At 34.1% G+C, this 50,532-nt stretch overlaps 2 protein-coding genes across 5 annotated transcripts; one reads left to right on the forward strand and one right to left on the reverse strand.

Moving 5' to 3' along the window:
* Window positions 1-1,323: 1,323 nt before the first annotated feature.
* On the reverse strand, window positions 1,324-26,761 carry UQCR-Q (Ubiquinol-cytochrome c reductase ubiquinone-binding protein). The gene is made up of 3 exons (XM_069828692.1): window positions 26,609-26,761; window positions 6,126-6,290; window positions 1,324-1,459 (listed from the first exon to the last, which is right to left on the reverse strand). Exons 2-3 carry the CDS (start codon window positions 6,277-6,279, stop codon window positions 1,365-1,367), a joined length of 249 nt encoding a protein of 82 aa, XP_069684793.1. The 5' UTR covers window positions 6,280-6,290; window positions 26,609-26,761; the 3' UTR covers window positions 1,324-1,364.
* A 22-nt stretch (window positions 26,762-26,783) lies between these two features.
* LOC138701616 (uncharacterized) lies at window positions 26,784-49,874 on the forward strand. 4 transcript variants are annotated; one of them, XR_011332638.1, is made up of 4 exons: window positions 26,784-27,221; window positions 31,042-32,433; window positions 32,515-32,733; window positions 38,333-49,874. XR_011332638.1 is itself a non-coding variant. In XM_069828691.1 (4 exons), exons 2-4 carry the CDS (start codon window positions 27,111-27,113, stop codon window positions 39,128-39,130), a joined length of 1,128 nt encoding a protein of 375 aa, XP_069684792.1. In that variant the 5' UTR covers window positions 26,804-26,961; window positions 27,076-27,110; the 3' UTR covers window positions 39,131-49,874. The 4 variants fall into 4 exon arrangements, 1 of the variants encoding a protein (XP_069684792.1); XR_011332639.1 differs by lacking the exon at window positions 31,042-32,433 and having other exon boundaries at window positions 26,803-27,032; window positions 27,125-27,221; XM_069828691.1 differs by lacking the exon at window positions 31,042-32,433 and having other exon boundaries at window positions 26,804-26,961; window positions 27,076-27,221.
* The last annotated feature ends 658 nt before the right edge of the window (window positions 49,875-50,532 follow it).

Here is a 50,532-nt window from a genome sequence, read left to right on the forward strand (position 1 = left end):
TCTCATAGAATCGATTGGAGTTGTTTTGATTCCACCAGTAATGAGCTTGAGAGCTTGGTTTTGAACATGTTCTATTTCGTTTATGAAAGATGAAGTAATTAAAATTTCTCCACAATATGTCAGCACTGGCTGCATAAACATTTTTTATGTAGTATTCAAAGTATTTCTTTCCTACTAGTCTTTTCAGAAGGGAGAATCTTTTACGAGCTTTTTCAGAAATGTATTTCAAATGGATGCTCCATGTTAACTTACTATCGAAAATAACTTCAAGATATTTGGATTCATAAGTCCTAGGAAGGTGTTGGATCGAGAATAATATAACATCCAATTTCTTCAAAGTGGATTTTTTTTTATAGTCAATATGAACTGTGAGAACTTGATGCAACCACACACTTCGTCTTTATTCTTTATTAGATCTCACATTGTTGTAACAGAAACACCAAACCTTGATGATAAATTTGCGACCAGTTCACTTTTATTTTGTTTTGGATAGTTAAAACTATACATTTTCCCTTTGCTACAGACTTCGAATACGATTTCCTACTTGTTATAATGCAAAAAAATAAATCCCATCTTCTGCATATTTGTGTTAGAAATTAAGAAATATTCGAGCAAGCAGGTGCAAAGTAGCATCTTTATTGTAGTCCAAAGGGGGTGAAAATGTATATCAATTACAAATCTTCCACTGCTTCTCCTTTCCATGTCACAATGTACGTGCTAACTATGTAAGTACTAAATTCCATATCTGGACAATAGCCAGCATCACTCTTCTCTCCCAAAAGAGAAAACTTAAGATTTCAGTATGAATTCCGAATGATATTCAGTAAAAACTCTTTCTTTCTTCCAGTGATCAATATGATTTCTGAAAGATACATAATAGCAATTCTTCTTCTTTTTGTTCTTCTACAGCCTCAACCCTCCGTGTGTATATACAAATTACTTGATATTCGGTCCTGGAAACTAACTCGTGGTAATGCAAATGAAAGATAAGGACCTTTATTTTGCCTTACCTGATGATGGAGCAGACATATAGCTGCAGAAGTTTTTTTTTTTTTTTAATTATAATAAGGTGCAGAAATACTAAAACTCTCGTACCAATAAAATACAAGTTTTTATAAATGAAGTATGTTGTGTACGCTCCTATTACAACATGAAGTGATTGGATTTTGTTTTTATGTATGTAGGGATTTAGGAAATTGGTAACTGATGTATTATCAATATCAAAATTACAGTATGATTTGTTTAAATTAGGAAGGAACATTAATATTTTTCATAACACTTGAAATTAAGAAATTAGTCACAATGTTTTATACATATTACATACATTTTAAGATACTACAAAAAATCTAAACCATCTAAGAAATTTATTCATCATTTTCATAATCTGCAGGATTCTTGCGCATTAGTTGGTTGTGCTTCTTCTCAACTGCATCATAAACCAGATAGGCAATTACGAATGCTGAAAAGAATGGGAAAGTTGGTAAAATTAAAATCTTCCCATACATTTTTACATGTATATATCTTCTATTATACAAAACTAGGAAACACTAAAACCAAAGGTATTCAAGAAAAATTTGCACTCTCTTCCCCTTTCCCTCCATAACATACTGATGGAAACCATTGCAACATCCAAATATGCCACTGACTGCACTTGATAGCTAAGGAAGAAAAGTTTGTCTAATATTTTAATACATAATTTATTTTGGTGCAAATGCAGCTTTAGTCTATTACTTTGAAACAGTTTCTGTCTTCAATTGCTTATGGATCACATACTCATACAAGTCGACACAAAGACAGTTAATCCATGAGCAACATTAAGGTTTTGTCTGTATTTACAAAAATCCTGTGCTGAAGCTTAAGTTTATACAAATTCTGTCATGCAATACAAAACAACTTTCTGGAGGTACAGACAATTTCGTGAAGAACAGAAGTCATTCGAGGAACACAGAGGCCTAGACAATCTTGCTATTACAATTACTGCAACACTATTGGAGCAATAGTCACTAGTGTTCGTGAAGGTAGCATATTGTGGCAGGAGGTAGCCCAAAGTATGGGGATTACAATGGGAAACACTCACAAGATTATATTGGAACACCTTATTCTAAATCATGTTTGTGCAAAGTGGATGCCACGACTTCTCATCTCGGCACAAAAAAGTGCGAGTTCATGTGTGCCAAGAACTAAAATTACTGGTACTTGATTATGGTGAGGGTTATTTAAAGTCTATAATTACCTATGATGAAACAGTTCGTGTCTGTGCTAAAGAAGCAGGAAGATCATTTGTGCCAAAAGCAGCACTATCATCACACTAATGACTGAAGGTTGCACCATAATAATGCTCACCCATATAATCTTAGAATGTAGGCTTTCACGTCCAGCATCATTGGGATTGGTGTTATCTGGGTCAAAGGGCTCTGGTCTACTGGAACTGTTGTAACCATACATTTCACCTACTACTCCAGTAGATATCATCAGTGGCAAGGCACACAGGAACGCTATAATCTTTACTCTCCCCAGTGCCTTGACACTAATGATGTCTACCAGAGAAGTAGACGAAACGTGATTACAACACTTCCAGCTCACACATATATGGTACCAGAATATGTCATAAAAAGAAATGTGGAAGCCATCCACCATACAGCCCAGATCTAGATTCATATGCTTCTTTCTGTTACTAAACATGAAAAAGGAAGGTTTGTGTCAACAGGTTCTAAAGGTATCAGGCAGTTCAGAAAAGGATGTTTTTTGTTGGTTATTTTATGATGCTGTATCAACTACTTATTTAACATTGATGGTATTGATGATAGTGAGATGGTATTTTGCGAGATGAGGCCGAGGATTCGACATAGATTACCTGACATTCGCCTTATGGTTGGGCAAAACCTCGGAAAAAATCAACCAGGTAATCAGCCCAAGCAAAAAGAATGTTCACATGTTTGAAGTACTGCAGAGGAGATGGAACAAGTGCGTTCAATTAGGAAGAGACTACTTTGCAAAAAAGACCACGACCACAGTGAAAATAAATTTTGCAATGAAGTTCATGTAATTTCGTTGAACAGCCCTTGCAGAAGACATGAATCTGATATACAACATGTCTTAATGTGAGGTTAATACAAATAATGTCTTATAATTATCTTGCGAACAATTTCAGGGATAAACAAAGCTGTGGCATGTTAATAAACATGCATATGTGTGCATGTACAGTCCTCCCAAAAAAAAGAACGAGGCGCTGGAATATTCGAACTATAAGACACAACATACTGCAAATGATCAAAGATTCGGAGCACAGATACACAAGACAACGCTTAATTGAGTTATTTAAATTCACTCTATTTGGTTTGTTGTTGTAACTAGTTTCGAAACTCACTTGAAACATTAACACTCATCTACAAAAAAATTGTTTGTCTGTTACTGAGGAAATTTCATGTGTTCGATACTGAAATTGATGTGCTGATTCCAGATCTGTAATCATATTTATCATAGCACGACAAGTTTTTTAGTTATGGGACTGTAACATTAATTCTAAATCTTACTATTCAGTACATCTGTACTGTAAAGTTAGAGATATAAATTGAGCTTAGTTTATTATATTCTTTGTAAATTGTTATATTATATTATTTTAAATACATTTATAAGATATGCACTAACAATAAGTAGTAAGCACTAAAAACTCTGTTAAATGTACTTGAGACCTTTGATTTTCCGCTTATGTTGGCATGTGGTTGATCGCTGTAGGAACCAGCAGAAATCACCCATCATGCTCGGATCGTATGGACCCTGGTACCTGGATTCCATCGTTAATAATATGTTCTGATGGAACCTCTCACCATGTTCTTCACTTACAGTGCTGAGATTTGATGGAAAAAATTCAAGATATGAATGAAGAAAGCGCATTTTTAAAAACATGCGACAACCTAGATTCTGAAATGCTCTGAGTATGTTATATACTAACTCAGCATAATTATCAACTTGATAATTTTCTAAAAACCTAGTTGACACTAGTACAAATGTGTTCCAAGCTTCGAGTTCAAGAGCACTCAATTTTGACCTGAATGTAGTGTCACACATCATAATTAAAAATTAAAAATATTATTTTAAAACTGTGACATGATAAAAAAAATGGACTTAAGATCTGTAATCAGCACACTCAAATTAGGATTGGTACACTTGTCTTGTTTGTTTTTATGTAGCAAATTTTAGAGACAGAATATGGGAGAAGGCAGCCATAGCTATTACTGACATTATTATTAGAATGGTTTATTCAGGAATAGTTCTCTATTAAAAAAAACACGAGATGAACTAGACTCAAAAGACATTGAACTAATCTATTCTAATCCACCCTATATTAATCTAACCTGGAAACTGTTACATAACAATTGTTGTTTCTGTACATTACACTGTCACTTAGTCATTTTGTGTTCAACTGGCTATTCTGGGACTTTGGTTAACAATAAATAGGCATCTGGCATCAAAATAATAAATCATTACGGGTAGAAAAGAACAGTTTAGAGAGTGAAAAAGGTGTGATAACGAACGTTGTTTTCTCTTTACATTTATTAAAGACAGACTGCAAGAAAAATAATTAACACTACACAAAGGTAACAAAAGACAGATTCAAAACCTACATCGATACATAAAATACACCCAAAGCTACATATTAGAAATCAAAAACAACAAATCCATAAACTTCCTAGACATCACAACAACAAAAGTAGATAACAAATACATCTTCAAAATGTACAGAAACCCACAACAATCACACACATACACAACATATCCAATCACCCAACACAACACAACACAAACATGCTGCATTTCGAGCCATGGTACACGGACTACTCAACACACCAATAAGCCAGCAAAACTACAAAGAAGAAACAAATACCATGCCTTTTTTAAAGCACTTCATGACTTCGTTGCAGCAAAAAGAGGGTCGAAGGAAAGGCAATTTGGCCAGCTGACTGCAAAATGATGGACACTTAATATTGACTTCTATTACTGCAGTAATCAATTTAACCTTAAAAGAATCGAACATGTTAAATAGTTTCGACTTCCATAATAATGACACGGAATTATTATTACTACACGATTTTAACAATAATAATCGTTGCAAAAGACGAAAACATGCATTCCGCCATGATGAATCATGTAGCAATCTTCTTTGGATTAGCTGCATGATTTCTTGCAGTGAAGGTAAAGCAAATGTAATAAAAGAATGGCCATGCTGCAGAGATTTATGTTTCACTTTAAAAAACGCAGATACAATCAAATACACAGCACAAAAAATGGATACAACCCCAATATAACAGACAACATAATGAAAAAAAACAAAACATAATTACAAGAAACATAGAAACAAAACGCAAACACGAGAACACAAAAAATACATCACACTAACATACGAAAACAAAAACACACACAAGATCACATCTTCATTCAAGAAATTAAACTACAACATCGCACACAGAACACAAAATACTCTACAAAAGCATCTCAACACACAAACAAACAAACAAACAAATACAACCTGACAGGTGTATACAAACTCACATGCAATAGCTGCAACAACTTCTACATCGGATAGATAGGCGGATCATTTCAAACTTGTTACAAAGAACACATCACAGTCATAACCAAATCACACAACACTTTCATATGCAGAACACATCATAAACACAAACCACATTTACAGTAATATAGACATAGACATGGAAATTCTACATATCCAACCAAAAAACCAGAAACTAAACATAGAACAATACGAAATTTACAGATACACAAAAACACACCCACAACAAATCCTCAACACACAACTGAATTTCAGAACACACACAATATTTGACTCCACACTACACAACACAAACGCATCCCACCAGGGGCAAAGACACCAGAAGACGCAAGGACCACGCAGTTCTGAAGATGGCTCCCAAGCTAAAACTAGTCAACTAAGATATTTTTAAACTTAGTTCAAATTAACACGTGATATATATATATATATATATATATATATATATATATATATATATATATTATTCCTAAGGAAAATAGTTCTACAAATGCCATTTCGAGATCCAGCTTAGAATAAAAATAAATCTGCACAGCCAGAGTGAAATTATATTACTCACGTGGCAGGACTCTAAAAATGCTGCTGCGAATCCTGTAGAATACATTGGGAAGACCTTTACTTATTGCTCCAGCAAATGCTCTCTGTTCAAATGGTGATAGTCTATACTGGATAATCCCTCGGATCTTTGCCAATTCACCAAAATGTTTTCCCATTTTGCTAGCACCTACGAAAAACGAACAATATTTATACTAAATCGAAAGATATAATACTTTTTTATAGTATCTTACATGGTTAAAATGATATGTCAAACTGTGATTCGTTAAAAATAGTAAAATAAGTAGAGGAGGGATTCCATTGTCACGGGTGTGACAAAGGTACAATTTCCAATAATTGTAAAATACAGAATATCAGATTCAATATTCCTATTTAAATTATACCACTTTAAATTCAGTTGATACTATTGAGTCATTCCATGTCAAATCACACAGCAATAAAACACGACCTTCTCGTAAATGGTCGAATTTTTTTTTCATGAATTCCAGACATTAAATAAGGAGACCCGTATTGTTTTATTTTCACAATTATTAATTATTTGTGTAGTTATGACTATTTGAAATTACGCAAATTATGCGCGCACTATTACATAAACTCAATTGCATCTCTGGTCTACATATAATTGAGATTTGCGGTTTGGCACATTTGAAAGACTAAATATAACACATTTTATTACTTTAGGTCTATCACAAATAAATTTAAAATTTGGCCTAATTTTTTAACCATTTCTTTTTCAAAGCAAAATTACTATATTAAATAGCCAAGTTAAAAATATGAAAAAAATATAGGCTTGTTCCCTGATGTATTATCTGTAAGCTACTGCCTTTATAAATGTGGGATCTGCACACATACATTTGTAACAATTTATTTTCCGGAGGCATGCACACGCTCACGATTCCCAACTAATGAGCTGCTTGCGGATGTTGGCTAGAAGGTTGCCCGCAGAAAGTTTTACGAAATCCCCTGTTGTATATAACTGATGTTGCCACACTACAAAAACAAATGCATTCATTCATTAAGTGATTAATACCTTAAGGAACAGTAAATATCTTATCTAAAGTTATTTTATTATTGTCAGCTCAGCTAAGAGGGGAAGCCCTTCACAATGCTATTATGTTTATACTGTAATATAGCCAAATGTTTAACGATAGCAGGGCTGGGTAAGACAGTAAACTTTATGACAGTAAACAGATGGCAGGAGACAAAAATATGGAAGAGAAAAATAATCAGTCAGGGTTTGAATTTCATGGAGTGATGTGACTTTTATATAACATGAGTAACGGTAAAGATCGCATAGTATATAACAAGTGTTTAGATCCATTTGACCTTCCTAAGAATAGTACACTAAGATGCATAAGTCGCAATTTATTGATAAAGCTCAATTTAAAGGAGTCTTTGAATGTGCAAATATGTGATTCGTTCCGTAAAAAATCTTTCAACTTCTGGATAGGTCAGGTGAAATTATATGTAGTTCTTGTGATATTAATAAACATGAATCAAATGAAAGTGCGGACAGAGAAAGTGATTATCCCAGTTCTTCTTCTAGCAGTTCTATGGATACAGCACTAGAAATCAGTAATATTGAGAAATTAAACGAAAGTTTGATGTCAATAGAATCCCCTATCAAGAAAAGAAAACTACAACAAAAACGATACTCCCGTGAAAAGTTTCAAAAAGTGTAAGGCTCCCTAGCAAGTAAAGTTTTTCATGTAAAAGATGCATCGTCATCCCTTCAAAAGTCAGCCATATTTTATTTTTGACGGAATGCAAAGTAAATGTACAACCTCAAAATTACATAGTTATTGCAGACTTTTCTGAAAATTATTCATTTGTAATACAAGATTCAGTACAAGGTGTGCATTGGAACAAATGCCAAGCCGCAATAAATCCTTTCGTAGTATATTTCAAAGAAGATACAGAAATTCGTCACAAAAGTATTGCTGTCATGTCAGAAAGCATGAAACATGACACTGATTCCTTTCACTTTTTCAATCCGAAGAAATCAATTTCTTCCGATGGATCAAGTTCACAATACAAAAACAAAAAGAATTTTAAAAATAATATTGCTTACATGAAGACAATTATGGAATTAGCGTTGAATGACACTTCTTTGCAATGTCGCATGGTAAAGGTCCATGTGATGGCATTGGAGGAACTGTTAAAAGACTTGCCACGAGAGCCAGCCTATACAAGATCCTATAACAACACCCAAAAAAAAAAAAAAAAAAAAAAAAAAAAAAAAAAAAAAAAAAAAAAAAAAAAAACCGTTTGATTGGTCACAAAAAAACATTTTTAAAGTGTCATTTATAGTTTGTCCATTGAATAAGCACAAAAACCACACTGAAAATTTGCAGGCCAGGTACCACAATCTAAAACCAATAATTGGTACATTAAAATTACATTCTTTCATTCCGTTGTCAAAAACTGAAGATTTAGTAAAACAATTTTCTTTCGAGAAAGAAGGTAGACAAATGAAAATTTAAAGTGTAGTATGAATGAAAGCAAACGTTTAAAAAGTATAATGTACAAATATTTGAAGATATCATAATAAGTAAATTAGTAGTGTTTCCTCGAGTGACTTGATCCATACTGGGTGTAATGTTGCAATGTTCACTCGATCATCCAACGCCAATAAACCTCCCAGCGCGCTTCAACACTTCCCATCCATTGCTGTTGCATTGACTGCTACACATTGTTTTGTAAGTAATTAAATTCCCATTAAACTACTGCAGATCCCATTGTGATTTTTTCTGGGATTATTAAGAATACTTCAGTGCACCTAGTAGGCATTTTTTTAGATTTTTAATACGGCTATTTCACATTGATATCTAACTTTTAAAAATTGAATCATAAAAAAATATTTGTAATAATTATATTAAAATTAGTTAGTAAATATTTAACAAAAGACAGTATTTTAAGCTTTTAAATGCATTTTTCAAAAAAATTTTAACATCAATAGCCTCAGAAATATGACCCTTTAAATGTTGCATTGTGCGACTTTTAAACGAATTTTAACATGCAATATTTTAAAAACATGTGGACTTAGGAGGAAATAAAAATTCACTTGTTGGTTTATTACACCTATAGAGTTGGTAAAAAAAAATATAAACGCAATCAGAAATATGAAGGTCAAAATTTGTATAATTTTGTGCGATTTGACATGGAATGATTCTATTATGATATCTACAAATTATTTTTAGAAACTACGTGAAGATAACTTATTATTAACGGAAAACTATGTGTCAATGGTGTGACCAAATCAGACACACACACGTACATACATCTTTCCAGAAAGGAATTTGTGAATCAACTGATGGTACGTGAACAATTTTTGTAATAGGACATATTGAATGTTTAATTCGTTATATTTGAAAATATCAGACAAAAGGGTTCCTAATTTAAAACAGCTAAACTGAAATTTCATAGATAAATGAAAATGTCAATAATAAAAAAAAACCACCAATGTCGGAACAAAAATAGAAGAAAAATATTCGGAATATGATTAATCTCACTGTTTCAAGTTGCTTAAAAATAAAATCTCTTTCATATTTCATGTTGTATGCATGGTACCATTCTGAACAAACAGCACGTATTTATTATATTCCAGATGGCCTAACAGTGATTTAAGTCTTTTCAGAAATATCTTGTTTATATTGAATTCCCTGCCATACATTTTACACAATAATTGTCATTTCCTAACATAAAACATAACTCAAACTAAAAGATCAGTTTCACCTGATCTGAACATTTACAAGTATATGATTCGCTCACAAAATTGGTAAAAAAAATACCATTTCCTTCCATTTGAATTTCTGGAAGATTAAAAAATTTAATAACATTCTTTCGTATTTTAACAAGTGAAATGGCATCATCCATGGCTGAAAGTTTATTATCCTCGTATAAGATGATACTTTTTGATTGTGCCACAGATAACATGTGAATAATGTTGCCTGTTTAGAGCTACAATGGAGCTGCCAGAATTCATCCTGTGTTATCAGAGAAAAGTTCTCCACAAAATCAACTTCCATGACAACCTCACTTTCATTAAGCTTCTTTTCACAGGAGTCAAAATATTTGTATTGTTTCTACTTTATCCAACAGTGTCCTTTAAATCCTGGTAACTGATTCTCTAGTTCTTTGACAATTAGAGGGGATGTATTTTCTACCAATTTGGCATTCCACTGTCTTCAATCCACTGCTTCCATGGCAAGATTTCAGCTTGATTAGCTCAGATAACAAATGTGACTGGTCTTGTTTAAACAGACTGCATTTTCCAGTCATGCATTCGTCTTTACTGATGTTGCAGGTAACTTTCTGAAGCAACTATTTACTAGATCGAGGAAAATCTGGAATTACATGTCAAATGCTTTCAAACATTTGAAATTTACATGGTATTTGCATACGCACACATTATGTGGGGTTTGTGACAATGGTAGTACATAACTTGGTCTTACAATTATTGTGATGCACCGAAGTATGTATGATATTTCCGTGCAGGAATTCTGCATTACCATATGATGAAGGATGGGTGGAGCAGAGAAAAATTCTCTATGGCACCAGGACTCGAACCCGGGTTTTCAACTGTACGTGCTGACACTTTATTCACTAAGCACACCGGATTCTGATGGTGGATTGAATTCTCTCAGTTAAACTCCTTCACCCATCCTTCATCATTTGGTCTTGCAAGATAAGGCTTAGACTTCCTGACGAGAATCTCACAAAACTTTCTGAGGTGGACAAGAATGAGACCAAAGTAAATGGTACAAAGTGCAGCATTTCGCAATCACCTGTAAACCCTATAACATGGGCTATGAAAGTGGAGTGCATACCTGTAATGTTTGCAGCCATACGTTGTCAAACACTGTACCTGTGTCATTAGGTGATACAGCACCTGCTGGCAGGTATCCATTGTGTACATCAGTGACTGGCATTTAAGTAGTATATTCAGAGCACAGATCTGTTCCTACACTAGCGAAAACTGTATGTGAAATATGTGTAGATAATTGTGTTTTGAAAAATGGCTTGTAACCCTCATGCTGTGATACACATACTGGTGAATGAGGTCATGAAGAATTACCAAGTGGACAAACGACTCCAACGTACATCGATAGGCAATTGCACTAGAGTTGTATAGCCTATTGGAGCAACATATCACTGGCAATGTTGTCTTGTTGGAAGGAGAAACATTGTAGTATGATAATGATGGAATCTTGGGACACATTATCTGAAGAGAGTGATATGCTCGACCCTCTAGCACACAACATGACAACCAGTTCCAGTTCCTATGAATCATCACCTCCCCCCCATAGTGAAATGAAAAAGCATTCACGAACAGTTTTCTGGAAAAGGAATGCAAAGTGTCCATGAAAGTGTGAAGATTGTAAAGAAAACCGTAGCAGCAACTGCCAAGAATTCAAGATATCACTGGAAAAATGCGGCAAATAGTAATCGCTCTTGAAAGGTAGTACAATAGAACACAGAACTGCTCAAATTCGACAGCATATGTACCGTACATAAAATTCCGGAACACACGTGATATGGGACACATAATTCACTACTGGCTTTGAAAGAAGTGGACGAAAGAAGCAGTTATCTCGATGGACGTTCTCAATTTTAAAGTCAGGAAACATTTCCTGGACCAAATGAAACGCCACTAACTATGCAAGATCACAAGATTCGTTACTGACAAGGAATGTGAGTGACCTCGAATGCTCAGAACCGCACGAACATGTGCTTAGAATATAAATCGCTCATCCCAAAAACAGTGGTATGAGTTATTCTCACGCAAAACTGCACGTCTTACCACAAGAAACATTTGAATGATCACCTATTCAAGGTCTAAAGCCTCATCTCCACTATTAAACATTTAACAACAACATGATAATATAATATGTTGAATTTAACATGTATATAGACATTTCAAGTCTCAATTGACTTAACATGTTAACTGAGTATGTTGACGTTAACACTTTTAACATATTGGCGTGTTTTCCAGCAGCAATGGAAAACATGTCAAGTCAATTCACTTGCTCAATGCAGTGTCGGTACAGTTTGTACAGTTTCCATAGCAACTAACATTCGATTTTGTGGCGCGTAACTAGGAACACCTCTTGATAATTTTTATACGATCCTTGGTGTTGGCTGTAAGTTGTTCGAAATAGTGGAGTGGACAAAAGAAAATATTGTTAGAATAAAATTGATTAATGCACTGATGAAAAAGCCTTCTTTGTGGGATGTGGCTGCAAAATAATACAGAGACAAACCAAAGAAGGCCGACTGTTTTAGAGAACTGAAATTATTATTATTTAACTGTTCTCGAGAATACAGTAGAGAGTTTTTGCATCCTCGTCATATGCTAAACATTAATGCTATGTTGACGTCAGTAATGGTCGTAATGGTGACGTATGTTAACATTCGTAAAAGTTCGGAAAGAATCACACGATATTAGTCGCTCTTTCAACATTTATCATGTCGTAGCTTCTATGACAGTCAATCAATTGAACTGCAATTTTTTTAATTGTGAAATGGCTGCTCTTAATTGTGTGTCTTCCTTTGATATGACAGGAAGTTTTTTTGCAGCACTATATTATTAAAATCGTGTTCTGACATTCTCAGAAAGTTTTATAATCCAAATCGATCTTAACTTTAAGCTTGTTTAGAATGTCTTCTGTATTGTGTCTTTTACTAAGATATTGTCGCATCCACAGTCTCATTTCTTCCTTTTCAAGGCCTTTTAATAAGCTACAGAGGCAATTACAAAAACCAAATCATCTTCATCTGAGTCCATTGTCCAAGATTTAAAAAATAAGACACTACCTACATTAAAATCTCATAGCCTAGACTGTTTATGGTGGACTATGCAAAGAAAGTAAAGTTTAACATGTTTAACAGTGTGGACAAAGTGTTAAATGAAATTAGCAATGACATGTTCAGTCAACATGTTGCGATGTTAACAGTAAACAGTTTAACATTTAACATGTTATTTCAAAGGCATATTGGTTCCGTTAAGTTCAGTGTTAATTGAAAAATGAGTTCTATTCAGTCAATACTTAACATAACACAATAAAACATGTTATAATAACATTTACACAGATTTTAAAAACAAACGTTTTCGCCAATTTTGATTGGCATCTTCAGGTCGTGTAGGTCGAATGGAACATGTTATAAAAAAAGTGAACACTTGGTATATGACGTTAAAAACCAAAGTTACAACTGTAATATCACTTAAAAACAGAGAATAGAATATAGCAAAAAGCCTCCACGATGTGTGTAGAATCACTGTGTTGAAAGAGGCGTGTGTGAACCAAGGAAACAGCACTGTATCTGCAATGACAGAAGAGTTTTGCTGTTTCCTTGGTTCACACACGCCTCTTTCAACACAGTGATTCTACACACATCGTGGAGGCTTTTTGCTATATTCTATTCTCTGTTTTTAAGTGATATTACAGTTGTAACTTTGGTTTTTAACGTCATATACCAAGTGTTCACTTTTTATAACATGTTCCATTCGGCCTACACGACCTGAAGATGCCAATCAAAATTGGCGAAAACGTTTGTTTTTAAAATCTGTGTAAATGTTATTATAACATGTTTTATTGTGTTATGTTAAGTATTGACTGAATAGAACTCATTTTTCAATTTCATTTAACATGTTGTTGTTAAATGTTTATTAGTGGAGACGAGCCTTAAGAGAGGAACTTTGGTAACACAAAGAAACAAAATATCGATATAATAGGACCAAAACATACATATTTCAATGTCGTGACTATATTGCTATATTTCCCTCTGCTTAAAATAATGGGTCATTCCATAGTGACACACGTAACATTTTTTAAGTACCTAACTATGATCTTCACAGGATATTTAATTAAATACTTAGTAATTCATGAAAAAGACATTACTGTCTTTTAACATAAGTATTCCTAAATATAAACACAAATTCTTAATGAAAAGGAATAATTAATAATGCAAAAAATATTAAATATTGTATGGTGTGACACACGAACATTTTCTTGCCACTAGATTTATTACCAAAATGGAAAATGTTCATATTATTGTGCCAAATGACATAAATGCATTCAGTTGTTTTCCAAACAATTAAGACAATTGTGTAGTACATCTAACTGCTAAATCACGAACTTTAAAAAAAATTAACAGTGCCATTAAGAAACAAAATATTGCAAATGTGTTGTAACACACAAACGTGACACACGAACATTTCTGTCATGTTGGTTACTAATTGTTTTAAATGCACTATAAATACATCACTTCCTGTGGAAGACTTATACACTATGCCTACAGTTTTTATTATACAAAACAACACTAGATTACACTAAAATACACTTTTAAATTGAAATATTCACGGTTGTTTACAACCATATGTGGTGATATTTCCTGTGTAATATCATGTGACGAATATACCAATGTGTCAGCCATTTGTAGTACTTCCCTTCCTTGGACATCACAGACACTTTAAATTCTTCGCCACCACAAGATTTTGTAACTTCATATGTAGCCTATATTTGACGGCTTTTTTACTTGGTCATTTAACGACACTGTATCAATCACTAGGTTATTTAGTGTCAATGGGATTGGTGATAGCAAAATGGTATTTGGCGAGATGAGGCCGAGAATTCGCCATAGATTACCTGACATTCGCCTTATGGTTGGAGAAAACCTCGGAAAAAACCCAACCAAGTAAGCAGCCCAACTTAAATTCTTGAAAATACTATCAAAAAATGTTCAAAATGTATTAATATTTGAAGAGCACAGGAAAAGAACGTGCTTTGTCCACTTTATCAAATTTTTCAGGAGAACAATTTCAAAGTTTGAAACCAAATTCCATGGATACTAACGGAGATATTAATGAACACCTAAGTCAGTATGAAAGAACAGGTTATCTGAATGAATTTGAATTTAAGTTTGCATCCTTATTTTTGAAAATTGTAGTTTTATTGACATTTATGTAAAGTAATGTCATAAGTTACAGGGAAAAAACGTGCTTCTTATGTACGGAGGAATTAATTTTAGATTAAATATTACAAGTAAAGCTGTTTTCTTCCGGAAACGTGTTTGTATGTGTGTTTGTGTGTATTGTATGTATAGAAATTTTGAATTCAGAATTTCAAAATCACAGGATTGACAAACCTTTAAATGATAACATAACGTTAAACATTTTCTCTTTCCTTTTTTAACTTTTTCTGTGATGAAGTGGAGTGGGGGCATAATAATAATAATAATAATAATAATAATAATAATAATAATAATAATCACTTTTGTCACAAAATGCGCAGGGCCTCATAAGAATAAAACAAGATCAATTCTGTCCCAAAACACACAAGGTATAATAATAATAATAATAATAATAATAAAGATCACTTTTGGCTCAAAATACACATGAACTAATAATAATAAAAATCATTTTTGTCCCAAAATGTACAATCCTAATAATAATAATAATAATAATAATAATAATAATAATAATAATAATAATAAAGATCACTTTTGTGCAATTTTGTCCCAAGATGCACAGGACATAATAATAATAATAATAATAATAATAATAATAATAATAATAATAATGAAAATAATAATAATAACAATAATAATAATAACAATAACAACAATAACAATGATCACTTTTGTTCCAAACTGCGCAGGACTTAATAACAATAAAAATCACTTTTGTCCCAAAATGCACAGCCCAGTCTAGTGTGGAAGGTTTGTGTAAAACACTCTATCTTCGTGTCCACGAAATTCCTTCAAAATCTGGAGGTCCTAATACTTTTCCTTCGAAGTTTCTTTGTTATAAATAATGTTACCGATATTTAAATTATTAGCGGATATAAAATAAATTATTCAAAATAATTTGTGTTTTGCCTCTGTAAGCAGGACATGGGTATTCTTCAGATTGCTACTCTCGAAATCGCAGTGAAGCTCTCACCACCGACGAAATCCTAGTTCCATTACACATATCACGATGTTGAATGAGGTGAGGGTGTTCTTTTGTGATGATTACCCCTCTGATGGGCCTTGTAAGAAATGAGTATTTCCTCAAATATTTCTTCTGCAGAAATGACTCCCAACTTCCCATCATATCTTGATTGAACACCACAACATCAAAAGGCGTAGGTTTACTTCGAGCTTGTACCATGATCCGCACCCAACCCATTGGAAGTTCTGTTACTGCTTTTGTATTAGATAGTCCTATATTTTATTACATTCCATAAACGAATGTTTCATTCTGTTCATAAGTTTAAATTCGTTCACAAGATAATTAAGATACTTCAGAACAATATAATTCTTGCACTGGTCTGAACATGAATCACAAAAATTTTCAAGATATCCGCTTTGTTGTCCATTATTCCTGTCACAAAGTGATTTAAAAAGGATACGACTTCATTGGCTCCTTTTCTACCATTATCTTCAGTACAACTACAAAACACTGAAGTTTCATCTGAAATTTGATGAATATTGAAAGAGTAAACAAATAATTGCCTTCTGTAATACTAATAGACATCATTGATACTAATGTACGGTAAGCATACATTTTTTCGTAGTCCATGAAAATTGCTTCTGTTTCTTCAAACTTCCGACTTCTTAAACGAGCATTCCTCTTTCTGGTATAAAATATTTCAACTTTGGGTTTATAGACCTTGTTGTTAATGGTGATCTTATTAATTTATTCCAAAACTTGTTTCTTCATGTTGCCATCTAAATTATTTTCAGTCAGTCTTGCATTCAGCACTTCCATCTCAGCTGTGTACTTATCACATGCATGTATCACTCCTTGGATATCCAAATGCTATATTGAATTTGGTGTTGAACATTATTCTGTATGTTTCATATGAAATTATTAAATTTTGGTATTTTTTCTTGAACATTTCATACATCTTTTTCACTGATAGTTCTTCTGGGAGATACAATTTATTGGTCCTTCCATTGCTGTAATGACTGATCGCTTTCGATAAACTGGAATTATTGTAATGAGCCCAGTCATATGTAATGATTGTTGATTCCAGTCTTCTAAATCATTAAATTGCCTTATAATACTTGATCTTTCTTCAGCACTTACTTCCTCGAAACACTTTAACTAACAGTTGCAGTCTTCTCCTACTTCATGTGATTCAACCCTTAATTTCTTCATGACTGCAGTCATTCTCCCTCGTACTTTCTTTTTCTTAACACTGTTAGAAGTCGAAGGTCTCTGAGTTCCATCCTCAGATGAAGTACTCAACATTCACTAATATAATAATATTAATAATAATATTACAATTTAAGTGACAAATTTACAACACTTATACTTCTAAACTGAATTTCTCAAACTAAAAAGATTTATACTTGTACATAAAGTTTATGCAGCAAGAACGAATTTTCTCATTATAACAATAATGAAAAACAATGGAATATTATTTTTACTCCAATTCCCTTCTTCCTGCTATAACATGCATGCCAATCCGTAAGGAAACTAAAAATTAAATCACAGAAACAGTGGACAGAGCACATTATTTCCCTGTAGTGAGAGGACTTAGCACGTTCTTTCCCTGTACGCCAAATCTAAAATCTCTTGTAGCACTTCGACTATTCACATTATCACATTGGTCGATTAATAACTTTAAACTACATGGAATCCTGCATCTCATAGCATGCATAACTCATTTTTGAAAAAAAGTGGACAAAGCACGTTCTTTTCCTGTGCTCTTCATTTATATTAATAGAAAAAGTAATATAGATTTAAAATGGCCTAACTTTTAGAATTGCTAAATGATACCTAGGGTAAATTAATTAATGTTATTAAATAAAACGATTTTAAAATAATATCAGAAATTCAGTACCATTTACCTAATGTGCAAATAATTACACCAATTTATTTATACATAGGCCTAGTATGGCGGCTACCTGTTTACAATATAAATGTACTGCATAAGCTTGTTTTTAATATGAAATAAATTAACATAAACCAATTTTTTAAGTTTTTAATTCAAGGAATTAAAAAAATAATAAATATTTTATACGAACTTTAGGCATAAAATGTCTTATGCTAATTTTAGGCCTACACACTATATTTTTACAACAGTTGTTGTTTAGTCTGTCCAAAGACAGGTGTGAACCTCACAAGTGATACCAAGAAGGCACTACTTATAAGGCAACTAGGCCAGGAGATATGGGATAGCGTGGCCAGTTCCTTTCCCCCTTATAACAGTATTATGGAACACATATTTTCAAGTGTTTAACTTACAGTTTATGTACATTGAAAAAAAAAACACACAGGTGCGTGTGCACTCACACACAATTATCTAAATCAACAATAAGTATTTGAAATTCCACTACTAATTATGTTTAGACATAAAGACTTCCAATAACAACAAAATTTGTAACTGGATTTTAGGATAAACTTTAGTGACACACGAACATAACATTTTTGTTCGTGTGTCACAGTCATGTTACGTGTGTCACGTGTTTTTCTTGTAGAATACGTACATAAATCAAAATGTTGCCCATATAAGAAGTTGATTGTTATGTGATGTTTCTCACTTCTACATTTATGAAACATGAAAAAATTAAATAGTTTTGAAGAAATATAAACAAATGTCCATTTGAGAATAACACACGAACTCTCAACCTTTCCTTGTAATAATTGCAATCAAGCACGAAATAATCATTGTATTACGGTTTATATGCATTGTCATTATTAACAAAGGTCCGCACTTTATTATTAATTGCATTTAACATACAGAAGTAATTATTTATTTGCCTTAAATGTGCATTCAAATATGTGATTTCTAGTAGATAATTTCGCGCTCTTAAACCACAGACTTCTTGGCGCTTTTTCTCAGACATACGTGTTGTTACACAATGAGTGTTATCAGATTCAAAAAATTCTGATCATAACGAAAAAAATGACATATAACAAGAAGAGATTCGTGAGATTTTTATTTTTCGTGAAAATTTCGCATTTTCGTGGAATGACCCAATTACGCTATCTGAAGATCAAACTTTTTCTACTGACCTGATAGTGTTGCACAGCTATTCAGTCTTCAAAGTGAGATTTCAATGAAGTAGTCAAAGAAAAGTGGAACAGAATAATATGCACATCTGACTAAAGCCCCTTTTTCACATTCAACATCACTTTCGCATTCAAGCAGTCCAATATCAAACGCCACACTAATTACATTTTCAAACGATGATATTGGTATGTCAATGTCATAACCTGCCTTTTACCAAGCATATTGTAACATAAGCTTGTACTTCAGTGCAGAAAGTTGATTGTATAGCACAGAGTGAAATCTGATAATGAAATGATGATCATGTAACTTTACTTGTGGTTTTTCACACTGTAGTATTATAAAATCAATGATCCTTCTCATGTAGAGCTTATATTGCCTAAGAAGTACACATCAAGAGATTGGCAATATTTTGTTGTCTTCGTTGGCAATATCTTGAGCGTAACATCCTTGTTTGGTTGGAAAACTTTCATCTAACAGAGTACAATCTCTATGGCCTGACCAGGAATCACACAGCAACAGACTCTTCTCATCGTCACATATATGTTCACCAAGGACTGTAGTTACAAAACTTTTCATATGCTCTTTCATCACTTCTCCACTTTTGGTTGCCTCCATATGAATGTTTCGTGGGCATGTTGCTTCAAGTTTCTTTGAAACATTTGGGCCAAAAGTGCCTTGTGTCTCTTGAAAACAGACATAGAAATTATTAGCTAATCTGCCACTCATTGATAAAGCCACATGAATTGTATAGCTGTGTGTAGAGAGCTATACACAGACTGCAACACACCAGCTGTAGTTTTCTCTCCTCTGTGAGATAGTGTTGACAATGAAGACATTTCATAATTAAATTGACTTTAGTCACTGTTCCAAAGATTTTCTTTGTCCACACTCTCATCTGTTACATATTTGTTCACTTTTTCCACAAACCTCTTGTGCCTTCTGACGAATACTATGATCTTCTTGTATGTCCTTACATGTCACAAACGTAGTAATATCCCTGGAAGAAATGCCATATTCAGCCTTAAGTTTGTTGATAAAAGTAATCGAAGCTGTGAAATTGTCCAACCAACCACGTTAGACGCTTCTAGTGCCCACATTTGCAGATACCAATAGTGAATTGCAGATCCATATGCTCTTGACCTATCAAATTGTGACATTACGTACTCTTTTAAAGTTTTTAATTGTGACAGCCTGTTTCCTTTGAAGTGCGCTCGACTTCGCATTTTGCTAGTCACATAATCTAATATTAACTTGCAATTTGATTTACTTCGAATGCACTTATAGCATCTCATTCATAAGTTTGCTATAGGAGTTGAAGCCACAATTGTAATAGTCTTCACAAATGTTCTCCAGTATGTTGTCATCAATATCTTGTAATACACTGGGTCTCGACATTTTGGGTGGAGATGGTTCGTACTCACTTTGACTTGAAGGTTTCTGTTGCTCTGGAGATGAAAGTCGTGTACTGCTGGAAGAGCCAACTTCAGGTACAGGCTTCTTCTTGTCCTTCAAAATCACTATACCTATCCAGCTATCTTCATTTCTGTGCCATTCCCATTGTATTTGTGCATTATTATGCCATATAACATATTCGCAACTCCTATCCTCGACTCCGATTATATTTCTATATTCAGCATGTCGCAACTTTGCCTCTAACATTTTGACAACATCCATGGAATTAATTTGCCTCATGATACCTATGTACACTGTTTACACTCTAACACACAACCAAACACTCCTACTGCAGCTATACTGTTCACACAACTAAAGTACTTGTTAGTGCAGGTACAACATGCCACCGTCGAATGATGCTAGCAGACAACAGCTGACTTTTGTGTGGGAATGATTCATACCATTGTTTTTGAGATGAACTATTTATATTCTAAGCACATTTTTGTGCGGTTCTGAGCATTCGAGGTCACGCACATCCCTTGTGAGTTGGAATTTGTACGAAAAGTTACATACTACATTACATCTAACAAAATCAATGGCGACATGGTGTTCAGTATTATATGCATATTTCACTACATACGAGGCGTGTTCTTAAAATAAGTTCCAAAAGGGTGTAGTAAGTAAACGGGAAGATATTTACAAACCATTTTTGTTGCACTGTATTCCCCATACTTCAATTACTTCTCAACATAATCTCCACCATTATTGAGGTATTTATCGAGTCGTGGCACAAGTCTTTCTATCCCCTCATTGTAGAATTCACCCACCTGCGATGTGAACCACTCCCATACTGCTGTTTTCACTTCGTCGCCATCAAAATGTTTTCCACCGAAAAACTTCTTGAGGTGCAGGAAGAGATGAAAGTCACTCAGAGCCAAATCCGGGCTGTAGGGAGGATGGTCAATTTGTTCCCAGCCAAATTTTTAAATGAGATTTTGGGTGTCACGAGCTGTGTGTGGCTGAGCGTTGTCATGAAGCAACACAACTCCGTCGGTCAGCATCCCACGTCTCTTGTTCTGAATTGCGCGACAGAGCTTCTTCAAGGTCTGACAATAGGTTTCTCTATTAATGGTTTCACCCTGAGGCAAGAATTCGATGAGTGGGACTCCTTTTCTGTCCCAAAAAACACTGCACATGATCTTGCGTGTTGACATGGTTTGTTTGAATTTCTTTTTCCTTGGTGATGCAGTGTGCCTCCATTCCATGGACTGCTGCTTCGATTCAGGTGTCATGTGAGACACCCAAGTCTCGTCACCTGTCACGATATGGTCAAGAAACTCATCACCTTGTTCACTGTAACGTGTGAGAAAGTTCAATGCACTGGAAGCTCGTTTGGTTTTGTGTTCCTCGGTGAGCATTTTGGGTACCCATCATGAGCAAATTTTCGATATTGTAATCAATCTGTCACAATTTTGTAGAGAACACTCCGCGACATTTGTGGAAAATTCAAGGAAAGCGAAGAAATTGTGAACCTCGTATCCTCGTGAATTTTTTCATCGACAGCACGCACCAAATCGTCATTGACCAAAGATGGCTGACCGGTACACTGCTTGTCATGCACAGAGACAAGGCCCTCGAACTTCCTAACCCATCTCCTGACCATTCCATCACTAATGGCATCATCACCATACACCTCACAAAGTTGACGATGAATGTCAGCTGGTTTGATGTTTCTCTAATTCAAGAAACGGATAACAGACCGCATCTCACAGTCAGCGGGGTGCTCGATCACTTTAAACATTTCAACTGATCACAACTAACCACACACACGGACTGAAGCTGCATGCACAACTTGCCTGAGGACTGAAGAAGAAAACATGCATGCACAAAATAACAATTGCAGCGATGCGACGGCTATAACTGAAAACGGAACTTACTTTAAGAACACGCCTGTTAAAATATTATTTCATGATCACATGTTAGTGTCCAGTTTGATATTCTGGGTAATTATGAAGTTAATATTGCTCATTTCTGTGTAATTTTTTCAGGATTTTTGAGATGACATATTTTGAGTCATTCAAGGTCAAAGGTCAAATTACGTGACCTTGCAAACTAAATAATTACAAACATAGTTGTGTTATATATCATTTGAAAAGTTTTTTCAGTAGCTTTTGATTGAGACCTCTCTCAATTCTGTAAGTTAATTACTATTTGAGTTATACCAATAAATAAAAAGTCATATGCTAGAAAATCCTTTACTTTTTAAATTATTTGAAGTCCTATATTCCGTAAAGTATATAACATATGGAACTAAAATTTTGTATGAATATTTACTTTAACAAGGTCTGCAAATATGCCAAATTTCAAGAAGATCAGAGACTGTAAGGTTGTGGGTTGAGTGATTTGGCATGGAATGACTCATATGGATGTCATACCAAAAGCCTGAACAAACCAAACCTGTCACTGATCCTTGACCTTACGAAAACTCGCTTATTCCATAGTTCCACAATAATTTGCACAAATACATTAGATAATACGTCATGTCTTAACAAAAAAGATCACACACTTTACTGAGTTCGCCTCTTCCAATGATCATTAACCAAAAGACTGAGTGATCTATTACAACTTCACGAAATATAATCAAATTTACCATCTACACAAATGCCAACTAGAAGGAAATCCTACATTATGAAAAAACATTACCACAATAACTTCACAATCTTAGAAGTATATGGACTTCTGATTACAGGACAGCCATATTCTACCACGAAACAGGTGAAATCAAATACAAATAAACACAACAAACTTTTCCACTACTTTTTAACTACAAATAAATGCGCTCAAGCCGACATTAACTTCGAAAAGAGTTTTTTTTTTTTAATATTATATCTGCATTGTTATGACGAGTAACACAGGCCACCGACATGGCTCAGTCAGCTAAGGCGCTTGCCTGCTGGTCTGAAGTTGCGCTTGGACGCGGGTTCGATCCCCGCTTGGGCTGACTACCTGGTTGGGTTTTTTTTCCGAGATTTTCCCCAACCATAAGGTGAATGCCAGGTAATCTATGGCGAATCCTCAGCCTCATCTCGCCAAATACCATTTCGCTATCACCAATCTCATCGACGCTAAATAACCTCGTAGTTGATACAGCATCGTTAAATAACCTACTAAAAAAATGACAAGTAACATAATTACCACAGTACAAATCTGCCTCTGTGTAACGTCACAGTTTGTAGTGAGGGAGAATAGAGAGAGCAGAACTTTGCAAAGCTTTTAATGCTCTTGACACCCACGACCAAGCCAAGCCACTTGAAATTTACCAGTAACTCACTGGCAGAGATATAAAAAAGAACTGTATCATTTGGTCACAATAAAAAGCACCACAATCAATCCATCGATGGGTGCGAGACACCACTTGGAAACACATGCCTAATATGAATGATCAATTGATGCCGGTGCCAGTGAATCGGTACATGTGCTATAGGCCTATGCAACTTCAGGTGAATGTGTGCAATAACGATTCAAGTCATTATACGGATTTTAAACTTTACCCAGAAAGATCTAATATACTTAATGTAGTAACTGGCATTCCACAAGGTTCTGTGCTAAAGACCTTCCTTTTTCTCATTTATATAAATGACGGTAATTTCATAGAAGACGGGCACTTGGTTGAATATAGTAAGTATTACCAACTTTTTTTATTTCAGAGTTAAATGTTAGTGATCTTTTAGTGACTTTTACATGTTCTAGGATTTTATACTAGGTGTCGCCGTGATTTTCTTTTAATTTTATTGGTTATAGTTGTCATTTGTTCTAGAATTTTCGTTAATTTTGAATGGATAATGACGTTATCAGTTGTTCTTAGTTGTTTGACGTGAGTAGTGTTATGTTGTGTCTAATGGCTAAAGCTATTGAAAGTTTGTCATTTTATGATTTTTGTGATTTTCTTTCGATTTGATTGGTTATAGTTGTAATTTATTCTAGAATCTTCATTAATTTTGAATGGATAATGACGTCAGTTGTTCTTGGTTGTTTGACGTGAGTGGTGTTACATTGTAGATTTGTCTGCATTTGTCGAATGCACATCGTCATGCTTACGAAAAGGCACTTCTCAGTGTCAATAATTTATTTTGTGTGCACGAGGTTGGAATTTTGAAGTAAGAGGGAAAGGAAGGAATCTGTATTCTGAAATTATTTATTAAATTTTGTGTCGATTTTGGTTTAGTTCTTTCGCTGGTGAATAACGATTGTGTTGAATGTTGAGGAGAACACTGTTTTCCTGTGGTTTAAAGGAATTATTTACTGAATTTTCTGTAGATGTTAAGGTGTAATAAGTGTTCGAAGAGAATTTCATTTAGTGTAAAGACGTGGTTTATTTATGCAAAGTTGACTGTACGACAAAGTGCTGGTTTAGTTCTTTGTTGGCTGAATGGTTTAAGGTTAGATTGCCTTAAAGCCTGTGTCATTTATACTGTGAAGACGTCAATGAGAATTGAATTTTATTTGATAAGTTGATAAATTATTATGTTTTGTTTTGTGTTTTGGTGATTTTTGGGGGTAAAGTGCGGACGAAAACTGCCAGAAAAGTACTACCAACTATGAAGTTCGAATGCCACTAAACGCCAAACAAATCAAAGGCGAAAAATTAAATATATTTTAATTTTTTTGAAGGGCTTGTTCTTCTTTAAAAATATGAACGTATATTTGATTTTTCATCTTTGATTTTGCGATGTTTGGTGACATTTGGACTTCATAGTTGGCAGAACGTTTTTGGTAGTTTTCGTCAACCATGTTGGATTTTGCCCGTCTTCTAGGAAATTACCTAAATGACTTACTCAACTTTCTGCAATACAAATCAGTGCTATATACATATGCACATGTGCATGATACTGTATCATTCTTATTACAGCAGGGACAATACAGAGTTCTCAGACCAAAACCCAGTTAATGATGAAGTATCTCATGGAGAGTAGAAGGATAAACTTGTTTTAAAACTACACAAAAATGAAAAAAAATAAATAAATAATTCCTACATATCCAGTGGGAATTTTGGTAGCCAATTGTTTTGATTAACTGCATGACTGTCACAAGGCCTGCCCAAATTTCTCCCCCTTTCCCTGCAAGAAGATATTGTTACACAATCAAACTACTGTTACCAACATAACACTCGAGAGTGTTCAGGAGGAATTACTAGGACAACAGATCATATACTTAATTTGTATTATACATAATATGCTATAAACACTGAGGATGTAATGCTAGAAATTCGTCCTGTACCAAAAGAATATGAAGATAAATATATTTCACTTATAATGTTGAAAGTATTTCTGAACGTAAACTAAAAACGCGTAGCCTATTTATTATTATTATTATTATTATTATTATTATTATTATTATTATTATTATAGGATAATTATTTAGTAAGCATAGGCCAATCTGCCATTTCCTGCGATTGACGTACAAGGCATATACTTACCCGTTGGAGAGTGTAAAGAGGCTCATAATAAATGTCAGTTATGAGAAAAGTTTAAATTTAATTAAACTATATGTATATATTTGGTAATGGGCACTCCTTGGTAGAGTATCTGCCCTGGACCTCCATTGCAAGAAGACCGACATAAATCCTAGATGAAAAATTAGTTAAGAAAAGCAAGATAAATTGATGGGGAAATAAAAGAAACGCTACACAATTATACTGTAATTTCGTACGAAAGAGCAAAGTGCAAAACCCCCACATTTTCACGTATATCCCATTATGAGTACAAAAGCCGCATATATAGGCAACGGCGCATACTTCTAGAAATGTAATTCTCCTACGTAGGACATATAAAAGTTCATTATAATATTAAGCAATTTTATTTTACTTTATGTCTGGAAATTGCTGTTTATCCGTTTATTCCATTTAAAGTTTAACCAATTCAGAATTTATGAGAAAGTAAAATCTAATATGGCTAAGAGTGCATATATGATACTAACGGTAATTAACCGAACTATGTGGTAAGTAAACAGCAACTTAAGATACAGCGGTAATTCCTACAACAAAACATAACATTTTACATAAGAATCCAGTTTAACCTACGTATATCACCTTCTCACAAATTCACCCTCGCCAGTTCCTACACTGCCTATGGTGAGCTGATCCTGTGCTGGTGGGTAGCAGACGAACCAAGAGGGTCCTTTTGAGACGAACATTCGATTTCACAGCCTCCTAAATTGTAAGAGCCAAAGGATACGATCCAGCAGGAAGTGCTTAGAAGCGAAGGTCGTGGCAAGAGGGCTTGATATTATTTGAAGGCCTCTTGGGTCGTGGTTAAATATTAAATAATGTGTAATATGTTTATGCATGCGAAGATTCTCCGGGACCTTTCACGATAGAGGCAGCCAATTATAGTTTCAAGTTTAATCTTCGACACTAAAAAAATAATAATAAATAAATAAATGGTGGGGGAAAAAATGAAAACCCAGATCTAGCATGATATGATGCGATTATAATAAATTAGCCTACAATTGTGGTAATAATTTTACGTCTTATTTAGACAATGTTCGCTTTTGCAGTGATGCACTCGTAAGAGCTGTAATGTTTCTTTGATATGCCTTCACATAGTTGTTTTGTACCTGGATGCAGAAGCGGAAACCCTGTAAGTCTTAAGAGAGCAAGGAAAGAAGGGAAAGGTTGTCCGTCACTTTTTCGACCACCTAAGGTAATGTAGAAGTTTATTAAGAATAAATTAATCTAGTGGAGTTTTTGGTCAATGTTACTTATGTCCCGCCCACTATAGAGACATAGGCTAATTTTACACATATTTAGTATAACTTGTTGCTTCTTTGAAAGGTTAGGTTTGGTTAGTTTAGGTTTTTGTTATAGCCTACCTTGTATATACGATTATAGCGCAACATTGGCAGTGATAAAAGTGAAATATTCGTTCAGTGGGCGTTGGATATTCTATATTCACCGAGTTTTTTCCTTAAATTAATTTTTGAAAATTAAAAAATGTAAAGAGCAATTCTTTACAACTGCGTTACCAAAGGAAGGTGAGTATTTGTCCATACCCATGTAAGTTACCAACCAAAGTGCATACCTATTCAGAACATACCAAAAACCTGTACTAACCAAACCTAACCTGTCATTGATACTCGAAAACGCGCTATGTATTTATGTAGGCCTGCCAGAAAGCTTACATGGAAGGCATGCGATCACACCTCTTCACCGGCCACCACTTTTATAACAAATTTCAACTCTTATTCCGGTGCGAAATTGGCGGGCGCGCTTCCATACAGGGACAGTGGCATTTCCTCTAAGGTTAGAGCCCAGTTTAGGTATGTGTGTATTAATAAAAAAAATTATTAGAGGCTAGAAAATATTGAGAATAGGACGCATGTTTATATTACTTTTTTCGGTTAATACATACACACCTAAACTGGCTCTAACCTTAGAGGAAATTCCACTACCCCTGTATGGAAGCGCGCCCATATTTGCCACCAGACGGCTGCACTGTTACGAATACAGCATGCTGCACAGTGAACTTAACCCAGGTTAAGATAATGATATGTGAATAAATGATGGCGAAATGTGTCCGAAGTCACCCAGCAGTTGTTTCAATTGGTTGAGGGAAAACCTCGGAAAGAACCCCAGCCAGGATTTGGACCCAGACCCACTTATTTCACTGTCAGGCATACTGTTACTCCACAGCAGTGGACTAATGGGCTTTACTATGATAAGCTATGTAATTTATCCCTACTAGAAGGGAAAAGTTTTATTTTTTTAAATTTCAGAAACACCATTTTTTATTTTAATGAAATAAAAACACATGCTTTGTGTGTTTTTGGTCAAATTTCATAAAGGGTTAAGTAAATTAAAAGTTTCTAAGCATGTTATTAAAAAAAGATAATTAAGGCCTAATTAGAAAACACCTCGAAAATAGCGACTTAAGAGTTTTTTTTTTTTTTTCTTGTATGGAGGAGGGATCCGAAAAGAGTTTGATAAAATGGCATTATTTTAATGTTGGAAATATGAATAAATAAGTTTTAACTTATTGCAGAGAAACAAATAAGCAAATTTGGACCTTCGAGTAGGCCTACTTGTCCATGTTGGCACTGTGCAACAGTGCTTTCTATAGGTGGACTACGAAAAAAAATTGAGTTCTTACATGTATTCGTAGGGCTACCTCAGGCATTCATGCCCCATTACATTGAGCTGCATTCCCCTGTTCCCTTTATTCATTAGCATTTCTGTTAGTATCAGTGTCACTTGCACTGGGGCCAGAAGAAAGGGATACTGGTATTAAATTACAATATTCTCCTCTGTGTGAACACTACTCTTTTATTCAGAATATTGTTTCTCTACCTCCTTAACATGTTCACAACATTTCTTCCACTTTTCTGCAGATTATTAACTAAACAGTTTTCTTAATAATTGATCATTTTCCTGTAAAAATGAACCAATACTCAAACTAGCCAGTTTTCCTTTAATTTTACTCCACACCATCTTGATAGAATTTAGTTCAGGATGATATAGAGATGAAGGGTAAGATGTCCGTGCTCCATTTTGATTTCATCCTATATATAACGTTTTAATGTTCCATCTTGTATGCCAATTGGAGGTGATGAGATCTGGTGTCAGACTCATCATAGGCCACTCCATGTGTCAGCGAACTCACAATGTAGGAACGAGTAGATGTTTTTTTATCTGAATTAAAATTTTGCTATTTTGCATTATCCATAACAATAACACTTGGTGATTCCAATTTTGGCAGGAATTTGTTTCGAAGCCATTTATAAACATTTTCTCTAATTTTCTTTTTGTGTGTGTGCGCGTGCGTGGGCGCGCAATGATAATTTGGCAATTATCACTTTTCTGTTCACATTTAAAAACTAATAAGACATCTTCAACAAAACCTCACTTCTCCACTGCCATGAATAATAATAAATCTCTACTCAAGCCTGATTCAGTCAAAATTCTTGATTCTTACTCAGGCTGCCAGCCAGTGGCAGCTCGTGATCATTTTTGTTGGTGGGGTCAGATATTTCACAAATTTTGCGGTAAATGTTAAATAATGCACCAAGATTTTTATTTCATTTTAGTTAATTGTTTCTGCTTAAAAATTAGTTTCGCATAATATACAACTAAAACTACTAACTACATAATAACGCAAATTCAACATTAAACTCACCAATTTGCAGAATTATTTATAAAGAAGATGTGCTTGTCTGTCCTGGCAGGCAAACTTTTCAATGACCCTGTTCTAGAAGTTCGGAATTTGGTGGAGATGCTGCTTATGAACAGAACAGAAAACCAACGAATTCAGCCTACCTTGACCCATGGTGTTTCTCAGGAATGTTTTTATCATGTTTAATGTGCTGAAACTCCGTTCTGACTCAGCTGTTGAAACAGGTGTTGTTAGTACAATTCGAAGGGCTTTGCCCACTTCAGAGAATGAATCTTCAAAGGAGTAATCCATAACAAAATTGAACAAATCACACACAAAGGAAATGTCTTTAAATGTTTCATTTTGATATAGCACTGATAATTCATTAATACATTTTTATTTCGAAATTAAAGGACTGTAGTTTTTTACGAAAATATTAGCCAGATCAGTGGGGAACTTATCTCTGTATGAAGCAAATTTCTTTGGCTCAAGTAGACTATATTAAAGTTGCCAAATATAAGTGCCTGTAGAAAACGTTCACTGAATTAGTTGATAATAATATTGCATACTTCTTTGGCATTTGCCGAAAGGTTTACTTGCCTACTGAGTTTCAGCCTTTTTCTTGGAGGAAACAAACATTCTTCTTCATCATTCATCAGTCATTCAAAATTTCCGCCTTAGTGCCTGTGACATTCTACTGGGTTGCAGCTGTTACCGGCTGCCCAGAACATGGCGATTCTCAAAGGTTCTCATGGCCATTTGCAAAGAATGCGCACCACCTAGAGATGTTACTACAGTCCATACAGTCTTCCCCGCACACGCCACACATGTCGGGTTATGTCCTTTAGCCCACAAAAATCGCACAACACTTTGCTGCTCTTCACAAGTTGACGACAGTAACATGGGCGCCATCCTTCTTGCATAATTCACACTTCTCTTGCTAGAGCTGCATATGCAAAACAAAATATGTCTGTAGTGAAAACTTCAAACTATATCTGGTGATATGTCAACATCCCAGCCGCAATACCAACGCAGAAAAAAAATTATTGTGCATTACTTTCCAATCCACCCTTGTATTATTGTTATAAGTAGAGACGAGAATTCCATGCAAATCCATGTTTCTATAGGAACATAGGACACAGCTCAAACTTAGTACTTATCCATTTCATTACTTTCCAGTTCCAAATATGTGTACTTTTTCCGTGCATATTTGCATATTTTGGCCTTTTTTTGGGATAAAAATGTGCATAATGCATATTTAAGCAATTTTTAGCTTCATAATGCATATAATGTACATTATATTCAGTTTAAGTGCATGCTTTAATGGTTTTGAGAGGGCACCTCAGTTTCTCGATTTTTATGTTCCTTATTTTAGTTTCAGGAATCAGGACTGAAGAAGGAAAAGAAAAAAAACCTAACAGAAAAATGAAATAAAAGATTAAGATTTTCATAATAGGATGTTAGAGGAGCTTTCCCTGGATGGAAGTTCACTTTTACAACACTTTACCGATGACCCTCTATAGACTGTGTGTCATAAATGGATTTATTACGTTGGATATTTTGAGAATAGTAGAGAGGAAATATAGGGGGTTCAAGAAAACTGCTGACAAATAATTTAGGTCAAAAGCACCCTCTTTCAGGGAGGTTGTAAATTCTCTTCCTTTTTCAGACTAGTAGCAATTTAAATTCTTCTTTGGAATCATTCACTAAACTGTCTTTGCAGTGTGTGAATCTCGTAAGTGGTTAATGTGTTTGTTCATTCTGTTTGCGTGTATTAATGTTGTTCTAATATGCTTCCAATTAAAGATTTCAAAAGTGTACTCTTTGCACAGTGGATTAAAGGAAATAATTTTATTACATCAGATGGGGATGTCATATTCTGCGATTGTTGCAGTAAAGAGGTAAGCAGTCGTATTGTTGCGGTAAAGAGGTAAGCACTGCTATTCTGTTTCCGAATATTTTCTATGGCAGTTGTTCTTTGTAAAAAATTAGAAAACTTTTTTAAAATAACTAATTAAATTACCATGTCCATTTTTAAATTGTATCTAGGTAACCGTAAGGTCTACTATAATTTCAGATAAAATGTACTAAAAAATTTCAAGTCAACCAGTATGTCGCAGCATCAGCAAGAATGCAAAAAAGGAAAGAATCTGCAAAAAATTCCATAGATCCCTCAGTTATACCCGTGGGAAAATGGGTGTAGCAGCAAAAAACAAACTGGACAGGGTCATAAATGCGAACTCGGACTACGGATTCTTTTGTTCAGTGAAGAAGGTTATTTGTGGCGAAAATTTGAAGAATTTGACCTGACACTGTCACAAATATCTTCATTCAAGTTTGCACCTGTAACTTCTTGCAATGTAGAGAGGTCATTCTCTGCTTAAAAAACATATTGACTGACAAGCGCAGGAATCTCACAGAAACCAATTTAGAAATGTTGTTAGGTTGTTTACTGTGCAAAAAAAGTGAAGTGAAATAAGACATTTGGAACAAAAATGAAAGTGCATATTTTAATGTATTTTTCGCTTGATGCGCATGTTTCATAGTTTGATTGCCCATGAATGCATGCATATTTTGAGATTTTATAGTGCATGAAATTCTCGTCTCTAGTTATAAGTTACGAAGTTCAATTTGACTACTTGTACGTAGGCTTTTCCTTAACTTGTTTTTCAGATGAAAATTCCCTTATTTTATGGAATGGCTGTAATGCGAATAAATACTTGTACTTGTACTTCTGTAATATCCAACATGTCATGAAAATTACAAAGTGAGAGCATACTGATTAGTTCAAGAGTTTATAGTAAGATTACTAAGACATTCATTCAGTGAGCTTTGTTTTTATTTACAGGAGATGATAGAAAAGTGGAATTCAGTTATCAAAAGAAATGATAGGAATCTATGCAAAGATGATGTTATATGTTCACTGCATTTCAAAGAAGAGGATATAGAAAGGCATTATTCTCATGTAATTGATGGTCAGATAGTTCTCATAGATAGGGGTATTCCAAAGCTTCGAAATGGTGCTGTGCCATCAATCTTCTCTAACTCGAATATGGAAGAAATTAAGGTACGTGGAATTGTGTTGTGGAGGAAGAGTATTTGCAGGAGATGGACAAGTAATCCCACATACAGTGCATTTCAAAAGTCATGCATATTTTCTGCTACAGCTAAATGGAAATGTTTTTCAAAAAACACTCAGACACGTCAAACAGTATATTTTTAAAAGACACTTTTTCATAAAAACAAACCATTCTTGATATCATTGTTATGCGAGTTGTGACGTCATCGGAAACATTTTTAAATGACACTCTGTATTTTTCTGTATACCATCTGAAAAAATGTATTATTGTCCATGGTTACACAAGCTATCAATTGTTTTAGACAACAAACATAGCTATTGTAACAAAATAAATAGTTGGATTTCCTGGCGTTATGGGAGCAGTTTATTCGTAGAAATTAACAGAAAATAACGATGTTATTAAGTGAAAGTGAAAGAATTGAAATTTTAATGAAGATTGAATATGGTGACAGGAAACATACATAAGATGAAGTATGTGCACTTTTCAATGAAATACATCCAGATCGACCTCCTATTTATCAATCTACTGTGAGTAGAATACAAAACAAATTCAATAAAAATGGACATGTGAGAGATGTCCAAAGATCTGGTAGACCATCAACTACTGAAATGTAAAGTATTTGCTACGAAGCCTGCTGATATTGATGAGTTGAAAAGAAGAATACAAGTGGAGTGTACAGAAATCCACCAGCAGTCATTGAAAATGTTAAACAGGAATTTGTACTGCGTCTTTCACATTGCTAGGTCGTAAATGGGCAACATTTCGAACATTTAATTAATAGAACATTTGTTTCTGTAATATATTTATTTTAACTATTTATTTTGTTACAATAGCAACGTTTGTCATATAAAAGAATTTATAGCTTTTGTAATAATAATAAAATCTTTCAGATGGTATGCAGAAAAATACAGGACGCCATTTAAAAATGTTTCCAATGACATCACAACTCACATAACAATGATAGTACTGAAAATCTTATCAAAATTGACTTTGACAATAATTATTATATATACATACAGGGTGTCCGGGAAAGACCTGGCGAAAAAGAAGTAATTATATATCTGAAATTATTACAGTTATTACCTCAATGTTTTCACAGTTATAAAGAGAAACTCAATAAATTTTGTTACCTAGCAGCATGCTACGCGCGTGCGCATACCATTGCACGAGGAGAAAACGAGAAAAAGCTTTTTCTGCACAGTGTATGTAGTCAGTCTTGCTCTGGGGCCTGTTTCTCAAAAATACTAGTTTAGTAGTTCACCAGTTACTAGTTACCAGAGTATATTTCACCAGTTCTAGTAGATTCTGTTTCTCAAACTATTTTACCAGTCTAGTAACTTGTGACAATTTTTCACTAGTCACATGATCTCTTTCACTAGTCAGCTGATTGAGTTAATTTGTTTATAGTCATTTGTATGTATTGTTATTTGAGGTTAGAAGGCTAAGTTTTTTGTGTTTTGGTTTTGATTTCTCTTTTCGGTTAAAATTCCATCAATTGAAAGCAAATTATCTATACTCAATATGATTAATGAATCGAAGGATATAGTATTCGGTACTTTTTCAAGCATAATAAGAAAAAATTATAAAGTTAACGAATGGACAAAAAATGTTGTAATGTGTGAGGCTATGGAACTGATACCTCAGAACAAAGATTATGCATACCTTAGGGACACTTACTGGCCCAATATTAAGAAAGCAACTTTGATGAGTACCAATTCAAGTTCACAGTATCATCACAGTCTAGTATATACAGTCACGAAGCTTGAGTTGTGAGGGTGCTAGGAACAATAGACTGTGCCGGTACTATTTCGCATTGTATGAAATGAGGCGATATTAGCGATCCTAGTGGTTAGCAACTATCTATGGATGCATATTTACTACGTATTGAGCTTCGTGACTGTATATACTAGACTGTGGTATCATAATATAAACATATTATGTAGCTAGTGGGTCTACTGCCGACATGAATGCCACTTATAACTTAATGAAACATTCACTAATTTTTTTTTTTCAGTTTTACATTTGTTCTATTCATAAATTAGTGTCGTTTTATATGTAATTTGTAGGCTAAAGTTGACAATGCCAGAAGAACTGGCAGTGGAGGAGGAAAGTCAGCAAAAATTACTGCAGTTGATGAATTGATATTAGATTGTTAGGAAAATATTCTGTATATGTTGCTGGTCTAGGACAGAAAGACCTGATGGCATTGGAAAATAATCACTATCCCAATTTGTAGAGCAATTTGTATTTGAAGCTTTGCTGATAATGCATGACTTCTATTATATGTCTTGTTATGGCAGGTTCCACTATATTTAACAACTCTCCAAGCTTTTCAAAATTCAAATTATGGTTTATTTAACGATGCTCGCAACTGCAGAGGTTATATCAGCATTGCTGGTGTGCCAGAATTTTGTCCCGCAGGAGTTCTCTTACATGCCAATAAATCTACTGACATGAGCCACACTTAAATGCCATCGACCTAGGTCGGGAGCGAACCCGCAACCTCGAGCATAGAAGGCCAGCGCTATACCAAGTATGCTACCGAGGCTGACTCCAAGCTTTTCAGCAATTTACCTAAACTGTTCATTATATTTAAATAAGTGCTCCTGTAAAGGAATAATAATTGTTCTTTCTCAATATAGTTTCAGCTCTTTTCACAATAACTTCATCACTTCAATCGGAATCACATGTATTAAAAAAAATAAATGCAATATTTTGTTTCGATTATCTGAGAAAGGTTGTCACTGGTAACTGATAATATAGAAACTACCAGCCTTTAGAGTCTTGTAGCAATATTCCTGTTGAATACTAGTATAATCAACTAGATTACTATTTTGAGAAACAGAATCACTTATGAACTGGTGAAATCGACCAATATTACTAGTCTGTGAACTGGTAACTACTACTTTACCCTTGTAGTTTCTAGAAACACTGACTTGTAAAATAAACTAATATTACTACTGTACAGACTAGTATTACTAGTCCATGAGCTTTGAGAAACAGGCCCCTGAGAGCTGAAAATGCAAGTTGTGCGTATATCAAATGAACAGCTGAACAATGTTTACCACAGTAGAGGAAGCAGAATGCGTTTTATGGATGGCTAGATTGAAGTCAGTGAAGCGTGCACAACGTCGTTTCCAAACAGACAAGAGCTCACAGTGACAGGTAACACATACCTGGATATCCTGCGAAATTATGCTGTCTCACAACTACCACCAGAAACAGTGTTTCAACAGGACGGAGACTCCCCACACTATGCTAACCATGTGCGCACATTCCTTAACCGTTGGATTGAGAGAGGCAGACCTACGCCATGGCCACCATGGTCGTCGGACATGACTCCACTGGATTTCTTTCTGTGGGGTTTCTGTAAAAGACAAATTGTATCGCACTCTTGTGACCGATATTGCAGAGTTACGTGGCCGAATCTACGAAGCAATAGGACTAGTCACACCAGAGATGCTTTCGCATGTGTGACAGGAAATTGAGTATTGCTTGGACATAGCCCAGGCCACAAATGATGCTCATATAGATGTGCATTAAAACTTATTGTGTTTCCCTTTGTGACTGTCTAAACATCACGACAATAAATGCAATAGTTTCAGACATATAGTTATTTCTTTTTCGTCAGGTCTTTCCCTGTATATACACTATTAAAAGCAAGTGTATAATTCTCGAAAGAGGTGTTTTAACTAAAGGAGCTCTCATTTCACTTCATGGATCAGCTATACATAGTACTGATGATAAATCTGAAACAATTCGATATCTGGGAGTTGATTTTCGCGACAAAATAGTCTTAGATAAAAAGAAAATTATAACAAATTGAACAAGTGATCTTAACAATCTTACACAAACTCCATTACTTAAGCCTGATCAGAAATTGAAGATTGTGAATGAATATATATGGCCTGGGCTATCCTTTGCAATGTGCTCCACTTGATCAGCTCCCTGACAGCTTCCTTAAAGATCTAGATAAAGTAATTAGAAGTGCTGTCAAAGAAATGATATCTCTTCCTGATGATACACCTAATGACATGCTATATTCTTCTAAAAAATTACGTGGCCTAGGACTTATTAAGGCTGAATGGGAAGCTAATATTCAGCATTTTAACATCTGTAAACGACTCTCCCAAGTCAGTGATGATCATCTCCTTCTTGTCAGGAATCTTGAAGAGGAGAAGAAAACTGCTCTCAAGCGCCTGAAAATTCCTGAAGCCAACATAACACCTCGAACAACTGGAATACATCTACGTGATGAATTGCGAAAGAGATCGTTTGACTCCTGATGTCAGTTACCTCATAAGGGGAAAGGTGTAGTCATCTATGAAGAATATTCAAGAGCCAATTCATGAGTCAGCACCAAAAGGAATTTGTCGTCTTCAGAATATATTAGTGCAATCAAGATGTCCTGCAACCTTACTGCAGTGCTCTCCGTTCCTGGCAGAGCTTTCAGCACGACCCGTTGCCGTCAACCAGGCTGCAACGAGACAAACTCTTGGCCATGTGTTGGGCTTTTGTCGGAAAGGAGAGTTATTGTGTAACAACAGGCATCATAGAGTCCGTGGAGCTATCGCCTGTCTTCTTCGGAACAAGGGTTGGGAAGTTCATGAAGAGGTCCACTGTATTTCTGAAGACGACTCTCACAGAAGCGCGGATATAATAGCAATAAACAGGCAACAACGAAAGGCTATTATCATAGATCCAACTATACGCATGGAGAGAGATCTAAACCAAGCTCATCAGGTTGATCAGGAAAAGAGGGCCATTTATGAACCTTGTATTCCCTACCTTAGTGCCAAGTATAACATCCCTCTCTTCAATTGGTCAGTGACAGGTTTATTTTTTGGTGCTCGGAGTTCTTTACCAAAATTTACATATCATTTTTTAAAACAATTATCAATATCATCTTTTGAAATTAAAAAAATCATCTCGCAAATTCTCAAAGATTCCCTGCAGATTATACATTTGCATTTATACCACTCAGAAGGCCTTAATTAAGGATATGCTAATTTTAAATAAAATCTTTTTTTTATCAGTATATTTTATAGTCATCTTCTAAGATTTTATTTTATAATTGATAATCAATGGTGCTTAATTATTACACTTTATTTTTATAACAATATTCACATTTAATTAATTGTATTTGTTTGCTATTCATTTCTGGATCCTCGTGGTCATCCTTAATTAAGGCCGGATGAGTTTCTCTCTCTCTCTATTATAATTATTATGAAAACTGTAGTGAATTTTATAAGAGAAATTCACTAGGAAAACGTTAAATATATCATTTTCAAGTGAGAAATACATGTGAAATGTAGGAATGCATATAAAGAAAGACTAGGTTCTGAATATAATTGTATGTATAGTTACGCCAAAATAAATAATTGTTATTTATACTGCATAAATCATAATATGATTAATTTTTTTAGATAATATGTCGTTCTAGAGTAGTAACAATTTTGTTTTTAATGAGTGTTTTCTAAGGAATGGTAAAGATAACTTGAGTTATTACTAATGTGAATACCACTTAAATATATGAACTAGAATACCTCACACTGATTTATAATATTTTATGTTCATTATTCCCAGCCACAGAAGAGAGGCCGAAAACCTGGTAGAAGAAATAATTCTGGAGCAAGAACATCTTCAGTTGGAAAGAAAAGCAAAACAAATGCACTCAACTGCAACGTTAAAACGTTCGATTCCGTTAGCAAGAAACACACCAAAATGGCCCTTCATCAAACTATGAAAAGATCCATAAAAGCTGAACATAATTTTTCAATTTATGAAAAGAACAAATATGCATCCACTGATGGACAATTGAATACATTACCAGTACAGAGTCCACAGTTACGCAGAGAAGTTGATTATGCTGAACCTGAAGATTTTGAACTTCAGGAGTATCTAGTTGAAGACTGTGACAAATTTCTGAATGAAACTTGTAACCAATCAATAGACATTTCTGAGACATTGTTGCAAAGAAGTGAGACTGACCTCTCAACAGAAAACACCAAACCTGAACCTTACAATACAAACGAAACAACAGCTGGGTTGCAACATTGCCACATTGCTGCTTTTACGTACAGTACACTTATTGATCACGCTTCAACAGTGATTTTACCATCGTCCCTGTGGGCCATGCACAGGCACCCTCGTGATAAATATGTAGCATTTATTGAGACAACATTTAGTTCAGATGGTGGACTTAGTATTGAGAAAGGAGTTGTGTTTAAAGGAACATGCAAACCTGATATCTTTTTTTATGGCCACAATGTTCCCCTGCCAGATATTGGAAAACAGGTCACTTGTTTGAACGATGTGAATAAGTTGATAGAAAATATTAATGCATTTCAGGCTGTATGTCTCTTGGAACAAAATAGAGAATAAAAGCGACTTTGGTGTATAATTAGTGTTAAACCATTCTTTGACAATTAGCCCATTCTGATCATATAAGCATTATTAATGATTCTGGTAAGGAGATAGTCAGCTCTTGGTAAAAAAAAAATGAAGGACTCTGATCGCCATAGAAATGTAATTTAGTTATAGTCTATTTTTGTAAGGTCTGATGGAAGGTTTGCCACATTGTCAGATATATTCCTCTTGGATAAATTTTGACAAGGAAGCTGTTAATGAGATCATTTTAAACCTTCCTTCAAACTGCACTCACACATCTCCACAGCACACAGACAAATAAGCCACGAGCAAAATATTAGCTGTCCATACTAAGAGTTAGATAGTTGAAATTTACTTTGAATATAAGAAAAGAAAATGGCGTATATTTAGAGTGGTTGAGTTGCCATCCTCCATTGATGTTTAAGCTGTCATGTGGCATGCGAGATGTCCTTATGCACTCAGCATACTTCATCAGCTTCATACTTCAGTGTTCGTTCAGAACACTACTTACTCATAACCAGGGACTTCGATAATCTGTTAGTCAAGTTTTAATTTTGCGACCTTGTAATCACTATAGGCAGCTATTTTCTTATTTGTCTATCTGCTGTGGAGATTAACATTGTGCGCAGTTTGAAAGGAAGTTTTGATATGAGTTCATTGACAGTTTTCTTGTGAAGCACACACTACAGGTCATCATGTGTTATTAATAGGGAAAGGAAGTTCATGCATTTGCATATTTGTTCTCTATCGTTGTGTGAATATGCTGAAAGATTATATATCTACATGAATCACAAATTTATGAATACAATGATACTACTTTTATTGTGCATAAAAGTGCATATTTTGCCTTTATTTATAAAAGCATCATATTTTAACATTTATGCAAGGAAACTGCATATTATGTATGTTTATTTGTCTTTCCCTCATTTTTAAAAGTGTGTAACCTCGTAAACATGACTAATTTATGTTTATGAACGTAACAATGACGCCCTCATAGGGAGCCTCTCAAATTAGCAATTGGTATTCCTTTACTGCAGTCTAGCAGATTTCGATAGAACAATATCCAGTTTAACATCAGTTCCAGGAAATGTAGAAGATAAAGTGAACGAGAAAACAATATTCTTTCCAAAAACCCTGGCTATTATCAACTTAAAGATACTCAAGATATTCTCGAAGGAAAAACACCCCAAAAACCAACAAAATTTTCTATAGAACAGCTCACAGCTTTTGTGCAAGCCCCTGTTACTTCTTGTGATGTAGAACGAAGTTTTCCGCGCTACAAAGCTATGCTGAGAGACAACAGGCGAAGAATGACAACAGAAAACATATGTCACTGCTTAGTTGTGAATTGTAACAGCATAAATTGAGCATTCAGCAATGAGGCAAGCACTTCAAAATCCATAGACTAAATGTAAGTTACCTATACCCTACTTTCTGTTAAGGGGACACTCAACTATATTTTGGAACTTTTTTCCTATTTGACCAATCTTTTTCAAATTTGGAGAAAAAGTTTAAAAAGTAACATGCAAAATCTCAGCTCATTAGATCCAATACTTTTCAAAATAAAAAAATATTTCAATTTTTAATCAGTCATTAATTGAAATATCACTTTTAATTATCATTTTTTATTTTTTGGCTTTGTGCATTTGACTGTGACTTCTCAATGAATAGGGGAAGAATTCTGCATATTGATTTAGTTCTGTCACGTAAATTAGTGTAGAAATTTAATTTTTCATTTCTATGACACTTTTTCTCCAATTTTTAAGTTGAGTGTCCCCTTAAAATAATATCAGACTGATAATGCATATTTTGTAGCATATTTATCTATTTTTACGACATAAATGCATACATACTCTTCACGTTTTTACGGCATGAACTTCCTTTCCCTGGTTATTAAGCTGAATTTAAAATAATTTTTCCAGGGCTATGTGTTAAAGTTTGTTTCATAGAGATGTCTATTGAGGTTTTTCTAAAGATACAAATTATATAGGTTATGATTTGGAGACATGTATGGGCATAAATAATGGCTTATTATTTGGTGATTAAACACAAATTTCAACACTCGACTGGAAAAACTGGCATAGTGTGTTTTTGAATTGTTCCGATAAAATGGCCAAAGAGTATTTCTTCACTGTTAATTCATGAAAGAGTAGTGGAATGGAGAAAAATTCTCTCCGGCACTCTTTCATCATACGATGACGCAGAATATCTGCATGGAAACATCATATGTACTTCGGTACATTAAAATAATGTATATATATCATGAAAGAATTCTATGAAATGTCCCTAATGTAGGCTTCTCGCCTTATTGTATCATAAAAAATATTGGTCCTATACAGGGTTGCCAGATGTCCTGATTTTGCAGGACATGTCTCAATTTCATATATCGAGGTGGGACACAAAAAGTCCGTCCTTTAGAAAATTAATATCACTTGTATTATTTTATCATTACCTAGTAACTATTTTCTTCCAGATTTAATAATTACATTAAATTTAAATTAATTTTCTTAACGATGTAGGTTTGCACATTGGAAAAAACAAATATTTTCGCAAGTATAAGGTTTGTGACAGCGAATTCAGTAGGATAATTTAGTGCGTGACTTACATTACATTTGACAACACCTAGTAATATTTAATTGCAATTAAGTAATACGAGACAGGACACAAAAGGTCTGTCCTCTAGAAAATTAACATCACTTGTATTATTTTATCGTTAACTAGTAACTTTTTCTTCTAGATCTAAATAATTACATTAAATTTAAATTAATTTTCTTAACAATGTAGGTTTGCACATTGGAAAAAAATTATTTTGGCAAGTGTAGGGTTTGTGACAGCGAATTCAGTAGGGTAATTCAGTGCATGACTTACACTACATTTGACAACACCTAATAATATTTAATTGCAATTAAGTAATAAGAAACTTAACTTTCAAATAACAACAATTGTAACTGGTGCTTGAAGAAATGCTCTGTTATTAAGCAGAAGTAACATTCAGTAGTACCACTGTACACTGAATAGAACAATACTGAATATAAATGTGACTTACACCACTGGAAAGGAAGTCAATTTTTGAACCACTTTATAAAGTAATATTTCTTTCTCGTGAATTGTTATAAAATTATGCCATAGGGCTGTTTCTACTGTAAAAAGGGTGATGTTTGTTAAGTAACAATTATGTTTTAAATCCAAGTCGATATTTTATACTTACATCGAAATACAATTAATGTGATTGACACTACATTTCCATGTAATGGTTTGTAACAGTTTTGTAAAACATAAAAAGTTTTATTCACTATTTGCATTGAAAACTTATGGATAAGTGTCAAGTGTAACTTTGGCAACATATGATTTTTAATTTTAAACCATTACATAATTAAGTTACATTTGCTGAAACACTGGGTCTTGTAGTTGTTTAATAGTTAAATATTTCTTTATATAAGAAATGTCTTCTTGAGGCCATAAGAATTATTAGGCCTACATGATTTGTTAAATTTCAGAAACTTTAACGTAATAGAGGAAAGATTGAACCAACCTATCCTACATAGTTCGTTAGTCCCCTGAAATGGAACCAAGAGCCAATCATCACTGCTTAAATTAGCATTTTCAGACTTTTCATTATCACTAGTCATGGGCCTATATTCTATATTAATTATTCGTCAGTTACGAAATAAATGTTTGTACTCCTTTGATTTCAGAAAAATATCTGCAACTGTAATGTTATATGGCGATATTTTCTCAATTAACTTTTTTTAATTATGGGTACTTGACAGTTCCGCATTGGAGCAATTTGTGCCTCAGGAACATAGGTAATAATAATTTTGTTTTGTTCGAAGATCTTAAGTTCTAGATAGAGTGGCCTTCTTCACCATTCTTTTAATTGATCCACCAAGACTACCAATGGCCCCCTTTCCATGCCTTATAGAGAATTGCCACTGAAGCTGTTCATAAATTATTGTGCCCAAACATAAATAATACTTTGTTTAAAATACTGTGCACTATCATCTAATTGGTAGGCCTTTGTAACAGGTCTTGTAATATTTAAATCAGGATATTTTTTCACGATTATTTTCAAAATTTCATCGCAACATTTTCATTTGTTTCTTCTGCCTTTTTTTTACTTTCTGGTGTTTGATCTCTGGTGAAAATGCATTATTAGTTTCTGCTTATTGAGAGGCTTCGGCAAATCCTTTGCCACATGCGCTTCTTGATATGAATGTTTCTTAAAGTGAAGTTTCAGAACTATAGCCTAAGAGTTGAAACTAGGTAATATTAGGCAATTTCTTTTTTTTCTATACCACTTTATTTCATCCCTCTTCTTTCTTTATCAGAAGATCCAGTCCATCTCTTGTCAAATTAATTTTCTTCCTTTTTTGCCTCAATTTTTGCTTTTCACTTTCTTTTCTCTTAAAGTCTGTATAGCCTCTAATTCCTTAAATCTTTCCCTCTGTTCTGCTTTGCGTTGTGATGCTGTTTTTGCCATTCTAAAACACACAGTCAATACTTATTTACTATAAATCTTAAAAGTATTGTGAAAATGTGACTTACTCTATAAATATATTATATCCTAAAATTTTTACAGAGTGAAAAGTAATTAAACTGACAAACTCCGGGAGGTTGTATGGGTCACCTAAACAAACGGTTATCTCTAATATATTTTTTTTTCAGAGGCTTTATTAAACCGGCAGAGAACGTAAGCGTTCTTAAGTTCATGACTACTCTACAAATTCACATTTTGTTGTACGTCTTGACCCAGTGCAGTGCTTTATTAAACCGGCAGAGGGCGTATGCGTTCTTCAGTTCATGACTATTCTACAAATTCACATTGTATGCATGACTGCTTGAACAATTTCCAGGGAAGTGGATTGGCAGAGATGGTCTTGTACCTTGGCCTCCTCAATCTCCCAATTTGACCCTCTGGATTTTTTTTTTTTTTTTTTTTTTTTTTTTAAGGGACAGATGCGTAATCTTGTTTATGCAACCCCAATTGAATCATATGATGATCTGGTGGCCTGATATTTGTTGCAACAGGGGAAATAAATGATAATCCTAAAGTCTTTTATCACATTAGACAATTCATGTCCTGCTGATGTAACCTTTGTGTACAGGTCAATGGAGATATTTTTTAACATCTTTTGCAGTGATTTTGGTGTGTAAGTGTTTTTTTTTATATCTTTTGCAGTGATTTTGTTGTGTAAAAGTTTTATAAGAGACTCAAGCAATAAAACATGGTTTGTGTTACATTAAGATCTGGTGTCCTGGTGAAATAGTGTCTCAGAGCACAATATGACATTAGAGAAAACTGTTTGTTTCCATGTCCCATACAACATCCCGGAGTTTGTCAGTTTCATTACTTTTCATCCTGTATAGTACAAGAACAAAAAATATTTTTCATATGTCAAAATGTCCTACCTGAAGTGTAATATCGAAATAAAAATCATAGTCATTTTCCTTACATTTATGACAAATATTTTAAAAAATCTAAGGTTTGTGTGACTTACATTATGCCAGACATTCACTAACCCCTTTCTGCATACTGGGACAGATATGGCACATACTGGTTTTATATTCATATAACTTAAAATATAAGTATATAATATTTCAAACTGCATACTGGGACAGATATGGCACACTGCCAATAACTGGATTTGACCATATGTGACATCAGTTGAGAAGGAGAGAACTACTTACGTTATTTGAATATTAAACCAGTGTGTGCAAAACTGTCCTATGCAGTAAGGGGTTAAAATTCTTAAAATTACCACTTATGAAATGAGTCGAATGAACAGTTAGTGAACATATTTAGAAAATTCAGAGTCTAACTATACTTACCTATCGAAATAGAAGTCCTAGAGCTTTCAGAACATCAGATATAAAGTTTTCACAAGTACACAAAACAATTCTTGTTTCTTCTCACATTTTGTTTATATATACTTTATTGATTTTCATATGATTATTTACAGTGTTTCTAACACTGAATTCTAAAATGTACGTTCCAAAGATGAAAAAAAAAAAAAAAAACCAAAGACTAAGTAAATACTCAGATTCTAGGAAATTATAATTTAATGTACATATTCATGGAAATGACCAGTAGTGAATATGATATTTCTAAACATTTAAAAAGAGATGTTCATCAGAAATGCATGGCACAGAGAATGGAAAAAAGCTTGTTGAAATTGCTGAAGTCCAAGTGATAAATATGTATATAAGCTATGAAAATGTATACTGTATGTTAAATGATGGGTTTGGAGCAGTAATATGTTGCCACAAAATAAATATGAATTTAGGTAGCAATAAATTTTATTTCATTGTAATCAGTTAAAATAAACATTGAAATTTAAATATTTTGCCACATGTGATACCATCTTTTGGAATTTGTGCTTTACAATTAATAATAAACAGCTGGGGAAATCCTTCAGACAAAACTACTATTAAGCCCATGAAGTTAATAATTTGGTGCTAGCTCTGTTTTCCGACCGCAGTTTTAAAAGCACTATTCAAATGAATGCAAAAGGTTAAAAAAAAACCATTAGATAAGCATGTATTATAGAGTAGTTTGTTACAATATTTTACTTTTTAAAAATGTAATATTACTATATTAAGGGGACACTTATGTGAGTTTTAAATCTTGTACAATTTTCATCCAAAATTTATGAATTTTAAACTGCATAAACATGCCTACAATACTATCATCTGTGCAAAATTTGGTGCTATTAGGGCTAATAGTTTTGAAATGATATTTTTTAAATGTATTTTATATTGACATCACTAAAAAGGCTCCTTGTGTCACAATGTTCACAATTTTTAGTTTATATTAGCTCAAAAGCTTCAAAGTAGTCATGGGAACATAAATTAATTAGCTTTTTGAGCTCGGTCTAAATAGAGAGTCACAATAAATTTTTAAGTGGATTTTCTTAATTTTTCACCATTATTTCACCATAGTGTCCCCTTAACAAATTGTGAGTTATATAATACACCCCTGAATAATAAATATAATAATCAACCCAAAACTGGAACATTGTGCCGACAGCCTTGGAAGTACAGCTTTGCAAAAATGAACATTTTTGTGTAATTTAAAGTACGCATTGACATGAAATTATAGTTTTTATACACAGAACAGAATATTATATAATAAATGAGACACTATATTTTCACCAATAGTTTTTATCTACTGTTTACTCATTAGTTGCAAGAAATATTACGTACAACTCAGACTTACAAATTAAGCTTCGATATTATATCTATGCTAATGCAAGTTTTAATCTTTTTAGATATCTAGGTTATTTTGTGTTTTGTAAAATTAAAATAATTTAGTAGTACTGTATTAACTAGTTGTATGTTACTTATTGGAGAATATTAAATTGACGACTTTTCCATGAGATCTATTACTTTCTCTTATGCTCAGTTAGAAATCCTTTATGATGTGGAATGTGATAAACAAATGTAGCCTAATAATATTATAAACCAGATTAAGCTGTACATGCAAAGCAGCATTATACGTACTGAAATAACTTTTACGTTAATTACGACTGAAATGCTATTATTAAAAATAAAATAATTAATAATTAAACATGTACTCGTACATTTAATGAAGTAGATGCTTGGGTTCAATTAGGAGTTTATAATAATTATTATCACTTGAATGCGGCACATTTTTTAACTGGCACATAGATTGAAAAATGTTCAGATGTAGAAGGTCTATAGTGAACATCACAAGATAATCATTTTCTAATTCTGAAATGTCGCTCTAGAGGATCCTAGTTAAATTTTTTTCTGTCAGAATATATTTAAATCTGCTATCCCATATGAATTACTATATTTCGTGAGTGCTCTGAATTGTCACTCTATAAATAATTCAAGGGTTCTTTCTTAGGCATATGTGTTCTTTGTATTACCAATTACGTGTAATATATTTTCTAAAATCGTGTAATGCTAGAATCCTTCTTACAGGGCAGGGGAGGGAGTCTTTGAGTTCAGTGTATCTGCAAGATTGTTTTTTCACCTTGTGAATTCTTTTGTACTTTCACTTCCCTCGAACCGATCACCTTTTATGGCTCTAAAAAATGTATCGATTTTGAAAAACTCACACTAAACAGCTTAAATGCTGGTCTGGCGTTCATTCACTGGAAGGAATTACGGCCAATGTAACTAGACAATTTCGGACATCCAGGTGTGGAGTAATGGCACATACGTATATGCACACAAGCTCAAGATTAGCTAAGGTATTCTTCTGATTTTCAGGTGTCACGTCCAATTCTTTTTTTACTTGGTTATTTAACGATGCTGTATCAACTATTGGGTTATTTACCGTCGATGGAATTGGTCATAGCCAGATGGTATTTGGTAAGGGTACATTGTTATGAGAAAGGATTGATGTCCTCTTGGTTGCAGATTTTCTCTTCTTATCACTTTTTAAGGTATTGAGGCAAGTTCGAGAAAATATTTGGTATGGCAATCGGTTTTGGTCGCCAGTTCTTCCATGGAAGTCCTACCTCTTTATCATCAATAATAAATTTATCGGCTCTTACTATCAAAATTGCAGAAAAATGGATATCACACTGATATAAGAACGAGCATACAGTTTTCTGTCCTCGTTGAATTGCTCTACACCACTTCTGAAAAATAGCCTAGTCTTTGGATGGAAAAAAGAAACATTCTCACTTTCTTATTGATTATATAACCGGATTTACACAAGGAACAAAACAATTAGGCATATTACTACTCATTCACATAAAATTCACCCAAACACCACAAGAAATATCTCCTTAATTTCATAGCAGAGTTAGTTCTACATGCTCTGTCCACAGTATGAAGAGGAAAACTGCAGTCTTAAAATGATCGTCATGCCAATGTTTTGCTCAGTTGCCATAGCAACACCCTGGGGTTTAAAAGTCCCATTAGACCCTTGCTGAGTTACCACACTTTCTATTCTAAACGCTCTGATTTGGCATAACATATTGCCACAAGCACTTTGGAAAGACTCCAGAGAAATGTGACATAGTAACTTACAGCCAGATAAATATTATTTTGTACAGAAACCTGTATCTAAAATATGTTTTTATTAAAATTGCAATTTTGAGATTGATATTAGTTTCTTCAACTACATATAAAGGGATAACTTCTTTTTTTTTTTTTGTACAGTCATGAAAATGTCAACTCTGCCCATATTCAAAACACTCTTCCTTTAAGACAAAACGCAAATACTGTATATGATGGAAAAAGGATGTCCCTCCTTGGTAGATCTAAAGTCTGGCATACGTGTTTAGATGAAATTTGGTTGCATTTGATGCATATATGTATACATATTGGAACCAATGGATGTGTTTCAGATGCCACTGTCTTTCAAAATACAAAGTTATAAGATAAACTGATAAATGACGAATTGAAATTATCACATCCTTCTCCATTACCAAGTACGAATATAAGTGTCCCTTAAATTTTCGTTGGAGACGGTGCATTTGCATGGAACAAACATGTCCCTTAAAAAATATCTCACATGACAAATGTATATTTAACTACAGATTACCTCGAGCAAGAAGGGTTGTGGAGAACACTTTTGGAATCTTACCATCAAGATTTCGAGTATTATATCACACACACATACTCTATAAATACAGAAAATATGGAAATCATTGTCCTAGTATGCTATATTCTACACAATTATTTATCAAAGAAAAATGCAGTTTACGTTACTGAAACATCTGTTGACAATGAAAATGTTGACAATTTAGTCTTTCGACCAGGAGAATGGATTTACTAAAGTTGTTATTCATTGGTCCAACAGAATAATAACTGTTATAGTGACAATTAATATTTGAGGAGAAAAATTCGCTCTGGCGCCGGGAATCTAACTCGGTCATTGGTTCTACGTACCAAGTCCTCGATCCCCGGCGCCGGAGCGAATTTTTCTGCTCAAATATTGCCACTATAACAGTTATTATTGTGTTGGACCAATTAATAACATCTTTAGTAAATTCGTCTAGCTAGTAATGCATGATTCTGTACAGATTGCTGTGCACTTTACTGTGGAATCCTGGCCGTTAGTCACTCAGCTGGGTGCACTCCTTATATAATGGCAGTTGACTTGGAAATATAAACATCAACGTATATGCCCAACTTGGAGTCAGGCCACAAAAGGGAAACACTGTAGGAGAGGAGTTCAGTCCGGTGCTGTGGATTGAATTCGGCGTAGCTCAGTGGTCAGAGCGCTTGATATGTAGAACCAATGACTCGGGTTCGATCCCTGGCACCGGAGCGAATTTTTCTTCTCAAATATTGTCACTATAACAGTTATTATTCTGTTGAACCAATTAATAACATCTTTAGTAAATTCGTCTAGCTAGTAGTGCATGATTCTGTACAGATTGCTGTGCACTTTACTGCAGAATCCCGGCCATTAGTCACTCAGCTGAGTGCACTCCTTGTATAATGGCAGTTGACTTGGAAATATAAACGTCAACGTATATGCCCAACTTGGAGTCAGGCCACAAAAGGGAAACACTGTAGGAGAGGAGTTCGGTCTGGTGCTGTGGATTGAATTTGGCATAGCTCAGTGGTCAGATCCCCGGCACAGGAGCGAATTTTTCTCCTCAAATATTAATCAGGAGAATGGAACCAAAAATATTGATTGGTACCTCTCTGTCAAACTAATGTGAGAGTGTAATGAAGCAGGGAATGAAGTGCGAAACACATTAACTACGTATTTCAATAACGAAGGAAAAGTGTCTTTCCAAGAAGATATGTTAAAGATTATAAACAAATGAATATAAGTGGTTGTGATTGACTGGATTTTACTTACATTACTATCTTCCTCGTCTGTTCCATCCAGAGTATCATTTCCACTCCTAGTATATTCTTTCTCATCCAAAAAGGTTAAATGTTGGAAGTACCACAATCTTGGGGTATAAATTTCTTGCGCTCCTGCACCTGTTTTTGTACTATCTTTGACCTACAATTACATTAAATTTTCCGAATTAATTGTAATATTACATTATTACATAGTGTAAAACTTAAATAATGTTAAATATAAACAAAGTAAATAAATAGTTATGAAACTACTTACCTTGTTTAATTCCTTCTTGTATGCAGTATGCATGTTTTCCAGTTTTCTTTTCAGGATATCAATGGTTGTATTGTTTTAAATATTTCTAATAATGCATTATACGCCTGATTCCTATAGTCCCTATTTGCATACTATGGGCATGCCATGACCCACAAACACCAGTGGCATATGCTGAACTTGGAGTATGGGTGTTTTGTTAAAAATATATAATTGGTTTATAGTCGTATGAATTTAGTAGAAATTTCAAATTCATTAACTACTCGTGCTATGTGAGTAAATAAACCATCTGCTGTTCTATCACCACTAACATCTACAAAGCCAAAGAATCTTTCATAGA

The sequence above is a fragment of the Periplaneta americana genome, chromosome 6 (assembly GCF_040183065.1).
Source record: "Periplaneta americana isolate PAMFEO1 chromosome 6, P.americana_PAMFEO1_priV1, whole genome shotgun sequence".
Taxonomy (NCBI): domain Eukaryota; kingdom Metazoa; phylum Arthropoda; class Insecta; order Blattodea; family Blattidae; genus Periplaneta; species Periplaneta americana.

Bases quoted from the DNA above. Each gene is read 5' to 3' on its own strand.
- LOC138701616 (XM_069828691.1), top strand. From the start codon at position 27,111: ATGCCTTCACATAGTTGTTTTGTACCTGGATGCAGAAGCGGAAACCCT. The intron at 27,222-32,514 runs GTAATGTAGAAG...TTTTATTTACAG, and splicing joins CACTTTTTCGACCACCTAAG to GAGATGATAGAAAAGTGGAA. The intron at 32,734-38,332 runs GTACGTGGAATT...CATTATTCCCAG, and splicing joins CGAATATGGAAGAAATTAAG to CCACAGAAGAGAGGCCGAAA.
- UQCR-Q (XM_069828692.1), bottom strand. From the start codon at position 6,279: ATGGGAAAACATTTTGGTGAATTGGCAAAGATCCGAGGGATTATCCAG. The intron at 1,460-6,125 runs GTGAGTAATATA...CATTCTTTTCAG, and splicing joins CATTTTTAGAGTCCTGCCAC to CATTCGTAATTGCCTATCTG.